Source organism: Dermochelys coriacea, chromosome 18, assembly GCF_009764565.3.
Source record: "Dermochelys coriacea isolate rDerCor1 chromosome 18, rDerCor1.pri.v4, whole genome shotgun sequence".
In the NCBI taxonomy this organism is placed as follows: domain Eukaryota; kingdom Metazoa; phylum Chordata; order Testudines; family Dermochelyidae; genus Dermochelys; species Dermochelys coriacea.
In genome coordinates this window covers 13,386,191-13,436,719 of record NC_050085.1, presented here as the reverse complement: position 1 = coordinate 13,436,719, position 50,529 = coordinate 13,386,191, and the positions used below count along the sequence as shown (strand labels likewise).

The 50,529-nt window shown below is 45.9% G+C and overlaps 1 protein-coding gene across 1 annotated transcript; it reads left to right on the top strand.

Moving 5' to 3' along the window:
• The first annotated feature begins 5,407 nt into the window (after positions 1-5,407).
• Positions 5,408-49,131, top strand: CA6 (carbonic anhydrase 6). The gene is made up of 10 exons (XM_038376915.2): positions 5,408-5,811; positions 20,282-20,374; positions 22,563-22,745; positions 29,304-29,452; positions 31,453-31,548; positions 37,326-37,392; positions 38,972-39,129; positions 42,748-42,871; positions 44,513-44,611; positions 47,537-49,131. Exons 2-10 carry the CDS (start codon positions 20,296-20,298, stop codon positions 48,148-48,150), a joined length of 1,569 nt encoding a protein of 522 aa, XP_038232843.2. The 5' UTR covers positions 5,408-5,811; positions 20,282-20,295; the 3' UTR covers positions 48,151-49,131.
• Positions 49,132-50,529: the final 1,398 nt, after the last annotated feature.

The following is a 50,529-nucleotide window of genomic DNA, read 5'->3' as shown; positions in this document are numbered from 1 at the left end:
TGATGCGGTTAGTCCTGGACGAAGGGGGGAGCCCTCAACATTTTCCTGTTTAAGGGCCCGCATGGAGTAGCACCGCTTTTGACCGAATGCACCACGCAACCCAGTCACAGGCTAAGTGCAAGCACTTAAGGAATACACAGCTCAGGATGGGGATAGTCGACAACCGTGGAATGAGTAGGCCGGTTTGCACCACAGTGCTTTTTTGGGTAGCACGTTATTATCCACTCAGAAAGCTAAGGTCTCACCTTTAGCAAAGCCAAAGTAGGTACCAGACAGCGGAAAAGTGCTGCTCAGGAGGGGAACGATTAAGAGCAACTGTAATGAGGTCCACCGAATGCATCCAATGAAGTGAGCTGTAGCTCAGGAAGGCTTACGCTCAAATAAATTTGTTAGTCTCTAAGGTGCCACAAGTCCTCCTTTTCTTTTTGCAAATACAGACTAACAGGGCTGCTACTCTGAAACCTATATTGAGTTTGGCATCCGATGAAGTGAGCTGTAGCTCACAAAAGCTTATGCTCAAATAAATTTGTTAGTCTCTAAGGTGCCACAAGTCCTCCTTTTCTTTTTGCAAATACAGACTAACAGGGCTGCTACTCTGAAACCTATATTGAGTTTGGCATCCGATGAAGTGAGCTGTAGCTCACAAAAGCTTATGCTCAAATAAATTTGTTAGTCTCTAAGGTGCCACAAGTCCTCCTTTTCTTTTTGCGAATACAGACTAACACGGCTGCTACTCTGAAACCAGTAGTAGGTTAGATTTTGAAAAATACTATTTTCCATTCATAACGCTAAAGTCAGCTCTGGCAATATGACTTATCCTGGCTAAACCAAAGGAACAGGACCAGGGGAAGAGCAGCTAAGGGTAAGATAATTTATGGAGCATGCAACATGTTCCTAGCAAGAATTTTCATTCACCTTCTCTCCTCCCCGCCCCCGGCAACATTTTTATCCATTCCAAGCTCTAGGAAAGCCATAGGAGAAGCCACATACAAAAAGTGGGGGGAAACGAAGGGTGGTGGAAGAATCCATGAAACCAGCAGACACATTGATGGGGGACCGACAACTGCCAAATATGTCGTGTCTTCCTGTTAGTGCTTGTTCCAGTAGGACTGAGGACTGGAGAAGTGTAGCTAGAGGTAATGCTAATCAGGAAGAAGAAAAGGAGTATTTGTGGCACCTTAGAGACTAACAAATTTATTTGAGCATAAGCTTTCGTGAGCTACAGCTCACTTCATCGGATGCATTCAGTGGAAAATACAGTGGGGAGATTTATATACATAGAGAACATGAAACAATGGATGTTACCATACACACTGTAACCAGAGCGATCACTTAAGATGAGCTATTACCAGCCGGGGCGGGGGGGGGGGGGTGAAAGCCTTTTGTAGTGATAATCAAGATGGGCAATTTCCAGCAGTTGACAAGAACAGCTGAGGAACCGGGGGGGGGGGGGGGAATAAACATGGGGAAATAGTTTTACTTTGTGTAATGACCCATCCACTCCCAGTCTCTATTCAAACCTAAGTTAATTGTATCCAGTTTGCAAATTAATTCCAATTCAGCAGTCTCTTGTTGGAGTCTGTTTTTGAAGGTTTTTTGTTGAAGAATTGCTACTTTTAGGTCTGTAATCAAGTGACCAGAGAGATTGAAGTATTCTCCGACTGGTTTTTGAATGTTATAATTCTTGACGTCTGATTTATGTCCATTCGTTCTTTTACATAGAGACTGTCCAGTTTGGCCAATGTACATGGCAGAGGGGCATTGCTGGCACATGATGGCATATACCACATTGGTAGATGTGCAGGTGAACGAGCCTCTGATGGTGTTGTTGATGTGATTAGGTCCTATGATGGTGGCCCCTGAATAGATATGTGGACACAGTTGACAACGGACTTTGTTGCAAGAATAGGTTCCTTGGGTTAGTGGTTCTGTTGTGTGGTGTGTGGTTGCTGGTGAGTAGCTAGGGATTTTACATTTTTTTAACCATTCAGAAACTCAGGCCCCAAGATCTAGGAAGGCCAAAGAATCAGAGATTGAAAAGCAGAGCTAACACATACATTTCATTTGCCACTTTGCAACAAGATTTCTGTGGCTGGAAAGCAGTGGTGATACTGAAAGGAAATGGGAAAAGGGGATTTCCCTGCCACTCTGGAGGGTTTCACCCCTCATCCCTACCTCTAGATTCATCTCAGCCACCCCTCTGGGGATGATTTGCAGCCCTGGCTCATAAAGAGAGATTTTAAAAGAAATTTTCCATTTTTACAAAGAGAACGAACCAGAACATTTAAGTTGTATAGTCCCTATTGGTGTGGTATCCAGGCTCTGTTATACCAAATATTTTAAAAATACAAATAATACATAGCTACCCTCTGGGCAGCACAGAAACTGTCACCCATGCTTTAATTAGTGTCTTCCCCTCCTCCTCCCCCCCAAAAAAAATCTCTGGAAGGGGATATCCCTGTACAGTTATATCCCCTTTCTACAGATGGCTGGGGGAACAGCCATCCTTGTTAAGGATGTAGGTCCCAATTCTGCAAACACTTATAGACATGAGCTCATCGGGACTACTTGTTTGCATAAGCGTCTGCAGGATCAGAGCCATCATTGTTAACAATAGGCGTTTTCGTGCCTAAAGAATGCCGGATCCATGCCAAGGGGAGTTTTTCGTTCTGTGGCAAAGCTCTCAGGACTAGATCCACAAAAGGGACTCAGACTCAGCATTGCAATGGCTAATGCTGAGGTCCCTGCTGCCAAGTGGAATCCACAGCTGAGTTAGGTGCCCAGGCTCCCTATACAATGCATGGGGAGAGTTAGGCTCCTTTAAGAATGGGATTCTCAAAAGCCACCATATCAAGTGGGGAGCCGTTTAAGCTGGCCCATAGCAAGTGCTGAGGAGGAGAGGGATGTCCTAAGCCCCGCCCCACAAAGGGCTTTATTTCATGATCATGACTATGCAGCAGTTTAAGTCAAAGGATTTAGGTGCCTACATCTGGGCTGGAGGGAGGCGCCTCCCTCAAGTTAGAATTCACAATCACATACCTGCTCCTGGCGTTAGGTGCCTAAGCCCTTTCTCACAACAAAATGAGGCGAAGTCCCACCCCTTTAAACTTTCAGCCCGGTGGTGAGACCACCCACCCTGCAGTGTTTTCTGTGGAGTCCAATCCGGTCGGCAGCTTCTGAGAACGCCTAGAGGATTGGGCCGCACTGGCAAGATAGGTGGGGTGATGCCTAGTTTGAGGCTTCTGCTGGGGCTTAGGTATGAGCAAGGCACCCAAAGCACAGAGACTGAGGCAGCTGTGCATATGCTCACTGGCAGATTTGTATGGGGGCTTTTCCAGTGGAAATTTAGGTGCCTAGGGACTTTAGGCACCTACAGAGTTAGGCAGCACCTGAGCAGAGGTTTTGAGAATCTACAGTTTGGATTTAGATGCCTAATGAGGCTCTGCTTCAAAGGCCATTGAAGTCCATGGGAATATTTCCATTGGTTTTAATGGGCTTTGGATCAGGACCTGAGTGGCTTTATATGTGAGTAAAAGCCACGGATTTGTCAGTTTCAATATTTATATATTGGAGGGAGGGATTTAAAATGTTTATTGATGTTAAAATCCAAGCTAGGGCCCTGATCCTGCAAAGATTTATGCAGGTATGTAACTTTACTCAGCTCAGTAGTCCCACTGAAATCATGTGAAGCCTCACCTGAGTAAAGTTACATACATGCATAAGTGTTAGCAAGTTAGGGGCTGGTAGCAATATATAAAATAGGGATCATGGCTACAATGCATACACAAAGAGAAAATACATTAATACCCACACCTAGCAAAGGCACCAAGAAATTGTACAGGAAACAAACTTTAAAGCATTGAAATTGAGATTTGGAAACTGAACAGTTCAGACAATTATATTCATCACATTAGCCACATAGTGCCTCTTATGCACAGATCTCAGTGTGCTGCACTGTCATTAAAATGAAATAAAGCACAAGAAGGAGGGTATGTCTACACTTGGGAGCTATGTGGGCATAACTCCATAGTGTAGATACAGCCTATACCGGCAGAAGGGGCTTTTCCATCAGTGTGGGAATACCACCTCCTAAACAAGCACATCTGACGGGGTTAGGTCAGCATAGCTACATTGATCAGGGGTGCACATAAATCCCCTAGCCCCATGGAATTCTTCCTTGCACTATAGCAGAAATTATCCACATTTTCTTCAGTGAAGGTCCTTTGGAATCAGAGCATCTCCTGGGTTAGTTTTGCATAGAAATGTTGGGGCAGGGGCTGGGAAACAGAATTCCTCCCCGCACACACTTTTTTGCTGGCACGGAATAGGGGGTATCCGTGGCTCCATGAAAATTCCCTGCCTCCAACATTTCATCCTATTACACAAGAAATATTTCAATCAACTTTGTTTTTCTTTTAACCAGCCCCTTAAAAAACAAAAGAGGATTTTGCCTACACTTAGGAATAAAACTGCCAATTTTTAAAAAGCTACAGTGACTGAGAACACAGCAGTCCATTTCCTGAGATGTACGGGCTGCCAAGACCACACTGCCCCAGTGCTCGGCTGTCTCAGTTGGGTCAAATGGAAGGTTTTGGTCCCCACTTTCAGAGCCTTCAGGATCCTTGGATTGGTGCTAAGAGCCGACCTTGACCATATCCTCCGCAGACAGCTACTTCTCATTCTCGATTTCGGGAACTCAGGAGACAGAGGTTTTCCAGTGATGGGTCATGAATCTGAACTTCAGTCCCAGCACAGATCAGGATAACCAGGGACCTCAGCATTTCCAGAGCAAAATGCAAACCCCACTTCTTTAACCCAGCGTTTCCATAATAACACCAGTACAACACAAACAACGCTGAATCTCTACAGAGTATGGGGGAGAGAGAGAAATAGATCTTTTATGCACATTTTGTCATTGGACAAGGTGCTAGGATACCAGAATGGTGGGCATGGTATACAAATCAAAATCGGCCAGTGTTGGAACTCATTTGTAACAATACAGGTATACAATATAGATGTCTCACCACCTAGGAATATAATCCAGTTTCCTTATGGTCTAAAATAATTTTCCTTTAATGGGATTTTTATAGACAGCCAGCCTAGCTATTCCCCTTATTATTATGGACTGTGACAAATTTACAGACGATATCCATCTAATCATTTATCCCATGCTCATTACTCTAGTATCTGAGGGGGCAATCCTGCTTCCACTCCTGTTTGAAATTTTTCAGCACAAGGGTTAAGAACAACATCTCTGCCATGAAACGCCTGGCTAAGATTATCTGCTGAGGATTCCAAAGCATGTAAGCACAAGACCACAACCTGCACAGATCAGGACTTGCTAGTCAATTCATTAATATAGCCAATAGCCTATTACATAAACACAGCGTACATTCCAGGGTGTGGGTTTACAGCACCTTGTATGCACATCCAGAGTGCTGCAGGAGTGGGGGATTCTACTTCGGACCTCACAGCACACCTGAGGAGCGTGAATATCATCATATTACTGCTTACACATCATCCACATCTACCATATCCAGCAGATCTCTTTGTGTGTGCCTGCCAACTTGCATTTTGTTGACGTGTTCCCCCCAAAAGCAGAACTTCCAGCTGAGGATTCTGTTCTGGGACCGAGTGTTCTTGTAATCAAGGCTTCCTGATCCTCTGGCCTAACTCATCGCTCTACATGGCTAGGGTGTCGCTGGTCCAGAGAAATGCAGTAATGGAAGAACAGTCAGCACTCTGATGCTCTGATTTCCTCCCTCTATCGACTCTACAGACTGATCTATTTAAGAAGCAGACATTAGAAAGGTAATGGTGCACGTTAGACTAATGCTGGTTTGTGGGCTTCTTTTAAAAAAATTACATGAATATTTGAATGTTTATTCACAGTTGCCTGCCTGACTCCAGGTGCTGAATCTCATAGCATTTCTCTGCTGTCATGCTTTTTTCAGCCATTGATCCATTGATTAGGTTTTAATGCACCAGGATAATGACATGACTTAGAATGATGGTTATTTTGAAATTCTTATTAACTTTTATTTTCCACTTCTTCCCTAACCCACCCCATCCCTCATCCAGATTTCTTAAGGACAGACAAGTGGAAGTACTGTGAATGCTTCCAAAAGTCACCTCCTTCACCGCACCTAAATGCCAGATTGAAACTCATTGCCTGAGGGTAATTTCCAACCCATAACACCCCAGTTATCCACCCACCTGTGGCATAATTAGCAGGGTTGTAGTTGCAGGTCGTATACAAAGTGTGATCCTTTTAGATATAATGCAGGTACTCAGGCACCAAGATCATGAGCTGGTATCCATACCTAGATAGTGTGTAGGTGTATGTGTCTGCGTGCTATCGTTCCATGTGCATAGGCAGGCCAGAATCTGCTCTCAAGAAACCGAGTTACAAATCCTATATGACTGCAGCGACCTCACTCTGCCATCTGATCTGAGAATCATGCACATTGACTTGGGGTTTTATCCTGACTTCAGTGGACTTTGGATTAGGTTGTTGGTGAGGAAGTCACTCTTCCATAGTTCATTATCCAACCAGCTGGGATGGGCCAAGGGGCTTATGGATCTTGATAACCAGGCCAGAGATTGTGTGGATAAGGTCCCCCGTCTAAGAGGTTCTCAAGGGGTTTATTCAATCAGATACATGGTTTCACTGGTACTTTAAAATGCAATAGGTATTGGATTCACTACTGACCTGTAGTGGGGGACAGTGTGGACTCTGGTTTGGGCACGTCCATGCATAAGTTATATGCAGTGCATCAGGCATCAGTCTATGTGTCCATATATGTAAATGCACTGTTGTGTACACATTCACCAGTGAGAATACAGTACTATTAATGTACCTTATTTAAAATATAATGTCAATGCAAGTCAGTCGTTAGTCCTTATAACAAAATGAGGGCTAACATGCCCAGAATGAGAAAGGGAGTAATTTTTATATATAAAATGATCGCAGGTCTATTTTCAAACTTCAGGAGAGAAGTATTTATAAATATATCCAAGCCGCAGGGAAGGCTGAAAAAGTTAATGCTGACAAGCTAAGAGGGAAGTTCAAATGCAATCACCTGGCATTGTTGAGGGTTTGAGGTGAAACCAAAAGCTTTTAATCCAGCCGATCATGAACTGCCAAGAACTGAACAACCTGAAGGAAATTGCTGCTGATGTAAACTATGACAAGAGAAAACTTGTATGAAAAATTATTAAGTAATCATCTGGGTAGGTGCTGACGTGCTGAATACTGTACTGTACCTTGCTGTAGATTCTAGGTTCTTTACAGCTCTGATCTTTTCCTAGCATTTAAAGTCTGGTACAGTTATGAACAAGATGTCAAGATCAGGAACTGACTAGTCATTAATTGACTTGTTGTTAAGGAAGTATATTTGCAATTTAATTTAAAAAAAAACACCCAAATATTACAATCAATTTGCGGTAAATTAATAAATAATTCACCTACTTGTTTTGGTGAGTATTTAATGCTTGTGAAAAGCACCAGATTGATAGGACTGGACAGAAACATCCTCTATTCATGGAACCAGTACAGCATGGGCAGCAGCAATATGAGTTTCCTTTGCACTGCCCCCCACCATTCTCAACCTTAGCATGAAGCAATCATGTTTAGCTCCTGCACCCACACACGTGCTCTCTGAGCCAACTCAGACTTTGGTCTCTCAGCTTAGACACTAGTGCCCCGTGTTTTTTGTTTTGTTTTGATGTGAAATATGCACCTGCTAAACAGGAACTGGGCTGAAATCACGCGCTCATTTCACAGAGGCCCTGACCAGGAAATAAGGGATGTCAGCACTGCTTTCAGGAGGCGATTGCAGTACCTGTAGACAGCTAGCTAGATCAAAGCTACTTTGAGTAACAATAGTACTGAAATTGCATCAGCTGCTCGGGTAGGTACTCAAGGTCCTGGCCCCTTCAACACTTGTGCTGCAACAGCTTCTCTGCTATTATTACTGGAGCTAGTTAGATTAAAGCTATCTTTGGTGTGCCGTCTCCAAACTACATACCCATCATAACCATTTTTTAACACTACCAGCCTAGGCTGGATTCAACAAGGCGAGCTGGGTGTGCATGGGTCTGCCACCCACTTTAACCATCCTTTGGACCATCCAATCCATTCCAGTCTTGTTTTTCTGTCGATTTCTCTTTTCTGATGTTCTATTTGTAGGGGCTTTCTGAATACAACTGTTGAATGTAGCAAGCACATGCTAATCCATTAATTTAGCTCACTGAATTGTGATTTGAAGCAATAGGTGAAGAATAAGAGTACACTGAAGCTGTATACATCTGATCCACAGAATAAATACTGCACCGTTTACATCCTCCTTTTTCTCCCTCCATTGCAAGGTGCCTAAAGGCTTTGCTCTTGGTCCCTTCTGGGATGGATCTCTGCTAGCTTCAGCCTTGGACATCCCTATTTTTGGATAGTGGCCAACTTTCCATTCCCTGACTCACTCTCCTATCCCTCTATTTCCCATAGAGGGATAGCCAGTTTCTGGTTACACTGTCACATCCTGCTATACTAAACACGTCAAGAGGCCTCTTTGTCCCATATCTTTCATTCCATCACCATGCTCTTGAATCCAGCCTCAGTTTGCTCAAACTCTGAATTTCCGGTTTCTCCCACAACTTCCATGGCTGCTAGTTAGTCCTGTCCGCACCTTCAGAACATCACTGGAGAAGGCATTTATTTAGACCTGGCTGTTGCTGAACTCCTTATCCTTGAACCAATCACTCCACATCTCCACTACTGCAATCTCTTCTTTTAGGGCTTGCCACTGTCCCTATCTACACTTCTCTCTTGATCCAGGGAATGAGAACACATCCCTCCCATCACTTGTTGCCTCCCTCTGAGGTGCTGAATTAGTCTGAGTTGATACCTTTTGCCTTACAGCCCTCCTTTACTTCTTATCTGATAGCAGATCCTGTCTGTAAGGATGGGGGGGGATCCACTGAGCACACCAGACTGGGAGTGAGGAACTCCTGAGTTTCCCTCTGTGGCCTCTTCACCTATCCCAGAAGTGAATAAGGCAACTACTGAACTTCATAATTAATTAATTATCACCATTACTATTTGTTTAAGGCCTAGAGTATAATGTTTCCCCATCTCATCTGTACAGTTAGGTTGATCACACTCATCTAACCCGCAGGGCTGTGGCAGGGGTTAGTTAGTTACTGTTTGTAGAGTGCAGTGAAGCTGAAAAGTGCTATATAAGGGCTATGTTATTGTTTCTATGTATGACGGATTCTATACAAAACTAAACTGTATTGTATTTAGCCACTGGATGTCACAGCTGCTCAACATACAATATGGGGGGGGGCAGGAAGAAGTGCTTACCCAGTGACAGGGTAACAACAGCATTTCCAGAAATTGTTTTGTTCTGCATGGAGTATGTATTTGTTAAGAGGTTTGGGAGTTTTTGTTTCTTTTTACATTGTTTTTACTGATTTTCAGAACTATAGAACAGTAGGAGTGCTTTCTCTGCACGTTATACAACAGGGAGTCAGGAGCAGTAGCTAGAAGCAACGCACAGATGCAGCCGTGTTGTCCCCATGCAGGTTAACCATGTTCAGTTAGTTTAGAGAGATTCATTACAGGAGAAAAGTGAAATCGAATTTCGGGCATGTTTACAAAAAACTGCAAAAAAGTGTGTTCTTAAGTCCGGTTAGCTAACCCGTGTTAACTAACCTGGGTTAAAACAGCGCTGATGCAGCAACTCAGCTTTTAACTCAGGTTAGCGGCTCAGATTCAACTCCAGACTTCCCCATAGGCTTTAACTCGAGTTGTTAACCTGAGTTAAAAGCCAAATTGCCGTGTCTTCACTGATGTTTTAACCCAAGCTAGCTAACTGGAGTAAAGAACACTTTTTTTTAAATGTAGACATACCCATCATCTCCTTTTGCCCTGAGGAGAAGAGAAAAAGAGAGGGATGGTCACCAGCATGACCCTCTGATCTACCCCTGGAGATGACAGGACTCAGTAGGTGACAAAGGGCAGTCAAGGAGTGTGAATGCAGCTTGTGTAGTTGTACCCAAGCTGGCTTTAAACTAGCTAGCTCGGGTACCAGCAACAAAGAAGCCCATGGCAGAACATGCTTCTGCATGGGCTTTACATGCCCACCAGGGACTCTGAGTAATAACTTGTTGTGTAGCTAGCCCACACTGAAACCCATGCTGCTGTAGATTCTCTGCAATGGTACCCAAGCTAGCCAGTTTAAAGCCAGCTCAGGTACGTCTACACAAGCTACAATCACATCCCCTGATTGCAGTGTCACGGCTGGATTACTAATGCCATCACAGCGCCAGATTTGATACAAGGAGGCCCTTCACGAGGGGAGTAGGGGAAATGCCCTCAGACAGGGGAAGAAGAGGCAGACAGAAAGGAAAGCCCCCACCAGGGAAATGGTGGCATGTTATAATCAACACCTTTGATTAGAAAATGAACACTGCAGCCATGAAGCTGTGTGCTCTGTGTAGCAACTGGCTTGTATATAACCACTAGCCACAGTGGGGCCACATGGAAGGGAGAAGACAGCTATGAAGACTGTCCCCTCTCACTGAGTTGCTGCCTCCATCCCATCCACAGAAACTCCAGGTAGCCCACTGACTACACCGACAAACAAGGGAGGGGTCGGAGCTGGGTAACAGTTGATCTAACACTGCATGGCTGTCTTCTAAGTCCTGAATCCCAGGGTCAGGAATTAGTTAATGCTGCCCAGAAAAGAGCTCAGCTAATGATCTCTTGGGAGCCCAGTATGTAGGTCATGGCACTCAGGTGCTGGTTGCCAGTCAGTGCATCTATCTGGGCTGGCACTGCCGTCTGGGGAGGTGTGCCAAGATGGCAAGCAGGGCTAGCCCCTCTGGGGGGATGCCTAGGGATCTGCTAGGGTGGGTGCCAGGAATTCCTGGTGATCTTCAGGCTGCATGGCCTAATCTTCACCTGTCCCATCACAGCACCCCTGGCCCCCTGTGGAAGAGAGGAGGCTGAGCCAAAAGCAGAGTTTCCCCCAATCCCATGCACTGTCTGGGGGACTCATGGCTGCCAGGATGGAGGGGGGAGATAGGGGGATGCCACAAATGAGATTTGTCATAAGAGCAAGTTTTTGTTAAGGGACCGGGGGAACTATTGGGAGTGGGAGGAATGTGGTTTTGCTTCCCCTGTCCCAATTTCCCTCTCCTCTGTTTTTTTCTAGGTAGCTAGGGGAGGGAGTTCTAGGTGTCGCAGGTAGCTGGGGTGGATGCTAGATGTCTGAGGTTGCTGGGGATGCTATTGAGGGAGTCTGGGGTCAATACTGGGCCCGCCTCACATAAGAAAGGCCATATTGGGTCAGACCAAAGCTCCATGAAGCCCAGTATCCTGTCTTCCAACAGTGGCCAATGCCAGGTGCCCCAGAGGGAATGAACTGAACAGGTAATCATCAAGTGATCCATTCCTTGTCGCCTGTTCCTAGCTTCTGGCAAACAGAGGCTAGAGACACCATCCCTGCCCATCCTGGCTAATAGCCATTGATGGAGCTATCCTCCATGACTTTGTCTAGTTCTTTTTTGAACCCTGTTATAGTCTTGGCTTTCACAACATCCTCTGGCAAGCAGTTCCACAGGTTGACTGTGTGTTGTATGAAGAAATACTTCCTTTTGTTTGTTTAAACCTGCTTCCCAATACCACCACCACCCAGTTCCCCCAATACCCCTCCACCCCAGCTCCGTCAACATCCTGGCCTTTTAATTCAGCAGGGAAACATGAGGCCATAGAGCTTCTGAATGAAGTCTAACTCCATTCTGAGTTACAGCAGTCACTTTGCATGCAGAGCAGCTAAACCTCTTTCCAACCATAGATATAAAACTTTCCAAGAGGCAAATTCAACATTACACAACAATTAAGCATTCATTGGGAGCAGTGAAGGATTCCGCATGACTAAATGGCATTTGAACTCCTTTTGGGTGACTTTTCTTACACAAGATAAAAGTAAATGGCCTTCTCCTTTAATGGCCAAACACAAATACAACAGGGCATCCCTCAGCTCCACAACAACTGTGTCTCCTTTCAGCCCAGCCTCTTTGCTGTTCTTCTCTCCCCGGGCTCCTCCCACCCTCTCACAGGCACACTCAGCTCCCTCTAGCATAGCCCCTTCTTTGAAGTCTGCCCCAAAGCCCACTGAACTCAGTAAAGTTGGCCTTTGACTTCAATGGACTTTGCAGTGGTGGGAATTAAATGATTCCCCAGAGCTGGCCCAGACCAGCTCCCCTGCAAATCCCTGCACGGGACAAACACCTGTGCCCCCTTCCCTAACAACAGGGAGAAGGTTAACTTTTCCCTGCCATTCACTGATTGGAATCTTTACACCCCTCATAGCCTCATTCCAGATAATCAAAGTCTTCTCCATTTAAGGGATCAGAATGACCAGGCACCTGCTGGAACATAGCCACATCTTTTGGACAATCAAACTCATGCATAATCTGAGACATTACCTGAAATCTTTAGCTGTCCAGAAAATAGAAGTTGAAAAAGTGATTCTTCTATCACTCAGTTTTCTTTCTATAGCCTTACATTATTTTCTCTGCATCCTTGGCTAAATGACAGCTGTATGTGCATGGGGGTGGGTGAGGTGGGGAAAACTGCCCACAACTATTTAAAAGGTGTAAATCCCTAAAAAGGGGATGCTTTTCTGGGTGATTCAGAGACATACAGCTAGGAGTGATGGGCTGAAACTGAGCAAAGGAGCATTTAGGTTAAATATCAAGTGAAGTTACCTAGTGATGAGATCTTGGAGATTATAAAATAGGCTCCTAAGTGAAGTGGTGCTAGGTCCAAAGCAAGAGAAATTCTTCTCTCCAACATTGGTGCATTCCCAGATTATCTAATCTTTGGTTTTCTATAGCACCAATCACCACTGTATCTAAGAGCTCCAGTAGAATCAATGGGTTCCTCTGAATTTACATCAGTGAGAGCAGAATTTGGCCAAGCACATGAGAATATAATACAGGTGGAACCAATTCTGCAGCGACCACGAGGCTGGAAGCTGAGTGGAATGAGTTACCAGCCCTGTGGGGCTGTATCACCGCCAACTTCCATGATTTTCACAGATTAGTTTAAATACGGGAAAAACTAAAAATGTAGGGCCAAATTTCCAAAGAGGCCTCACTGCCCAATTTAAATAGGAGACCATGGAAGGACCTGATTTGTGTGCAAGAACATACATGTGGAGAAATGGGGGCCAGATTGAACCCCTAACATAACAATAGTTTTGTTTCCCCAGAAAATTAAGGTAAAAATAAATCAAATAATTTTTTTCTACCACAGCAATCTGTTTGGTTGGATAGGTCCAGTGCGGAGGCCTCCCCTTCCCACTGTGTCTGTGGATGTTGTTGATATTTTTGCTGACTTGCCACGTTTTAGCAGAGCTGTTGCTTGCTATGCAGTAGGCAAACCTAAACTGAGATATAGTATGAAACAGCTTAATCAGTAATATCCTTATCTAAGCCACGGTTCCAAACCTCTGACGTATGGGTCAGTCCCAGGAAGTATGGCCATGTTCACGGGGAGTCACCTGGCCCACGTGAAAAGCGGGACACCGCTAAATTTAAAACTCTGTGTCCTATTGCACCAGTTCTGATCATCCATCCGAGTGTGTAAGTGCAACACGGGCATTTGCATCATGTCCCTGCTTGGAAGCACAGGCAACTCGTCTACCTGACCCCACCCTCTTAGTTCCCAGATGACCCCTAAATAGTGCTCCACTCACAGCTGCAAACCCTCCTAGTCAGTAGAGTGACCTACCTTCCTCCTTCACACCCCATCCTTCACACTCCCCTCACACCTCAGTGATACTTCCGAAAAGTCCATGCGGTCTTGTGAGGACCCTTCCTCCAAACTCCATTCAGAACAACAGGAATACGTATGTAGTGCCCACTCCTTAATCTAGAGCTGTGGTTCTCAACCAGGAGTCTTCCAGGGGGTACATCAACTCATCTAGATATTTGCCTAGTTTTACAAAAGGCTGCATTAAAAAGCACTAGCGAAGGCAGTACAAACTAAGATTTCATACAATGACTTTTTTATACTGCTCTATATACTATACACTGAGATGTAAGGACAATATTTATATTCCAGTGGATTTATTTTATAATTACATGGTAAAATGAAAAAGTAAGCAATTCTGCAGGACTAGTATGGCTGTGACACTTTTTTATTTTTCTGTCCGATTTTGTAAGCAAGTAGTTTTTAAGTGAGGTGAAACTTGGTGGCACACACGACAAATCAGGCACCTGAAAGTGGTACAGTAGCCTGGAGAGGTTGAGAGCCACTGACATAGAGGGAGACAGAGAAATGCCATTCACTTTCGGGAGAGGACCACCAAACATCCTGCCTTCCTCCAATCTCCCTCATTCAGAACTGCAGTTTATGGACAGGAGTGTCTCCTACCATGCTAGCCCATGCAGCCTTTGCAGCCATTTCTCCAGGGCTGGGACCTGTCCAATCTGCAGCTCCCTTGGCTGCCTTTCTGTTTTTCACAAACAGCGGTCAAAAAGTGTGAATATTTTACTCAGCCTGGCTCCAGCGGGAAAAACTCTGTTTGAACAGGCATTAGCCTCTATTAACAAACACTAAACATTCAGGATGAGGGCAATATGGTAGTCTGGAGTTAAACAAGGAGCTCCTGGCCAAATGTTCCTCAAACCTGGGGCTGATCCAGCAAACTCCCATTGACTTCGGCGATTGAGTATGTGGTGTCCTGGATCAAAGGGGGACAAATTAAGGTTATGTCTATGTCTGCACACTAGGCTCAGGTCTGTGGGGCTTGTGGACCCAAGTTTTCCAAGCCTGTGGTTGAGCATGCATACTGCACTGCAAACCTGGGTTTACATTTGCTGGACACAGCCACGCTAACAAGTTCACACTGCACGATGCAGACCTTCTGACTCAGGTCTGTGGCTTAACCTGCGTCCACATAACAAAATGACAGGGCTTTGGACCTGAATTTCAGTGGGGTCCTAGGACCCAGGTTCTGAGCGTTTGCTGACATTAGTCAGACTGATTTGTGCGTATACAGAAGGGGAGCTTGGGTTCAAACCTGAGTCAGAGCCTGGGCTTAGTGTGCAGTGTAGACATAAACTTAGATCCTGAGCCAGCTACTCCAGTGCAGGATCAAGGCTGCTATGTGATTATATACATTCCTGACTGGTAATGGGGATAGTTACATCTTCAAGGATGGGTCTGAAGTTGCAACCTGACCTGAGTTCTTTAGCTGCCTGGAATAGAAGCAGCATCCTGGGTGAAGCCAAATTTAATTAATAGTACAGAGTAAGCTGTAGGGGAGAGATGAAAAGAAGGAAGGATATTCAAGCATGGATGTCTGGAAGCCAAGTCTGTGAAAAGTGAGAGAAAGACTAATTTTCCACTCTACTTTGTGGGGCTGGTGTCTGTATAAGTGCATCCATGGGCAAAGCCTGCCTTTATACCAAAAACATGCTAAGAACATTTATGCCTGAGCTATCTAGACATAGAATTTGCTGTTGACTAAACTCAGGTGCTGAGATGGGCCCAAAGCACAGTCCTGCCAGCTCCAAATACCCCTGGCCCTGTGGTAAATGTTTGAATCTGAATTTTACTACTGACTGCCCCCCCACTTTCTTTTTTAATAACTGACCAAACTAAAACCCCAGCTCTGAATACCTCATAATTTTGGCTCCAAACCGTGCAGCAGAGCCCATCTCTCATCAAATGTTTCATCAATTTAATATCTGTTACATCCTCTAATGGGGAAACTAAGTCCTCTCCTTGTAAGGGATAGCTCCTAGGAGCTAATCATTCTTCATCTCCCCTCCATTGCTGTAACAGGTCAGACCACTGGTCCATTAAGTCTAATATCCTGCCAGTAGAGGCCACTACCTGATGCTCTAGAGAAGGGCAGAACCTGCACATAATGCACTTGCCCATCTGTGCAATTCTTTACATAGGTAGAAGTTCCTTCCTGACCGTTGTCTCAACCAGCTTGTACCCTGGAGCTTGAAATTTGAATATGCCTAGCATGTACCATTACAAAGGTTTTTGTTAAGATGTATCTTCAAAGCAAATCCTGTATTGATTGAGCTGTAGGAGGCTAAAGTGATATTTAGGATGGACTGAACAGGTCTAGTTAAACCACCAGAGGGTCTAAAGAGGCCCAGCCCTATGACAGTGCAGGTGAGGTGCCTGTATTTACTGGTGCAGTCAGAGTGTCCATTGAATACGAGCTGAGACCCTGCTGTTTGTGACACCACCATTTTGGTATAACTGCTGGTTACATGTGGATTGCAGGGCCACTATTAGTTCTCTGAGCTGCCAGGGGCATGTGTGAAATTCACTCTGAAGGGTAACACAGATTCATGAAATCACAGGGTGTAAATAAGTGGAGCACCATTAGAGTCAATTGTGCTTTTCCCACTTACACCACATGAGAACCTAGCCCATAATAAACATTAGAGATGGCAAAGATGCATCAGGTCATCCAGGCTGTCTCCTGCCACTGAGGGATTGTCCCTTACAGGATGTTTTTTAATGGTATGGGGAAGAGATAGGGGGTATGATTTACTCTGAAAGGGAATAGGGCCCATGCATAGGATAAAAGGGATGCAATACCCCTCTCCTTAGAAACTAGAATTGGCCCCTGAAATCAGCACAAACCCAAGGCTAAAGTTTTCAAAAACAGCTGCTAATTTTGGTTGCCCAACCTGAGACACTTAGGGTCTGATTTCTGGAGTTGCTGAGCATGTGCAGTGGCTGCTGATTTCAGCTAGAGTTCCAGGAGAAAGTGGGGATAGGACAGAATCATAGAAGATCAGGGGTGGAAGGGACCTCAGGAGGTCACCTAGTCCCACCCCCTGCTCAAAGCAGGACCAATCCCCAACTATATCACCCCAGTCAAGCCGGGCCTTTGAAAACCTCTAAGGATGGAAATTCCACCCCCTCCCTAGGTAACCCATTCCAGTGCTTCACCACCCTCCTAGTGAAATAGTGTTTCCTAATATTCAACCTAGACCTCCCCCACTGCAATGTGAGACCATTTTTCCTTGTTCAGTCATCTGCCACCACTGAGAACAGCCGAGCTCCATCCTCTTTGGAACCCCTCTTCAGGTAGTTGAAGGCTGCTATCAATTCCCCCCCCCCCCACACACACACACTCTTCTCTTCTGCAGACTAAATAAGCCCAGTTCCATCAAGCCGCTCCTCATCAGTCATGTGCCCTAGCCCCCTGGTCATTTTCATTGCCCTCCGCTGGATTCTCTCCAATTTGTCCACATCCATTCTGCAGTGGGGGGGCCCAAAACTGGACACAGTATTCCAGCTGTGGCCTCACCAGTGCCGAATAGAGGGGAATAATCACTCCCCTCGACCTGCTGGCAGTGCTTCTCCTAATGCAGCCCAAGATGCCATTAGCCTTCTTGGCAACAAGGGCACACTGCTGTCTCATATCCAACTTCTCGTCCACTGTAATCTCTAGGTCCTTTTCTGCAGAATTGCTGCTTAGCCAGTTGGTCCCCAGCCTGTAGCAACGCATAGGATTCTTCTGTCCTAAGTGCAGGACTCTGCACTTGTCCTTGTTGAACCTCATCAGATTTCTTTTGGCCCAATCCTCCAATTTGTCTAGGTCACTCTGGATCCTATCCGTACCCTCCAGCGTATCTACCTCTCTCCCCAGCTTAGTGTCGTCTGCAAACTTGTTGAGAGCGCAATCCATCCCATTATCCAGATCATTAATAAAGATGTTGAACAAAACAGGCCCCAGGACAAATCCCTGGGGCACTCGGCTTGATACTGGCTGCCAACTAGACATCGAGTGTTGATCACTACCCATCAAGCCCGACCTCTAGCCAGCTTTCTATCCACCTTATAGTCCATTCATCCAATCCATACTTTTTTAACTTGCTGGCAAGAATACTGTGGGAGACCGTATCAAAAACTTTGCTAAAGTCAAGATATATCATGTCCACTGCTTTCCCCATATCCACAGAGCCAGTTATCTCGTCATAGAAGGCAATCAGGTTGGTCAGGCATGACTTGCCCTTAGTGAATTCATGTTGACTGTTCCTGATCACCTTCCTCTCCTCCAAGTGCTTCAAAATGGTTTCCTTGAGGGCCTGCTCCATGATTTTTCCAGGGACTGAGGTGAGGCTGACAGATCTGTAGTTCCCCAGGTTCTCCTTCTTCCCTTTTTAAAAAGATGGGCACTACATTTGCCTTTTTCCAATCCTCTGAGGCCTCCCCCAGTCACCACGAGTTTTCAAAGATAATGGCTAGTGGCTCTGCAGTCCCATCAGCCAGTTCCCTCAGCACCCTCGGATGCATTAGATCTGGACCCATGGACTTGTGCATGTACAGCTTTTCTAAATAGTTCTTAACCTGTTCTTTTAGCACTGAGGCCTGCTCACCCTCCTCCCCATACTGTGTGGCCCAGGACATCAGTGTGGGAGCTGACCTTATCTGTGAAGACAGAGCGGGTGGGGGGCGGGAAGCAATGAGTACTTCAGCTGTTTCCACATCATCTGATGTCTCAAGTTGGGCTCCAAACAATGGAAGTTCCCACAATTAGTGACCACTCTTGGCCTAAATTGCTTGTTTGTCCTCCAGAAAACTCCAAGTAAATCCCACAGCTTGGGCACTGAGCAGAACGACTCCATGTAACATGAATTCACCTCACCTCCAGCAATCCTGGCACCAGCACAAGCTTGCAATGGGCTTCATTTCAAAACCCTCTGTGTAGCCCCTAGGGAGGTGATCAATAAAGGACAGGCTAGGGAAACAGATTGTTCCCAAATGACATCCATGTTCAGTGCAAGTCAGGATGGGTGACAGAAGGGATGCTTGGTGCAGAAGTGACCTCCTGTCTAGTGTCTTGTTCGTCCTCAGATGTGATCCTATGTGGAATTCTGGAGTGTAAACAGGTATAAACCCCTAAAATTTCTCCCTCAGCTAATTCCAAGGACTATTTACCCAACTGGATACACAAGGATTATGAAATGCATTGCAGGACATGTTTGATTAGTTCAGTCTTTACACAGTTCAGTGAAGCTGTCAGAATAAATGACTTCTTTAGAGGAGGGGGAGGGGGAGAAAAATACACATCAGATTAAGTAACTCAATAGTACAGCAGTTCCCAAGCTTTAAACACACGTTGTGTAGCATATAGAAGAGAAAAGGCCTTTTAAAATTAACCATTCATGGACAAATGATGAGATTAAAACAAAACAGCATTTCCCATTCTTCAACTTGATGCAAGCCCCAGAAAGCCAAGTTTAAATGAAATCTGCAACTCCCATACCTGTTCTGGCTGTGGCTTTCTTAAGTCATCACTGCAAGGCAGCGCAATGTTACTGAAACTGGCAGAGACAGCGAGAACAGAAGTACTGGAGATTTTATTGACATGATCTATCTATCTGGCCATTACTATACTATCTAAGCACCTTCAATGTAAATCCACTGCCATAGCAAAGTACTTAGTGGACTTCATGGAGTCTCTGGCATTTCTCCCTTTTTGGGGTTTAAAACACTGCTTACAGGAGGCTCTGGTTTTATTATTCATTTGGTTTGGGGACATTATCGGTAGGGGTTTATTAGGCAGAGTGGGGTACAGGTTGCCAAGGTTGTTCTTACAACCTTAGCATAGTCTAACGAACATGACTTCAGCATGGCAGACAGGAGACCTGGGATCTAGTCCCAGCTTTGCCACTGACTTGCTGCATGACCTTGGGCAAGTCACTTGGTGGTAGGGGTTGAGCACCTGTAGGTTCCATTGATTTCAAATATAGCTGTGCATACTCAGCACCTCTGAAAATTAGTCCCTTAACCTCTTTCTGCCTCAGACTGTTGCTTTGCTAAACGGTGCTGCTTTGAGCTCTGTGGCAGAAGAGTGTTGAGTGTTAATATTTGCAAGGCACTGTTGTATAGAAGCTCACATCCCTGCTCAGGGGGAACAGCCAGACAGGAAAAGTGGCCAAAAAGGTATAAATTAAGTGCATGACAAAAGCTGACCTCAAGGGCATTAGAGGAGTAACCTTCAGTTTCATTAGAACTGGCAGCCTCTGTGTGTGGATCAATAAAATGCTTTTAGCAGTGGTAGCTGGCAGCCCACGTAAAATATCCCTGGTGGTGGTTATTGTTTCAGCAGGGAGAGGAAAAAGATGGGACAGATAGTGGAAGGGCTGGACTTTGAGTAAATTGTTATTTACACTTTCTGGGATTGTCAAAGAAATGCATTTCCCAGCTCTGTTCTGATTTCAGACACTACAAGAGCCATGAGGATTCCAGCCACCTTGCTGCACCTGCTCCTTGTGCGTCTCAGCGCCTCTCATATAATGCATTGGACATACAAAGGTAATGAGTACAAGCAAGCAACTGCTTTTTAAATGCGGCTGGCTCCACCAGACTACTTAAGACAGTCACCTGTGGTTTCAGAGTAGCAGCCGTGTTAGTCTGTATTCGCAAAAAGAAAAGGAGTACTTGTGGCACCTTAGAGACTAACAAATTTATTAGAGCATAAGCTTTCGTGAGATACAGCTCACTTCATCACCTGTGGTTGGAGCTAAAGCTGGGCTTTTCAGCTTGTCTATTAAAAAAACAACATGGCAGCTAATTTATTTCACTTCATTGATGATTGTGCATTTTAAAAGTGGTTCTTTTCACTGCCACCCTTCTCCATTCCTTTATGTGATTGGAACATATTGTCAGAGAGAACAATAGGGTGCAAACAACGAGAAAAATCTTTACAGGGCTTTAGAATAAAAGCTGACCTTTTGCTGATCCTGGAAAGAAAAAAAGCTTTCCCTTTTGATAGCTGCTTGCTCGCTATTTTACTTTCACAGCCTGTGGAACATGGATACAGAGGCAGAGGGCTGCTGTTTGCATATTTGCCCTTGTGAAATTTTGCTTAATTCTTAGTTTTTTTAAGAATCTGTTGAAGTCACTGGGAGCCTTTCCATGGATTTCAATGGGTTTTGAAGCAGGCTGCCACAGTGGGGGAACTAAAGTTCTTGATTTACATTTTTTTTTAATTGCAGTTAGCACACTGGGCTGCTTACAACAATTATCTTAGGAAACTTTTCACCAGCATCTCCGGAGCATCTGTGCAATTACCTCACTGATGCATGTCTGGGAATTAAACAAACTACAGTACCTGCAAAAATGGACTTTCCCAAAGTAAAATGAAAGGAAAGAAAAGGTCTCAGATGATGAAATGGGTTTATAATGATGCAGTAATAGCAAAACAAACAAACAGAAAAACACTGGGCAGATGCTGAAATAACTTTGAATAATTAAAAGATTTTTTAAAAAATGGTTAAAAAGCCAGACCAGCACCCTGTTCTATTGAATTCTCAGTGGGAGATTTCAGCAACAGCTTAAGGGTTTACCTTGGCTCTGGTATTCTGACTCTGAAATAGATCAACATGCTGTAAATGGCAAAGGGAACTGCTGAAAAAGGAAGAATGGATTTCCATACTGATTCTAAGCCAGAGTAGTGACAGAGGACATAAAAGTGCCATAAAGTCCTGAATACAACAGTACAGCGAGAGCAAAGAGCCTTCAAAGATTAAAGCAGTGCTTAATTATTTGGATGGCACTGGGGTTGTGGGAGGTGTTAAATACTTAAATTGAATTGAAGTGAAGTGGAAATTTTATTGCTTTATATATTAAAAGGGAGGGAATGTTAGCTAGTGATTTAGAGCAGATGATTGGCAAACCAGGACTCCTGGGTTCTATTTCTACATCTACGACTGACTCACAAGTCACTTAAACTTCCCCATGCCTCAGTTTACCAATGTATAAAAAGGAATTAATACTATTTACCTACCCTAAAGAGGTAGTGTATGGTTTAATCAGTGAGAATAAAAAGGTTTGTGATCCTCAAATGAAAGGTGGGATTGAAAGTGCCAATTCTTATTTGTAAAGCACTGACAAGTTACTGTTTTAGCAGAGAGTATTCAAGGGACCAAAGACGCTCCAGACAGCAAGTGAGATGAGTTAGGAAAAAACATGCAAGAGGTTTAATTTATTTTAAACCCTCTCCCCTTTTCCATTCCTTATTTCCTTGATAGTGCCTATATAAATACTTTTTTTTTTTAAATTAGAGAATTGCTGACAATCCTCTGTGGGCCCCCACCTCTGAGAAACTGAGACAATTGGCTTAGTGCTGTTCGCAGCTTTCATTGTAAAAGAACCCCAGATTTCATGCCTGTCTCCTGGAGTAGATACAAATATCACTGTCTGTATAAATACTACTTCTATTTCAATACAGGTTCAGCCTCCAGCCATTAGTAGAGATGGGATATTAGAGGGAGGCAGGTTTCCTGCCTGGTGGGGCAGTTGTCATGCAGCCAGACCGATGCACGTTTTCACACTAGGGAAAGTAGATCAGCCTTTCAGGCATGCAGTTCTTGGCATTGTAATAATCAGATGGGGATGCTCTGCGGCCCTGCTGCTGAGCAAGGAACAACTCATTGCCAATGGGTCAGCAGCACTCCTGCCGCTTTGTAAGAGCCTGCTCTGCTTCTCCTCGGCCTTGCAGCAGGAGAGCTGGATGAAATGCACTGGGGAAAGCACTTTGCAGCCTGTGCTGGCAAGCACCAGTCCCCCATTGACATTCAGAAGAGGAAAGTGAGGTACAACCCGCAGCTGACGCAGCTGGAGCTGACTGGTTATGATGGACCCTTGCAGGGGAACTTCACCATGACCAACAACGGGCACTCAGGTAAGCAGTGGGGGCTTGTCCAACTACCTTCCCTGCCCCAAAGAGGAGGACAGCAGGGCTGTGACATCACTGCTAATCTCAGGAGGGTGGCAGGTTACTGCCTCAATACAGCAAACAGGGCCTGGAGCATCTCTCCTTCCATAGCCACAGACAGTTCACACCACATCTAACCTTAAGCAGAGGCTGTAGCATTACCTGGATATGGAGAACAGGCCTTGGGATTTGTACCTTTACTACCTCATGGAATGACCAAGATAGTCACTATGGCTCAATCCTGCTCCCCCCTGGAGTCAACAGCAGAGGTGCTGAACCCTACAAGCCCCATGGGAAGCACTGGAAATTGCAAGGGTCTGGCCATTAATGTCCATTAGGTAGGAAACACTAAGCTCTATGCCAGGCGCCAAGCAGCTGGTGAGTGAAATTCACCTCTTGCAGAGGGGTATGTGCCACTTGAAGTCATCTGTGGTAGGCTTCACAGGGACTCAAGTGGTGGCAAAGCCTTGGCCTCCTCCAGTGCCAAGGGGTGAATTTTACCATCCGCTGTTTGTTTCAATGCAAGAAGCGATGCAGGAGATGGGCAGAGCTGTAGAGAATAGATCTTTACCAAGTGTGTATATAGGCCAGCGTTATCATAGAAGGGCCCCTGTGTGGCCAGTAGCAGCCTGGCTACTTGCCTTACATTCCTGAAGTTCAGGTGTCACACCAAGCTAAGTTTCTCTCAAAAACTGACCCTTTCTCCAGTCCCACTAGCATATCTGCAGGATCAGGCCCAATGTTTGTGATTTGTTCATGTGAAGAGATAGAAAACCCTTCCTGGGGTATAGATATTCATTAGTGGGGGGATCATCCTAATCACTCATGGTTCCACCTTTAGACAGCAAATAGGGCCTGGAATACATGCCCTTACATTTCAAATGATACTGAATAGGATAGATTCATTAGCACAGTGTCATCAGTGTGTGCATAAGACCCCACTCACACATTGGGAGAGCAGAACTTTATCACATAGTCCCTGGCATATGCCTGGGCATCTTTCCATGGCTAATCACACCCTGCATCTCTTTTCTGGTAGACCAGGTAGCAGGCATGTGCTGTGAATTAGCTGGTTGGCAGCAGCATTGACTCCTGCCAGAAAGGGGAGAGATTCTCTCTCCTTGGTGAGCAGATACTTTTAGAGAGTTATTCAGTGCACTTGTGTGCAGGAAGCCAGTTGACATGTGGGGAATATTTTTAGCAGACAGAAATCCTGCTCTCAGACAAGGTTGTTTTTCTGAGTTCCCCTGTATATCTCGCTTATTTCCGTTTCCCGCTTTGTCATCTCATTTAAATCTGGTCTCCTAATTTTGCTGATTTCTCCAAACTGTTGGAAAAGCCTGTCAGCACCACACATACAATCAAGGGAAAGAAGAATCTATTTGCATTTCTCTGGGGGGGGGGAAAGAGGGAGGAAGAAAGAAGGTGAAAGAGGGATAAATGGCAGACTCAGCATTACACACTGGCATTTTGTTCCTGTATATGAGTACTAATACCTTGCATTTTGGGCCTGCTTCTCCCTGGCTTCGTACAGGCTCATCATTTGATCCTGTGCCAGGTGAGTGCAAAATAGAATTCTCCACTCACATCAATGGAAGGTTAGCTGGGGGAGGATTTGCAACCTCTGTGCACAGACATGACACAAGGTACCAGGAGTGAAAGGGGCAGACCACCTGTTTTCAAAACCACTTATAAAAACCCTTAAAGTAATTCACACAACCCCTCTGTGAAGTAGGCAAATAATATCAGCCCTGTTTTACAAGATATAAACAGAAACTGTGAGGGGCTTCATGTCATATTTAGGTGCATGCCTGCCTACCTTTGAAGTGTCTGGACCTACATTGCTTGAGGCTTCTTGGTGAGTCAGAGCTAGCTTAGAATTTGGAAAAAAAGAAAAAGGAGTACTTGTGGCATCTTAGAGACTAACAAATTTATTTGAGCATAAGCTTTCGTGAGCTACAGCTCACTTCATCGGATGCATTAGAATTTGGGAGTTCCTGGCTCCTTGCCCCCTGCAACATCCTACCTAAATGACACATCCCTCAGTAAAGAATTCCTGGCATTGAGGTGTGGGGGGAGATTTTTCAGACTTCCATCAAAGGTGGCTGGAAGAGAAGAGATTCCCCATCTTCCGTGGAAGATCTTATTCCAAACTGATATTCCTTCACTCCTCCCTATGAACAAGGACAGATGCAGGGGAGGGACAAGTGGTGAAACATACTGCCTCCTGAGAGAGACCCACTCTAATTGTACCTCTATCATAATGGTTAAGAATGTCTATTTATCACAACCGTTCACTTGAGGCTTCTGGTGTCAGTGTTATCTAATCCACTACCCACAAATTAATTCTTGCTGCTTAATCTCTCAGGGCTCTCCCCATGCATTTGTATTTTCCTACACTCTCATTAACATCAAACTACTGACTTGCCAGCCAGGATCATTTTAATAAGGAACATGTGCTAAATCCTGGCATCCTTATGCACAGCTGTAGTGTAGTCAAGCAGAATTTTGCTGCAGACTTCATGGGGAGTGGGAAAAGCCTCGTTATAGTGCTCTCAGGGCAAGAGCCTCAAGCGAGATCTACACTGAGAAACCAGCTACTGTTGCTTAGGAGTGTGAAAAACGCATGCCCCTAAGCAATGTAGTTAACGCAACCTTAGCTAACCTTACCCCCTCCCTTGCATAGACAGCAGTAGGTCAATGGAAGAATTCTTCTATCCACCTAGCTACTGCCTCCAAGGGCTTGTCTACACTTGAAACACTGCTGCAGATGGCAGCTGTGCTGCTCTAGCATTTCAAGTGTAGACAAGCCCTGAGTGGGTCACAGCAGGAGAGGTTCTGCACATCTTAAGTTGAGGGGAGTGACAGTGTTTAGCAGGTTCTTTGCACTCGAGCAGGGTGAAGTTTCTCAGACAACGGGTTTGTTTTGGGTGAATAATTTTAGATTGATGGAAAAAGATTTTTGAACTTGGGTTGAATTCAGGGACTAGTTTAGAGGGAAAAAATTAGAAAGAGGTGAAATGTTTTGTTTTGACGTATGGATTTCTCTAGGCTAAAGACCCCTCAGTAAAGTTTGCAGCATTTGGCTCTTCGCTTTTAAAAGGACTGATTCTGCAGGAGGCTGAAAATGTGAGTTGAGGGTGCTCAGAACCAGCAGGATTCATTGAAGCTTCCATTGGTGAAATTACCAGCATCTCTCTGAACTTCCTTTCAGAGCCCATGGTACATTTCAGTTCTCACACAATTCCAAGTACTTTTCCCAAATCCTATTAGCCTATTCCATTGACGTTTAAAGAGCAATTTATTTCATGTCTGCTAAAGGCAAATCTCCATTAGCTAGTGGTAGTAGCAGTTTTAGATGTTTTCCCTTGCTGTGGGCCAGTCCCTAGAGCGTAACTTTGTCATACTTGCGTGCTGCTCTGACCTTTCAGCCAGTAGAAGGCAGTGGTACAAGTTACGCAGTGCATACCATCAGCCCCGATCTTACAGAGATGTGGGGCACTATAAAACAAGATGCAAAGCAGCAGAGATAATCAGGCTGTTTTCACGCTCTCTGCAGTGCACTCTCAAAGCATCCTGAACAGGAATGATCCTTGGCATGTGGTTCACAGCCAGTGTTTTGCAGAGCATACACACTGCAGGGAGTTTGGTAAAGCAAACAATCCTAATTATGAAACAGTCATGTACCTACACAGTAAGTAGGGCCCTACCAAATTCAGTCCATTTTGGTCAATTTCACAGTCATAAGATTTTAAAAACCATAAATTTCATGATTTCAGCTATTTAAATCTGAAATTTCACGGTGTTGCAAGTGTAGGGATCCTGACCCAAAAAGGAGTTGTGGGGGGTCACAAGGGTACTGTAGGGGGATTTGCAATACTGCTACCCTTACTTCTGCCCTGCTGCTGACAGGAGAGCTGGGCAGCTGGAGAGTGGTGGCTGCTGGCCAGGAGTTTAGCTCTGCAGGCAGAGCCAGCAGCAGCAGTGCAGGAGTAAGGGTGGTGTGGTATGGTATTGCTACCCTTACTTCTGCGCTGCTGCTGGCAGGTTGCTGCCTTCAGAGCTGGGTGCCTGGCCAACAGCTGCTGCTCTCCAGCTGCTCAGCTCTGAAGGCAGTGCAGAAGTGAGGGTGGCAATACTGTGACCTCCCTAAAATAACCTTGTGATCCCCTGCAACTCTCTTCCAGGTCAAGACCCAAACTTTGAGAAACGCTGGTCTTCCCCTGTGACAGTTGAATAGTATAGGGTAAAAAGCACACAAGACCAGATTTCATGGTCTGGGATGCGTTTTCCATGGCTATGAAATTGGTAGGGCCCTTATAATAAGCAATGTAGTGGTTTATGGTACACTGTAGACTTTTTTGGCCTGTTGGAAAGAAACATGTTTTCAACTTGTCTGCCTGCAACTTGCTCCTTTACAGAAGAATCCACCTCCTCATGCATTCAGAACATGGCATTATAGATGGCATCTCATGTTCGTTTTTAAGGAATGACATTTTTTCTCTTAACTCCTGATTTATTGTTAGGGGGGATGAGCCAGTTACCTCTGTGGGCTCAGTCTAGGGGTGGTGAGATGTGTACATTTGAATATCATGTCTGACTATATCAGCAGGAAGGCGAATAACCTGGGACTAACACTCCTTGGAATAGCATCTCAGCAAATATTGGATTCAAAAATATAATGTTTGCTGTAATAGCAACCAGCGGGAGTCATGTGTATTTGACTCTATAAATTGTCTTTCAAGGGTCTAAAATAGTCTTTGCAAACTTCCTCACCTGTATTATCCAAGCCAGAATAAATTACCTCATTCCTACTAATCCTGCATGTCTTTATGGGATGATGTCCCCTGAGCCTGGAGATTGCTGTAATAGGTTGGACAAGCCTTTTCTTTTTGTGACACCTTGGGCAAGTCAGTGCATTTCTCTGCACCTCAGTTTCCACATCTATAAAATGGAGTTAAAGATGTTAACCTTAAGAGCACTGAGAGATGAAAAAGCACTGTGTAAGTGCTAGGTATTAATCTATTATTAGTGCCAGGTGAAGAAACTACTCAATGTTATTTCTAGATACAGCAACCCTACCATTGAGAAGTTGGTGGGGCAGAAGGATGGATCATCCAGGAGATTCTTTGGTTTAGGGGAAGGAAGAAAAAAGCGTCACCCTAGTTATGATAAGACCTTCCTGAAAAACCAAATAGAAACACAAGGCATACTTCAGACAGCCACAGCCCTGCATGGGCTGGCACCAATCAGCTACAGAGAGCTCCAAGCGTCAGGCAGGTATAGCTTGCTGCTCCATACTCTCAAGTTTCCTCTCAGGTTCTAGTTTAGGCGATTTGTTTCCAGAAGATCAAGTGCATGCCACTAATTAGGCTTGTCAACAATGTAGCATAGCGCAGGGTCATTTCCCTGTTTGGGATGGTGCATCACTCCCTTTCCTTACTAGTCATGGATGGGAGTCTGTTCACCTCATTGTGCTATTTCTACTCCAAGCCCTTAGAGAAGTTTTAGCCACCAATAAACAATTAGAATTGTAGCAGATGGCTCTTTCCTCACTCATTGGATCTAATATATTAAAGTCAGTTGTAGTTTTAATTCACTGAAGATTGCTTGGGTGGAACTGAAAATGCTCAGATGATCACCCTTTGAAAATTGCACTTGTATGACATGTCCACTCTCCTCCCATTCTGGAGCATTGCAGAAAAAGTCAGACACGTACATATTTATGTCAGGCATGTCCAACTCAGTTGACTGTAGTTTGCAGATGCACCAGTGTGTGCAGATCCCATCTCTCACTCACACCTAGTGTACAACATTGATTATCTGACCTTAGACCCTTTTTGCTTTCGAAAAGAGAGTTTCATAGAGTACAAGCACCACCATCCCAGCTGCAAGATGCATTTGTTAGATCAGATAAACCCCATCTATAGAGCTCTTACAAACCAACATGCCTCAACTCACACTTTCTCCAGAGCAGCCTTAGCGCTAGGACATGCCAGCATTCAGGGTGGCTGATCTTGCAAACACCCACTATGGCGCACAAGCCCCAAATCAGGAAAGAATTTTAAGCACCTGCCTAACCCTAAGCCCTGGGTATCCCACTGACTTCACTAGGAATACTCCCATGCTCAAGTGCTTTCCTAAAGAGAGGCTAGGGAGTTTACCCCACCAGCAGGAACAGCCCCACTGAGTTCCATGAAGCTGCGCTCCCCACTAAGCTGTATGCACTGTATTAAGTATTTGCAGCATCAGGACCAGCTGCATCCATTTCTGTTAATTTAGTTTTAGAGTAGCAGCCGTGTTAGTCTATATTCGCAAAAAAGAAGAAGAGTACTTGTGGCACCTTAGAGACTAACAAATTTATTTGAGCATAAGCTTTCGTGAGCTACAGCTTCATTGGAATCGATGAAGTGAGCTGTAGCTCACGAAAGCTTATGCTCAAATAAATTTGTTAGTTAGTCTCTAAGGTGCCACAAGTACTCCTTTTCTTTTGTTAATTTAGTGTCATCTTATTCTGTCTTGCAGTCCAGATTGATTTGCCACCCACCATGCACATCACCAAAGGGCTCCCAAGCCTCTTCACAGCTGTCCAGATGCACCTGCACTGGGGCGGGCTGGACCTGGAGACCAGCGGCTCCGAACATACCATGGATGGAATGAGATACTTCGCAGAGGTACCTGTTTAAGGGGAAGACATGCCTCCTCCTCATAAAGGGAGAGGATTGCCTTCTTTCCCCTCATGGTGGGGGGGGGGCACAACAAACAACAACAACAACAACAAAACCAAACAGGAAAATCCCATGTTAAAAGAAAACCTCTGTTGGCAAACAGCTCCCTGTGAATTGCTTTAAACGTAGAGGGCTGTCTGGGTTACATTGCTTTAAATCTGGAGCAACTCCACTAATGTCCATGGGCCTGATTTGCCACTGCCTTGGGTAGTCATTTCCCCTTGTTAGAGGAGAATGCAAAGTGAATGTAAAATGCTACCACTGATGTGAGCAAGAAAAGGATTCTGATGTGGATGCATTTTACACTCATCCTGTCTAGATGGGTAAAAAAGGTCCAAGGAGGTAGAAAATTAAGGCACAACAAGCAGCAAAATTTGGGCCATGCCTTATTTCTGGCCAAGTTCCAACCCTGCATGTTATGGGCAATAGGGAGATTGAGGCAGAAGCCCCTATAGTTTGAGCTTTGAGTCTGATCAGGCTGTTAGTCAGTTTCTTTGGCAATGGGCTGCAACCTAATTGCCTGAGGTGGGGGGTTATTAGAAGGAAGTCCTAGCACAAATGGAGAGAGAGAGAAAGTGAAAAGCTCTGGTATTCCACTAGCCAAGGCTCTTTCATGTTTAGAAATAAGACTCCAGCGCTTAACTGTCAAAGGTTCCCCAACTGCTTTATCCACTTGTCTTCCGCATGGTTGCTCTTTGCTTACAGCAGCAGGCCAAATCTCACCCCATGCATTGTGATGTGTGTCTGAGGGAGTGGCAGGGAATACAGAGCTAGAATTAATCTCCCTTTTAGCTGTTTGCCCCAGGGCCCATTCTGTTAGAGCCCACTTCACAGAAGGGAGCTACCAAGCCTTGGCAGACAAGATCATGTGCAGCAAAGGGCTGGCCCTCAGAAAGCAACAAGAATGGCAAATGCTTTTCCCTGTCCGATGTTTGCAGCTGCAGAGTTAGCAAAGGCTGTTTAATAGGGGCTCAGGGATATGTTAATACATTTTTATTTTTCCTTATATTGGGCCTGATTCTGAAAGCAATTAAATGAAAAGGAAAAACAATTCTCATGGCAGCTAAGGGGGTTAGGATCAGGCCTGTAACATTTGGTTTCTCAAACTGCTCTTTAATTGTAATCGTTGCAAAAAGGGATATCACAGATGTTTTTCCTTCCTACTTTTAAAACCCAGGAGGGAATCCTGCTTATGAGTAATATGGAGTTATTGGCTCTTTGGTCAGCCCTCAGAGCCAAACCACCTTTGCAAAAATGAAGGTTTGCTGCTGCCCAAGGACTCTCTTTGGCATCTGTTCATGAGCCTCAGCCCTACAGGCAGTAAGCAAAGAAAAGTCTTCTCGCATTAAAGGTCAATGGCGGGACCCAAGCTGCAGCTAGTAGCTTTAAGGAAGGAGGAGGAAAGCGGGCATTGCAGTAGCACCTAAAGGCCCCAAATGTGAGGAGGGAACCTACTGTGCTAGGTGCTGTGCAAACACAGCAAGTCACTCCCTGCCCTGAAGAGTTTGCATTCTAAAGAAAGAAATGAAGTGACCTGACCGAGGTTACAACAGGTTGGTGGCAGAGCCAGGATTAGAACCCAAGTATTTAAGTCCAACATACTAGCCACTGTGAGCCATGCTACCACTCTAGTCGTACCTGCACAATCCCAATCAAACAGGCCTTCAGCAACAGAGGTTTGTGATAAACATTTAAGGCCAAATTCTTCCAGCACTATGCACTGAAGTCACCACAGCTATGAGTATCATGGAGGCTAGAAATTTGGTCCTAAAATATTTTCCCCCACCCATGTTGCTGAAGGCTTGGGTGTCTGCATTAGGTTAGCAGGACCAAGAGAAGGTTGGGTACTGGTTATCCCTTCAGTTGGGGACTATTCTTTCAAGAGCTGGAGACAGCTTAACCACCAGTCCCCAGCCTTGGGCTGACCTTGTCTTGTTCTTCCACAGCTGCACATTGTCCATTACAACTCCGGCAACTACTCCAGTTTTGGAGAAGCAAAAGACAAGCTGAACGGGCTGGCAGTGCTTGCTTTCCTCTATGTGGTAGGTTGTAGCTATACAGGGAGAGGGAACAGGTTGGCAAGTGGGTATGGGACATTATTATTTGTTCTGCAGTAGCATGTAGCAGGCTTAACTGAAGTGTATTTGTTGGAATTGTAGGCAGTCACCTTAAGAACAAGGTTAAGAAGTAGCTCGCAGGCCTCTGATCAGAGTCAAACTGGAAAGAACCAGCTTAAAGCTAGGTGGGGTGAGTTGTGCCCCTCTGCCTTAGGGAGCAAGCCTCTTCTCTCCCCATTTTTGGATGTTTGTGTTATTTTGAATGCTAAGGAATAAAGCAGTGTGACACTGCAGCCTTCCAACAGGCGTATTTATATTTCTATCCAATTGCTGCATGCACACTATTAACACACCAACCAAGAGCAGAGCCCCATTGGGCGAGGCACTGTACGAACACAAAGTAAGAGACAGCCCCTGCCCTAGCAGATTGAACAGACAAGGGGATACAGGGGCACAGGGAGGTGAAAGAACATGTCCAAGGGAACATAGCAGTTAGATGGAGCTTGGGGGTGGGGAGAGAAATCCAGATCTCCTGCCCTAGTCCAGTGCACTATCTTCTGGACCATGGTGGTGGAAGGTGCTTGCTATAGACTAGTCCTTTTGCTTGCTGTAGGTTATTGGCTTTTCAGGGGTCACCCGCTGCAGAACACTGCTGAGATGGGTCATCACCCCTCAACTCATTCAGTGGTAGAAGACTGATCACCAGGTCACAATTTGGCCAGGAGGGCTTTTGTGAAGGATGGGAACAGACATTAAGAGTTACCTTCCACCAGACATGCCATGGTTGTTTTTCTGAACTATTTGGGAGCCAGGGTTAGACAGTCACTGAGCACAGGAGGGGGCTAGAGTCTCCTGAGATAGGGGTAAACCCCAGCAGGAGCAAAGAAATCCATTGCCCCATCCTCTAGCGCACCACAGCAAAAAGCACATTGTCACAGGGGCGGGGGCAGCTCTGCAGCACCCAACACGAAGGAGCACAAATTGGAATGGTCACCACAACAGAGTTCACCTGCCTGGTAACAGAAATAACATGATCCAAGTCCTTGCAGAGACCCTGCTTCATGCTTGGAAATATTTCCAGAGTGAGATTTTTGTGGGAGTTCCATGCATCTGAAAGGTTTGGGAATGAAATCTAGTCAGGCACAGAACACACATGGCAGGTTCTGCTCCCCCACCTGGACTCAAGCACCTCTTTCCCCTGGTCTGGGCAGAGCCCTCAGTCATTGGCCTCTCTGCCGAGACTGCCTGTGGCCAGAACACCCTCCCCCTAGCTCCACCTCATGGCAGTGGGTGGCCCTGCCGACACCCCACCTTCAATTACCCCCTGGGTTTTCCAGGAACTTTCCACAGGCCAGGCTACCTAAAGCAAGACTTCTCTTCAGGGTAAGGTTGCCAACTTTCTAATCACACAAAACCAAACACACTAGGTATGTCCCCAAGGCCACTCCTGCCCCTTTCCTGAGGCCCCATCCCCCTGCTCTTTACCTTTCCCCTCTGTCTGTGACTCACTCTCCTCCACCCTCACTTTCACTGGGCCAGGGGGTTGGGCTGGGGCCAGGGATGAGGGGTTTGGGGTACAGGAGGGGGCTCCAGGTTGGAGCCACAGGTTTCAGAGTATGGGAGGGGGCTGTGGGTTGAGGCAGGGAGTTAGAGTGCAGACAGGTGAGGGCTCTGGGCTGGGGCCAGGGATGAAGGGTTGTGGGGGGGCCCTCAAGGTTGGGTCAGGGGATTACCTCAGGTGGCTCCCGGTCAGCAGCACAGCAGGGCTAAGGCAGGCTCCCTGCCAGCCTGGCTCCACCTCAGAAGCAGGACTGGCTCCTATGTGGGAGAGGGCAGGCAGAAGGCTGCACACACTGCTCTCACCTTCAGGCATCACCCCCCCCCAGCTCCAGTTGGGGACAGTTCCCAGCCCATGCAAGTGCCAACCTGAGCACAGGTTCTGGAGGCAGCATACAGAGCCCCATAGACATCACACCTACAAGCTAGACCCACTGACCACTTCCAGGGCACAGCACAGTGCCAGGACAGGTAGGGACTAGCCTGCCTTAGCTCTGCAGCACCAAAAACCAGACACCTGGTAACCCCTACTTCAAGGGGGAATCAAAATTTTTTTTTTTTTTAAGTCTTTCCATACAATTGCTACAGGCCTTCCAGGCCCAAACCCTTCCCTCTTAACTAGGGGATCACACAGCCCTCCTTGCGGGGCTCACATAATGCTTCTCCCCCAGCCCTTTTAAGTTTTCCATCATGATCACCTAGATGAGTCAATAAAGTCTTTTAAAAAAAAAAACCACAACCCAAAAAACCAAAACCTTCCAAACACCAGCCATCTCTCCAAGGCCCCTTCAGGGAGGGGGGGGGGTGGTATCATGCAACCTTCTATCCCACCTTGGAAACCAGCTGGCAAAGAGTCTTCCCTAGCTACTTCAGGAGGTTTCACAGCAACCACCCTGCATCTCTAACTCAGTCTTTTGTTTCACCCAAAGTCTCTCTGGGCCTGACTCTTGCTTATCTATCCCCTACCTGATTGGTGGGTCATGTGATCCACCAGTCACATGACCTTCATTTTCCCCACCTGGGGAGAAGAGTGGGCTGTATTACAGGTGGGTCTGACACTCAGCTTTTCTCTGTGGGCCAGACAGCTACTGATGCTGCCAGGCAAGTTGACCAGTTATTGGCAGTGGTTTTTGTGATGTAGACACCTGCCCACTGGAACTGGGCAGAGACCCACTAAAGTCATGTCACACAGGCTACCAAACAACCCCTAAGTGGACCCTGTGGATAAATCTGAACCAGCCACGTTAAAGGTGAAATCTTCATATTCTATCATCAATCCCCGGAGCCATCCCTTCCAGTCCCTTTATTAATTTAAATTTGCTTTTTCCCCCATTGTAAAAAATCTCAGCTCCATTTTTTCCCCTGAAGAGCCCACAATACCCCCAGCTTGAAAGTTACCCCTGGACTCTCACAGAATGACAGCCAGTCGCTCCCTCCCTGGTCACAGCAGCAGTTCTATGCAAAAAAAAAGCTTATGCCTGTCTTTCCTTTGTTCAGCGTGTTTGCATTGCACGGGGAAAGCATTAGTGCATCTACCCCCCAGTCCTCTCTCCAGCGCATTACTGGAGCAGCCAGGGGCGGATCTTTCCCTGCTCAGAGTGTCGCAGTTCCTCCATGGCCCAGGCTTCCAGGCTAGAGTAGCTTATCCCACCTGCCTGCAGGACACAGCAGGTGGATGTGCCTAATGGGGTGCTCCAACAGACTTTGTATTGCATACAGTGACCCCTTTGGAACGTGGCTCCGGGGAATGCCTGGGATTATCACTCCCTGTACCGCTCTCTCATGCACTGCCCTCTCCCCGTGTCGCAGAACCACACTGGTTCCACTGCAGAGAAGGTCCGACTCCTTTGGCTGCACTGGGTGATTAGTACATTTTTTCTCTTGTGGCCTCCTCTCTTTGCCGGGGGGGGGAGGAGGAGAGAGGTCAAACTTGCCTGCGGACAATGATGCGGCTCAGCCTTTCATTGTCCTTGGAGTGGTCCTGTCCCCAGCTGAGATTATTTTGAAGGCCCAGGCTCCTGTGGCCAACAGCTCCCTTCTGCCAAGTGCACGGGCTCCGTACTACAGGCAGCTCCCGCTGGTACAAAGAGGAAGAGTCTGAGATCAGAGTTGTCTAAGGGAGGGCGTCCTAGCCCAGGAGTGGGGGGAAGGTGAGCTGATACCCCTACCACTCAACCCACACCCTCACAGACTGAGCTGAACAACCCCATAGTACAAGCCCCTGGGGAAAGCTGCGAAGTGGCAGATGTTAGTAGGTAAAGCAAGAGCCCTGTAGGCACATGGATGTGAGAGAGGGGAGGTGGAGCAGCATCAAGACAGACAGAATAGAAGAAGCAGAGCTGGATGAATGACAGAAAAGAAACGTTGCAGGTAAATAATAATAGGGAGGAGGGATGTTCATTTAGGGAATGGGGCTGGGATACAGGAGAGCTGGACTCAACTCCCAGGCTAGCTCTGCCACAAACACGCTGTGTGATCCTGGGCAAGTCACTTAGCCTCAGATCCTTAATGGCATTTAGACTCCTAGCTTCCCTTGAAATCACCTGCCTGCACCTCAGGCTTCTCATCCTTCAGTTCCCCATCTGTAACCTGGGCCCAATAATAACACTCCCTTTCTCCCACCTGTTGCCTCCCGTGTCTGTTTAGACATCAAGTGCTTTGTGGCAGGGAGTCTCCTGCTAGATGTATACACAGCACCTAGCACCAGGAGGCACCAGGGGGGCTGGAACAATTTTTATAGTGTGGGTGCTGAGACCCATTGACCCAAACTAAACCCTGTCTAAACTGGAAACCATTTCAAGTCAGGGGGTGCTGCAGCACCCCCCCCCGGCACCCCTAGTTCCAGCACCCCTATGGAGCACTCCTCTGAGTTGGGGCCTCTAGGTGTTATTGTAATAGGAAGAAATTATAACAGAATAACTATTTGATGGGGGGCAGGGAAGCTCAAATTAGTGACCGATCTTCTGCCTCGGGAGTGCTGTGACTGGCTTTAGGTCATGGACGTGGCTGAATGTCTGTGTGTTCACTGATCTTACTAACTGGACTCAGAGGTCTGGTTCTCTGATGGGAAAGGGTCACGCCTCCCCTCTCTCCTCTGGCTCTGGGAAGCAGCACTCAGCTGCCCACTGCCAGCACCAGAGCATTGTTCGTCTCCTCCAGGCTCCAGCCGCTTGAGAGCTCCGTGCTCATTTCAAAGGCCTGAGCGCTGCTTCATGTTGACAAAAGCTGCAGACAGGGATCTGCGGTCCTAGCGAGAGGTGATTTGACATGGCAGTTGAGATCCCATAGTGGTGCAATAAAGAAAGGCATAACCTCGCTCCGTTCCAGAGCGCCTGCTGACAAGAAGCTTCCAGGCACTGAAAAAGGGCATCTCCCTCTCTTCCTCATGCTTCACAGTTCATGAGAGGCAATGATCAGAGGCTGAGAGGATGAAGACTCCTGGATTCTCTTCCCAGCTGTGGGAGGGAAGTGGTGTCTAGTGGTTAGAGCAGCAGGGACTACATCTGGATTCCTGGGTTCTGCTTCTAGCACTGGGAGAACAGTGTGGTCTAGTGCTTAGCGCAGTGGTGCCGGGGGGCAGGACTCGTGAGTTCTACTCTCAGTTCATGCATTGAGTTTAGTTGAGTCATTTAGGGCCAAAAAGCTGTAGGATCTTAGGCCCAAATTTTCAGGATGTGGTTGCTTAACGTTGGGGATCTAACTCACTACTGAGACACTTCCTGAGTCATAACTGGCTTGATTGTCAGAGGTGCTGAGCACCCGCACATCTTATGGAAGTCAGTGGGCCCTGACAATCAAGCCAGTTATTTAGATACCTAAATACAGACTTTGGTACCCAACTTTATGCTCCCAAAGTTTGAAAATGTCAGCCTTAGCATCTCCGTGCCTCAGTTTCCCCCACCTAACACACAAGAGAACACTAGGATGCTTTAGTGTGTATGTAAGAGGAGGACACAGGGGAGGAGCCCTTCACCCTCTAACCCTCCAGCACTCTTGTGCAATTCAGTGCAGGCTTCTGTCTTTCGGATCTACAATAACAAGTGTGGTTAGTAGTCATGAAAATATCCAGTCCCTTAAGAAATCCAGCTCCATTATTTGGCTGTGTGAGCTCCTGCCTCAGTGAATCTCACATGCTGAACTGAGCTAGAGCTGGTGCTAGGTTGACTTTTACACATTTTATTCAGCAAGCCCTGTTCTCTTTCTAGGATGGGAATTTTGAGAACACCTACTACAGTGAATTCATTTCCAATCTGGCCAAAATCAGGTTTGCTGGTAAGTCCCTGGCACCCCTCTCCATTCTTGTTGCCCAAAAAGTCAGTACTTGTAAGTGCTGGGTACGCCAGGGCCTAAAGGATACAGCCTAAGAGGAGAGATGGCAGGGCGGGTGAGCTCAATAGGAAGATCCATTTCGTTCTCATGGATAAGGTCAGATAGATCTTGGCCTGGTTGGTGAATGGCGTGGGAGACCGGGGTTATTATTTGCTTGGTTTTAAGGTGCAGTGACCACTTCAAGGTCAGATGTCCCATAGAGCTATCAGAATTTAACATGCTCTTCCTCATCGTGCATGACAGGACCCAGGTCTGTGACCTAGCCAGAGAGTCCCAGCTGATGGGGACTTTCCCTTTCAGTTGTAATTTATCAGTCTCACAGATGCCCCATGCTCATTGGGTTCCATGTGCTTTGCTGGATGCTGCAGTTGTTACTGGGAGAAGCAGGAGAGGCTAGTAGGCAGCTTGCTGCATTTTTTTTAAAAACAAATTCTATATCAAGTTACAGTTAAATAACTCGGTTACTTCAGCCATATCCCGCTGCACACCACTGCAGCTTCTCTCCTTCCCGACACATTCAGGAAACAGTGGTGCTGATTGCAGAATCATCCTTCCATTCTTAAGCAAGCCATGGCAACCTGTTAAAGGGAGGGATCTCTCCCTGCTGCCACCAGAGCTTGCTACATCAGAAAAAATAGTCTCACTAAATAAATAAATAAATAAAAAGTCTACAGCAGCCCAGTATTAACACAATACGCTGGGCTATTGGTTTGGGGCTGCCCTGGGATTTCCTGAGCTGATTCCCATGGACAGGTGAACTCACCTGTGTAATCAGGTCTTTCTCGCGAACACCAAACTGGTTCTCAATCCACCAAACCCACCCTTGCATTATGTGTAGGGCAAATTCCATAGGGACCTTGGAAGGTCCAGAATCATAAAAAATAGTCTTCTTAATAATACCTGGCCCTTATATAAAGTGATTTTTATTTTCAAAGTACCTAGAGCAGGAAAAGAGCTATTAAATCAGCTTATCAAGTATGATTATTGTTATTTATCTCTATTCTAGTAGGACATATAGACTCCAGCCCTACTATGCTAGGTGCTATAGACTAGAGTTGGTAGAAAATTTTCATAAAAACAAGTTTCCATCATAACGTGTCCTTTCAACAAAACTGAACCGGTTGGGTGAAAGGGTGTAGCCATTTTGATGAAATATCATTTAAAAAAATTGGAGAAAAGCTATTTTAAAAAAATCTTTTTTCAACATTTTCAGAACCATTTTAACTATTTTTGTTGTGAAATTTATTTTGTATAAAAAATAGAAAAGGGTGAAAAACCTAAACCGATCATTTTGCATTTATTGAATTTTTCTCAGGACAGAAAATCTGTTTGCAGTCAGCTCTTGTACAGCCGTAACAAAAAGACAGTCCCTGCCCATCTGCCTTTGCTTGGCCCAGTCACTGGCCTAGTTCCTGGTGAATTTGGGAAGAGATTTGTCAAGTCTCTGGCCATACCTGCCAGGACCAATCCTCTGCTTTCCTCTCCAAGGTCATTATATAGCTGTGTTTTGTTGCCTTTTTAGGGCAATCAACCAAGCTCAGTTCACTGGATGTCCGAGCCATGCTGCCCGAAAACCTCTCACACTTCTACAGGTATCACGGCTCACTGACCACACCGCCTTGCTCAGAGAGTGTGATCTGGACAGTTTTTGACTCTCCCATCATCCTGTCACAAACACAGGTAAGGCCCCCTCCACTGCTTGCCAGATGTGACAGTCTCTTCTCCTTCCAGGCAGCCTTTCTTTAATTGTCTCCATCCCTCCACTCTCCATTGTCTGGTGCTTTTGAGGGGGCTGGGGCAATTATTTGCAGTGTTGCAGGGTCCTATGGAGGTGTGTGCGTCTATGTGGCATTTTATAAAGGAATGAAGTCGCAGAGAAGCATGAAGTTGTAGTGATGTCTTGACATAATAGTGCTCAGTCCTTCTTTAAGGCCTTCCATCCAGGAAAGTCACAGTGCTTTACAGAAAGGAATGAATATAGCTTCCCTTTATGCAAGGCAGGTCAATAACATTATCCCATTTTACAGCTGGGGAAACTGAGGCACAGCAGTTAAGTAACTTGCCGAAGACCACACTGTTAATCTATGGTACCTCCTGATTCCCAGTCCCCTGCTCTAGTCACTAGTTGTAGCTCTTTCCTGATGTAGGGGGATGTTTTTCATCCTTTCCCACTCTCCTGTGTTCTTGGGAAGAGTAAGGTGTTTACCCCTCTCTGTCCCTTTTCTGGCTGCATAGGAAGCTGGGACTGGATCCAAGCAGTCCTGGGCCATTGCCTTAGGTGCGTTCGCCATGCTGCAGTGCTATGACCAGTGCTCCAATTGCTTTGCCTGGCACTCACATGTGAGACTCTATGACAGACACAGGTGGCTGATCATTGGTTTACAGATTTAGGGTGATGAATGCTCAGCCAGTCACACTGCTTGACAGAGGTCCAGTGATTTGAGCATACTGCTGGGAGCCAGGAGCGCCCACATTCTAATCCTGGTCCTGACAGTAACTCAGCGTGACAATACTTACCTGCCTCATGGGGTGTAGTGAGAATAATATTTGCCAGGCCTTCAAGGGTCCAGTCCCTGGTCTGCCACTGACTCCCTGGATGACCTTCACCTCTCTGTGCCTCAGTTTCCTACGCTAGCAGCTCTCAACCTTTCCAGACAATGGAACCCCTTTAAGGAGTCTGTTTTGTCTCACGTACTCCCAAGTTTCACCTCACTTAAAAGCTACTTGCTTACAAAATCAGACCTAAAAATACAAAAGTGTCACAGCCACACTGTTACTGAAAAAATGCTCACTTTCTCATTTTTATCATATAATTATAAAATAAATCAAATGGAATATAAATATTGTACTTACCTTTCAGTGTATAGTATGTAGAGCTGTATAAACAAGTCATTGTCTATATGAAATTGTAGTTTGTACTGACTTTGCTAGTGCTTTCTATATAGTTGTAAAACTAGGCTGATATCTAGATTAGTTGATGTACCCCCTGGAAGACCTCTGCGTACCCCTGGTGGAGAACCCCTGTCCTAGGCCATCCAATGGGTATAGAAAACACTGACCATGACTGTTGGAGAGAGCGTCTGCGTGAGGATCCATCTATTTGTAGAGCACTCTAAGTGACGTGATATGCTGTAGTGCAAATTATTGGTGATTGGCTGAACACGTCTAACAATCGTTGTAATCGAAGGTAGCGGAGAAGCTTCTGTGATTTATTATTTATAAAAAGGCACAAAAAGAAACGTACTATAAAAGTGTAATTAATTATACGACCATGATTGTCCCTGTTGAAATTAGAGGGTGCTGGCTCGTATTCTCTCGTCTGCTGCTTAGACATCCACACTCAGCACAAGCAGGACTGATAATTCAAAGGGTTTATAGTCTGAGGTTAGTGAATCTCTAAACTCTCTAGGCCAAATTCAGCCTTGGCATAAACAGGTGCGTCTCCACCCAGAGCGACTCTCTGCCTTTCCCCCAGCCAAACTAGCGGTGCAAGAGTGGCAGCTGCAGCCACATCTTGCAGCCATGGTGGTTTAAGTTAAAATCTCTGTAAAGCAGAGCACAGATTAGCTGATGTCAGGTAAGCAGCAACAAAACTCCCTGCTCAGTTAAATGCAACAGGGCCAAAACCCAACAGAGCCAACCAGCAAAACTGCTGAGACTGATTTCAGAGTAGCAGCCGTGTTAGTCTGTATTCGCAAAAAGAAAAGGAGTACTTGTGGCACCTTAGAGACTAACAAATTTATTAGAGCATAAGCTTTCGTGAGCTACAGCTCACTTCATCGGATGCATCCGATGAAGTGAGCTGTAGCTCACGAAAGCTTATGCTCTAATAAATTTGTTAGTCTCTAAGGTGCCACAAGTACTCCTTTTCTTTTTGCTGAGACTGAGTCTTTGCTGATTACAAAGCCAGGAGCTTAACGAACTCACCCACCAGCAGGCCCTTGGGACCAGATTAAAGATAATTACAGAATAATAATTGTTATTTTTAGAAAAGCGACTCTCTTGTTTATATTGGCCTTGTGTAAATGGAGGCGTTATTTCAGCTAGGGTCCGGTGCAGGTTTTGTCTGCATGCCAGACGAACATTGGTCTAGACTCCAGGCTAGGCATTAAGCTGTGCTGATGACTCCACTCTGGACACAAAGGGGAGCTGTTGATGAGTGATTACAGGTGTCTCCTGTACCCCCAAGAGTGATCAGAACCTTTCAGGAAGGACGGGACTCTTTCCTCTTGTCTAGATCTGCCAGGGCATTTAGCATAGGGCAGAGACCCAGCATAAGCAACATCAATAAACTGAGAACGCCAAGGAGCTTTAAATGATGAATTATTTTCCTTGGGTAAATAATGTGTGGAACCGTCTCTTTAAGACACAGCAGAGACAGGAATGGGGTGTGTGTGATTGAGGTGAATTTGCATCTAAACAAGGGGCTGTGCATTCTAATGCGGGGGGGGGGGGGAACAGTTCAAAGGCCTCTGGCAGTTGTCGTTAAACAAAATAATAGGACTCATTGCAAAATCCCCATCACATGCATTGCATGCATAGCCCCATCACATGCATAGGTGTCAGAACAACTTCCTCTTCCCCTTAGTTCAGCCATTGCCCCTGAGCCTGACAGGTGCCGTGCTCCTGTTCGACTCCTGTGTGTCCCTCAGTTCTGACTTGCAACACCCTGGTTCTGGGCCTCTACACACTGCTGCTGGAATGAGCCTCCCCACCCGGGAAGCAGACTCACATGAGGTAGTGCACTAAAAATAGCCATGGGTGTGTTGCAGCAGGTGCAGCAGAGCAGACTCTCAAGCCCAACTGACCTCGTGGGACTGAGCCCGAGTCTGCACCAGAGCAGCACTGTCCACCCGGCGATTTTTATAGCGCGCTAGCTTGAGTCAAGCTGGCGTGAGTCTGTTGAGCTGGGTGGGGAGGCTCACTTCCAGCGACAGTGTAGACCTAGCCTACCTAGCTCTGCCACTGCAAGGACTCGTGAGACACTATCTGCAGCTATCAGAGTAGCAGCCATGTTAGTCTGTATTCGCAAAAAAGAAAAGGAGGGCTTGTGGCACCTTAGAAACTAACAAATTTATTTGAGCATAAGCTTTCATGAGCTACAGCTCACTTCATCGGATGCATTCCAATGTAGCTCACGAAAGCTTATGCTCAAATAAATTTGATAGTCTCTAAGGTGCCACAAGTACTCCTTTTTGATCTGCAGCTACCGCGCTCTCGGTCTGGCAAGGGGTGTTTTTTCTTTCAAAGAGCTAGCCACCCATTTCCCCCTCCATAACAAGCCCATGTTGCTTAAAGATCAAGCTGCTGGAGAATACCTTGCTGGACTGGCAGAACAACACCCTGAGGAATGACTATCGCCAAGGTCAGCCTCTCAATGACAGAGTGGTGGAATCATCTTTCAAGGCCAAAGGCGCCAAAGGTAAGAGGAGGGCTGGGACCGGGTGCCTGGGGTAGAACACAGCATCACAGGGGTGGCTCCAGGTGGGGCGCAGGCCTGCAGGTGTGGAATGAGAAACCATTCGAAGTGAGTTTCATTTGCAATCAGCTAAGCAGGGAACCCAAGACCTTCACACTCAAGTAGGGGTTAACGGTACCCTCTGACTATAGGTAAGGAAAGGTGCAGGGGTGTATTGTGTCCAAGTGCCATGACAGCTCTAATATCTACTAGCAGAAACAACATGATCTATCTAAGGTACTTATATGGCTCCTATTACTGTAGTACCCAAGCGCTTCACAATCTTTAACAGATTTGTCCTCACAAGCGCTGTGTGAATTAAGGAAATATTATCCCCAATTTAGAGACAGGGAGCTGAAGCACACAGACTAAATGACTTGCCCAAGGTCACACAGTCTGTCTGTGGCAGAGCAGAAAACTGAGTCCCAGGCTAGTGCCTTACCTACTAAAACATCCTTCCTCATCACAGGCAAGGATAAGCATGGCCATCACAGCACCAGTAACTGAGTGCCCACAATCAATGGCTTTTTGAGAGAGAGAGAGAGCTTTTTGCATATTGAGCCCCTTGCAACATGAACTGTCTGTCAATGCAACTGAAGTGAGTGCCAATGCTATTTTAACAGAAGGTGCCTGGAAATGATACCTGGGTTTGTGAGAATTTGGAAGCTGTATGATGCATCACCACTTGTTGTGCAAGACCCAGTGTGTTTGCTGTAGCATAGGTTTGGACCTTTATCCCAGCACCTTTGACCCCCAGTGGGAAGAACATAAGCAATAAACTAACAGGGACAATTTCAGACACAGGGGACCTAACATGTTAAAAATCTCTCTCCAGGTTTGTAGGCCACTCGACAACTCACCTTTGCTCAGTGTCTTTCATACAAACCATATCCTGGAATGCTTTGTGGAGTTTAACAGCAGGAAAGAGAGAAGGGGAGAGAGGGACACACACCCAGGGAGAAATGGTGACAAGCCAAACTCAGGCTAGGTGTAGACAAGAAGGGTCAACCCATAGGCTTAGTCTACACTATAAAGTTTTGCTGACATAGCTATGGTAAGTAGGAGGGTCGGAGAAGGAATTGCACTTCCTAGCCAACACAGCTATGCTGACAAAATCCCCAGTGTAGCTGCAACGATGCCAGCAGAAGAGTGTCGGCTTAGCTAATGGTTTATTTGTGCTGGTCCAATGCCACCTTCTGTCATCTTACGCTGCATCTCCACTAGGGGGCTCTGCCAGCGTGGCTGTAGCAGTATAGTCATACCGTACTGGCAAAGCATCTGTTGTGCAGATAAGCACTTGATCCCATGGAAGTCTGCGGTAAGACGTTGACTGCTGTCAATGGGAGTAGAACTTGGCCTGTTGATTCTCATCAAATGGTGGCAGTTTTGCCACTGTTCTCTTAACAGACGGCAAAGATGAGGCCATGTAGCCAGGAACAACCGCCCACTCAAACAATTCCCCACCCCAAGTGCTGCACAGGGGAAAGAGACCTCAGTTTAAAAGGGAGGTGCCCCAAAAGCTCCTGGTGTTTGGAAGCTGGAGAAATATCCCAGCTGACCATGTATCGATGTGTATCAGTGACTGCTGTTCTCTCACTGATCTAGAACTCTGTCTGCCAGAAGAACTCAGCTCAAAACTGGAGCAAATACAGACTCAGCTCCAGGAGTTGAAGAAGCATCTGCTGGCTGGAGTGGGCCTGACTGGTAAGAAACTTCCAGCCACTTCTATTTCCATGGTTTCAGAGTAGCAGCCGTGTTAGTCTGGGTATTCGCAAAAAGAAAAGGAGTACTTATGGCACCTTAGAGACTAGCAAATTTATTTGTGCATAAGCTTTCGTGAGCTACAGCATCCGATGAAGTGAGGTGTAGCTCACAAAAGCTTATGCTCAAATAAATTTGTTAGTCTCTAAGGTGCCACAAGTACTCCTTTTCTTCTATTTCCATGAGATTCACTTGCACAGGAAGTCACTATCTATATCTCCCCCTAACAGGGAGCCTACAATGTCTCTGCCCGTGATGCATCAGCATCAGCGGGTGCTGTGTGGACATATGAGTAGAATTTGGTCCTTTTTATGGTTCCACTGGAGAGTTTCCATCAGTCGTAGCATAATTAAGCTTAATTTAAGGCCAGCTGCCTTAATCTGATTTGATGAAAACTTCTGCACGTGGCTGTTATGGCGCAAGCTGAAAGAGGTTTCTGCATTGCAAACGTTCTCAGTACATTGAGGGCCTTGTCAGGATGGCTGGCTCGCTCTTGTTGTGTAACCCTTCTAGGTGGCCTATAGTAGAGATGCCACAGGTTGGCTGTTCTTAAGAATGAGTTTGACAGCCCCAAAGAGTGACACTTTCCAGGTGGTGTGGTAGATCATTGCTTAAGACAGGGACTCTCATCTTTGGTCCTTAGTGACATCCAATAGTCCAGGTTTTTAATCCAACCAGCACTTAATAGTTTGTTTTTAAAATGTACATTGCTTAATATTGCATGTGAAATGCTTAGAGGTCCTAATTCATACTAAAGTCTAGGGCACGTTGGAATTCTATATGCAACGCAAACCAGTGGATTTTAATAAACACAACTATTTGCTAGTTGGAACCAAGACCTGGATGGTTGGAGATCCCTGAGGACATGAATTTGTCCAGTGGGGTGTACATTTTTTGAACTGTATTTGGCAGCTGTTGGACAGCCACTAACATCCCATTGCCCTACTCTAGTGTCTCCAGAGATCAGCACATAAAATAATTAAAACTCAGAGCATTGCTGTGGCAGAATAGAGTACGATTATCCCCATTTTACTGATGGAGGAAACTGAGGCATTGAGAATTAAGTGACTTGCACAAAACAAGTCAGTGAGAGAGCCAAGAAATGAACCCAGCTCTCCTGACTTGCTGTCCTGTGCTGTGACAACAAGACCAGCTTTCCTCCCAAATTAGATCCATATTTTGGAGGATATGAATTTAATTTCCAGACTCACCTCCTCATTCCCAGATACCCCTACATGGAAATCGGCTTTTGTGCATATATAGGTGGCATCTGCTACATTCATAAAGTCATGGCTTCCAGGAATCATGTCCCCTTTAACCCCAAGAGACTCATTTGTCAGGCATTTAAAACCAGCAAACTAGTCTTGTATCAATTGGAAATCTATCAAGAAAGATGGGCCACGCCTGGACCTTGTCATCTGAGCTGCCTGCCCCACACAACCCTTAATTTTGGGAGTTCAGATTAATTGGGACCTGGATCCAAACAGCTCCTGGTTTTGATTTACAGAACTACATATCACCAACATCAAATTGTACCCATTTCTACCTGAAATAGTTATTATAGCCTGGGGAAAAAGGTGCGTTGGACCTGAAATACACCTCACACCCCCAAAAATCTGCCCATATGCACATACGACCCCCCCACCTCATCTCATTTACTGGTATCTTCAGGCATGCTGGTCTGTTGCAATGAGATGTTATTCCAAGAGAAGCCCCCTGAACCAACATTGGAGGAATAGGCCAATCATAGCAACATCATTTATGGAAAGTACCACTCTTTCACGGGGGTCAAGGGGAGGGAATCTTAAGGGTTGAAGAGAGAAAGACACACCATTGCAAAGTTCTCTGCCCCAAATGAAGGTCTTTCACGTTCTCCTCTCCCCCTGTGCTCCGTTACATGCTACCATCCAGAATTTACAAAGTTAAACTCCTCTTTTCTTCCTTCTTTCCCAATTTTTTGAGGGATTTTGTTTCCCAGGAAAGCGAGGAACCAATAGCGTATCACCTCCTATGCCTGTCCATTCCCGATAGTTCTGTGTTATCCTCTTGGCCACAGTCTCCCCTCTCTGCAGCCTCCTCAAATCCAGCCTTAAAGGCTTTTGTGCTCCTACAGTTCTTGGACCACTTACAGCTGCTTGCATGTGAATTATTGTCAGGCATGTTTGTAATGGGAGGGGGCTGGAATTCTTCAAATACAATTTTTTTTAAACAAAAAGCCACCTTTATTCGAAAATGAAATATCGTTAAAAACATGGTTTGCTTTTTACATGTTTTGGAGGTTTTTTTAATGACACCTGGAAATGAAACTTTTTCATTTGGGGCTCCTTCCCCTTTTTACCACCCTTCCTTTTCTACTGGCAGAATGGAAAAAAGGAATAAAGGGGAGGGAAGGGGGGAAATTATAAAAGAGGAAGGAATGAAAGGAGTGGGAGAAAGAAACCCTGCAAATTGACCTTTTTTTTTTTAAATAAAAAAAATACGTTTTTGCACAAAGTTTCAAAAATAATTGAATGAATGAAAAAATGGTTCCTTTTCAAAATCTGTGGAACAAATATTGTTCACATTTTTCTGGAATTTTTTAATGAAAGCTCTTTCCCACTTTTTGCTCAGCTTTGATGGTATCAGTCCACCTTTCTCAGGGCTTCTGGGCTGGGCCTTTGCATGTTAAAGCATTGGGGGTAAAATGCTGCATGCACTTTCAAGGCAGTAAAGATAATACAAGGAGTACTAGCTGATGCCAGCTAATACTCTGACATAGCTTTGCCAGTGCAGCTGTGTGCTATGTCCACACCTGCCCTGCCCTCTGAAGATGCAGGAGAGCATGTCTCTAAAGATACATAATGGCTGGTTGATGTTTGGTTATTTCAGGTCTTAAATCTAGTGCTTTCCCAGCTTTCTACTTTCCCGCTGAAAACATCATGAGCTACGTGGCTGTCCAGCCCCTCCGTGACATGAAGCTCCAGGCCTTCACCTTGTGCTTTTGGATCCAAGCCCAGAATCGAGGCAGTCAGACCATTCTTGCCTATTGCACCCAGGAAAGAGACAACGAGCTGGTGGTGACTGTGGGCTCGGCTGTGGGGCTGTGGGTAGGGGGCCGCTTTGTTGAGTTCCCCCTGCACCACAGATCTGAGGAGTGGCTCCACTACTGTGTGGCATGGGCTTCCCACTCCGGGGCAGCACATCTGTGGCTCAACGGAGTGGTGGGGAGAGAGAAGAACCTCCAGAGAGGGTACGTGAGCCAGGCTGGAGGGACGCTCGTCCTTGGGAAGGACAGAGATGAGCTCCTGGGGATCTTCTCCAACGGGTTTTTCGGGTGGATGAGCCACGTCAGTCTGTGGAGCTGGGTCATCAGCCACGCCGACATCCGAGCGCTCGCCTTGTGCAGGCGCAGTGAGCTGAAGGGGGACGTGATCGCCTGGGGGGAGACCCCCATGAGTCTCTCAGGGGGAGTGGTGCTGGAGTCAGACCCCAGTTGCCAATGACAGCAGGTTGAATCGGTCCCCTCTTTCTGAGCAAATGGGGAAGCACATTTGTACAGTGTGTGATTTTTCTAAAGCACCTTGGCTAACTGGCCGTTTCTCCTTCTCCTTAGGATTAGAGTCATTAAACACGCAACATCTTGTGACACGCAGGGCCCAGACACCCCAGGGGAGAATAGAAGGTTTAAACCCCAAAACAGAGCAGTCAAACCAACTGATTTTATATTGTATTAAAGTTCAATAAAGGTCTACTGAGTAAGGTCTTTTTTGGATGCTTCTAATGTTCTAAATTCAATGGTCATTATTATGCAATATGTCCACAGACTGTGGACATGTATTTATGTATATAGAAATCTGTGCTCATAATCTATAGTACAGCTACAACTCCACCTGACATCCAGCTGAGACTAGCCCCAAGCACCCAACATTGTACAACCCAGGGAAAGACAAATGATAGGCCATTAAAGTTAATGGGAAGACACAGATATCCTAGCTTGAATTCCTGCCCCCCATGAATAACCATGAGTCAGCATGGGGGCAGCGGGGAAAGAGAGAAGACAAGTCTTAAGGACCAGCTTGTAGATGGGAGCCTGTCTGTGAACACTGGATTCCCCACTAAAGCGAGGGGGTACTCTGGGGTACCATTCCAAGTCCCCAGCAATAGGTAACTTGCAGTAGAAAAGGGATTTTATCCAATATAGAAATGTAACGCCTGCAACGGTATCTTTATGTCGGTCTACTGTGTGACTTGTATGGGTTTGCTCTTTCTTACTATTTTATCTTTGGATCTATGGTTCTTCTATTAAATAAACCTCCTGTTTATTCCCCCCTCCCCCCAGCAGGTGACTGTGGAGTGTGCACGCCACCGTGAGCTAATCACTTCGAGGCTGCTTTCACACCTTTGGGATCCACTGAATGCATCCGATGAAGTGAGCTATAGTTCACGAAAGCTTATGCTCAAATACATTTGTTAGTCTCTAAGGCGCCACAAGTCCTCCTTTTCTTTTTTCAAAGGGGGAAGGTCCAACTGTCTGGTAATTATGAACTCAGGAGGATGTTTTGGGGAGACTTGGGACCGGAAAGGCTGTTGGTGTCACCCTCCGAGGAGTAAAGAGGCTGGGGGGAGTCCACATGAGACCTTGTGCTTGTGGGCTGCCTACTGGACTCCGGGATTTGAATCAAAGCCCCAGAATAGAGACCCCCATGATTACAGGGCAGGGGGTAACAAAACCTCTTACCACTCTGGGTGATCCCCAAAACGTCACCCTCACAGCTTTGCTTTGTTTGCAGGGACCTGACAGGGGTTAAGCCCCGACACAACTCTCAGACTCAAGCATTTGTCAGCAGTTTAAGCTGATTGACGTAGCTGCTGCCCCTTAGACAAAAGAAACACATGCACAGATCTCTCCCATACACAGCATCCTCACGTGTGGCATTATCTTCTTCCATTTATTCACAGGGGCTGGGCTACCATCTCTCCATCCATTACTTGCCTCCTCATCCCTTCTCTGTGGTGTGCTCACCATCTTCTCTATGCATGGGCTCCACACTTCTCATGCCAGCATTGCATCCACTCACCCCTCACGTGGGAACAGCCCCATCCTTATGTGGGTTCTCTTTCACCAACCCAGCGATCATTTCATCCCCCTGACCATGGGATTATCTCTGTCCACTGCCCCTATACAGTGATCTCCCCAGATCCCACCCCATTCCAGGATGTTCTTTCCTGGACTTAGGTTGACCTATGGGCTAAGCCAGACTAAAGCCCGTGGCAGTTGATTGCCATCAAACACCCATTCTTTCCATGGTCAAAAATTTATTTTTTCTTCTAAAGGGAAACAACTGAAAAATAAAACCTGAGCATGCAAACAGCCTGGCACCTTCTACACATGCTATCTGCATGAAACTCTGATCCTCCTTCTCTAAAAAGACAGGAGTACTTGAGCTAAAGCAGAGTCTCCATCAGCAAATAAAGCCAATAACATGCTGTTGAACAGTTCTGCTTCTTTCCAGCAGAAGGCAGCAACACACAAGATAGTTAACGAGTACTTGTGGCACCTTAGAGACTAACAAATTTATTAGAGCATAAGCTTTTGTGAGCGATAGCTTATGCTCTAATAAATTTGTTAGTCTCTAAGGTGCCACAAGTACTCCTTTTCTTTTTGCGAATATAGACTAACACGGCTGCTACTCTGAAACAAGATAGTTAAGCACAGATGTCTGAATAGAATTACTTTTATCTGCTCTGTTAGACCCTTATGGCAAAGACTAGCTTTAGATTTTATTTTACAACTTTAAAACATGAAATGAATTATAAAAAAAATTTAGACCAGTAAATGCATTACAAAAAAAGCACTCCACTGCCCTAATGCCGCACTGCCC

Coding starts and splice junctions, on each gene's coding strand:
- CA6 (XM_038376915.2), top strand. CDS start 20,296: ATGAGGATTCCAGCCACCTTGCTGCACCTGCTCCTTGTGCGTCTCAGC. Junction 31,549..37,325: donor TGCTTGCTTTCCTCTATGTG/GTAGGTTGTAGC, acceptor TTCTCTTTCTAG/GATGGGAATTTTGAGAACAC. Junction 42,872..44,512: donor CAAGGCCAAAGGCGCCAAAG/GTAAGAGGAGGG, acceptor TCACTGATCTAG/AACTCTGTCTGCCAGAAGAA.